Source organism: Tympanuchus pallidicinctus, unplaced genomic scaffold (genome assembly GCF_026119805.1).
Source record: "Tympanuchus pallidicinctus isolate F22 unplaced genomic scaffold, pur_lepc_1.0 scaffold1, whole genome shotgun sequence".
In the NCBI taxonomy this organism is placed as follows: domain Eukaryota; kingdom Metazoa; phylum Chordata; class Aves; order Galliformes; family Phasianidae; genus Tympanuchus; species Tympanuchus pallidicinctus.
In genome coordinates, this window is record NW_026294618.1 from 17,429,872 (window position 1) to 17,498,490 (window position 68,619).

At 38.3% G+C, this 68,619-nt stretch overlaps 1 long non-coding RNA gene across 1 annotated transcript; it reads left to right on the forward strand.

Moving 5' to 3' along the window:
- Positions 1-33,235: 33,235 nt before the first annotated feature.
- LOC128088016 (uncharacterized) lies at positions 33,236-58,353 on the forward strand. Its single transcript, XR_008210120.1, has 3 exons — positions 33,236-33,279; positions 52,479-52,604; positions 58,103-58,353. It is a non-coding gene; the product is annotated as an uncharacterized LOC128088016 (long non-coding RNA).
- Positions 58,354-68,619: the final 10,266 nt, after the last annotated feature.

Consider the following 68,619-nt stretch of genomic DNA (forward strand, 5'->3'; position numbering starts at 1 on the left):
GAACGAGAGTTAATTTCCAGTCAACTAAATATCAGCAAGGAGGCTGAACAATGATAGCTGGAGTTACAGCTAGTTTGAGCTTTGCACTTTTGGAAGACATTCAGACTACTGCATTAAAAATCTAGTAATTGTAGTCAGAGGACAGACAAGGAATTGGATAAAAAATGTAACTGATTAAAAAAAAAAAAAAAGATTAGACATTATTCACGGTGTGTCTAGTGTACCGAGTTCCCAGTTCAGTGACAAGTGATAAGAGCTAAAGCAGAACTAAGCATCACTCTTCCATTGAAAAGTTTATTGACCAGGAAATGATTTCAAGATGACCAAAAGTGTTTGTGAATTCTGTTGGTTTTGATAGAACATTTTGGTTAAACTAAACAACAAAAATCAAAAACTTCAGAAAAATCTGTTTCATTTCAATCTATTTAAAAAGAAACATTAGTATTGCCAAATTTCTATTTTGAAAATTGTCCTTAGAAACATATTATTAGAAAGGCCTTTGTAAAACCTTGTACAAAGCAAAATGTTTTGGCTGACACGCACTGATTCTTCCACCTTCCTCCTTCCAGCAAACTGGCAATGTTTATTTCAAGCAGACCTGACGTTATTTTTTGCAACTTTTCAGTTTTGGGTAGTGTTAAATCAACTTAGATATACGTAGCACTGTACTAAGATCTCTCATAAACATTTTCTTCTCTCAGTTTTGTACAATTTTCCTGTTTCAATGCTGACTTTTTTCAGCTTGCAGTAACAGGGTCAATATTTTAGTTCAGGGAATAGAGACTTGTGTGACATGATTCTAGATTTAATCCCATCTACCAAGGAGAATCCAGGTGTGAACATCACATTTGTCTAGGGCTGACTTGAATGAAAGCTTCAAGTATCTAGAGAACAAATGCTATTATTAAGAGTCTAACACAAATCCTGTAGAAGTGTACTTTTCTCCACTCACATCCCACTTTTTAAAATTTATCTCCAATATTTTCAAGGTGTTTATTTCCTATTTTTAACTACTATATCTTGACTCTTTTCCATTTCAGACAAGAACCTGTTGTAAACAAATTTTGTATGTCCTCTTGGGGGTTATAAAGCATAAAAAGCACTGTTGGCTTTGCCTGCTGAGCATGCAGGTGTCAGGAGTGTGGAAACAGGCTGGGACATGACATGGACAGGCTGGAGAGATGGGAGTTTTCTTAGTCTCCATAAAAGCAAGTGTATAGTCCTACCCCTGGGGAGGAATAACTACGTGTATCAGTACAGGTTGGGATATGGCTTACTGAAGAGGAGCTCTGCAGAGAAGGGCTTAGGAATCAGCCAGCAGTCTGGCCTTGTGGCCAAGAAGGCCAATGGTATCCTGAGGTGCATTACAAAGAGCATAGCCAGTAAAGTGAGGAAAGTTACCCTTTACTCTGCTCTGGTGAGGCTGTATCTGAAGCACTGTGTCAATCTTATCATTGTTTATAAATGTGTAAAGTGTGATAGTAAAATGGATGGGTCCAGACACTGTTCAGCAGTGCCCAGCAACAGAACAAGGGGCAAAGAGCACAAACTGGAACATGGGAAGTTCCATACAAACATGAGGAGAAACTTTACTGTGAAGGTTACAAAGGTTACAGAGCACTGGAACAAGCTGCCCAGAGAGGCAATAGAATCTCCTTCTCTGGAGATATTCCAAACCCACCTGGACACTTTCCTGTATAACTTACTCTAGGGAACTTACTCTAACAGGAGGGTTTTAATTTGATGACGCCTGGAAGGTAGATTCTCCAGAGGTCTCTTCCACCACCTTCAATTCTGTAATTCTGTGACTTTGACACTGAGAGTGAGAGGGATGAATACTGAAGTATTCATATTTGAGGCTGATGTCAAGAACTGATCAGAGCTGCATAGGTACTGGAAGGAAAAAACAGAATCAAAGTAATGAATTGGTATAACAGCAACATAAATTGCTCAAAAATGTTACAGCCTTCTCTATCTGAGCCAGAGGAACTCTTACATTGTGTTTGATTGTATCTCTTTGTTATTTTGGGAGGACTTAGAAAGTCCTTTAGAATGCTGACAATATTGTTTGGATGCTAATGAGAAAGGGTAGGCATTTGAAATTCTCTAGTTGTGTTCTAGATATCACTTGATCCACTTTTAGCTGCTTCCCTTTAAGCCTTTTGTCTAAATTCATGGGATTCCTTCCTTTCTCCTTTCTGCATCTAATGGATGGCATGGTTATAAAAAACTTTGTTGCAATGTAGAGATGCTGAAAGAGCTTTTTGGCCAAGTGATATTTTTCAAGGAAGCTCTGTGCTGCCATTGACAGTTTTCTGTGTATGAAAAGTCTTCTTTTAAGGAGCTACCTTAGGTGTCTACAAACTGTGTTGAAGACTGTGAAGCACAAATGTGATTCAGGAATTAAGATTCATTACTCCTACCTACTGCTTGCCATTACTGAATTTTAATGTAAAAAAAAAAAAAACCAAAAACAAACAACAAACATTCACCTGTTATGGACAAAAATGCAAGTGAGATAGTTATTAAGAATATAGAATATAACCATAAAGAGATGGTTAATACAATATTCTCCCACTCTATTAGTGATGTGAATTTCATAAAAGAAGCCTGGTCAGCCTTTTAGTGTCCTTTGTTTACTAAGAAAATATTTATTCTTTAAGCCATCAAGTTCTGGCTTTCCCCAGAGTTCACTGTTTTGTGGGGAAGGGATTACTTTAACACTACTGTAAAAAAATGTTTACTCATACAGACTGTTCAGTTTTTCGTCTTTTTCAAGGGCCATTGTCACTTTGCCACCACTTGCTCTTTCTCTGTCTCTTAAGCTGTTCACTTTCCTGCCCACTGTAAGCCATCCTTTCCCAGCTAATGGGAAATGTTCACATTCAGTAACCCAACTGCCAGAGTGAGACCATACCCTCATGACTCATTTAAAATCTGTTACCAATTTTTTCTTGCTTTAATATATAAATTATTAACAGACCTTAAGCCTCTGTTACACCATCTATTTAAAGTGGTGGAGATTTTTCGTTAAGCAGTAGAAGCAAAGACATTACATCAATTATTTTTACTCTGTAACATAAGTGGATTAGATTTATCACTGTTGGTTCAGGTCCCACAGTAAAGTAGGTTTATTTATTGTTATCTTGGGTTAACAAAGAGAAGAAAGTGTCCAAAATCCTTCAACATACATCTGTTAGATTTGAACATGGAAGCCCTTGCTCGCCTGCCTGCTTCACCACTCTCAGATTGGAGAGTCAGAATAGCACTGATGGGAGGGTACAGTAAGTCCAGACAGAGAGAATCATGTCAGATTAGTGAACATGATTGTCAGATTAGTGAACTGAATGTGCAGTTTTGTCCTAACACAAACATAAATATTATTGTAAATGCTATAGAGACATTTGCCAAAGCCTTTTTCATGGTGATATGCAAATGCTCATGTCCTGTTTGACCTAAGAATTAACAAATGTTTTGGGCTCTTCATCAGCATAAGTAAATTGTATTTTTTCTATGAGACATTGGGCTTGTGCACCTGCTGCCAGAGAAGAAAGGCAAGAAGGAGAATAGGACACCGTGGGAATGCTGGATGTAAATGCCACAGAGTAAGAGTCGCTGTCTCTGGTTCTGACAAAGAGGTTGTGGGTAATAATTGCTGTTATTTCTTTTCTTTCTCCTCCTTGCAATTAGTTTGTGCCCTGATACCTCCTCAGGAGCACCAGTGCAATCGTCCTGGACACCCAAGGGTGTTTCCCAGGTAGTGGAGGGAGGAGAGCCCAAGGGTTTTCTGCTGCCCCAACAGCTCCCTATGCATTGACCCAGCTCTGCTAAATGCTGAATTATTTGCCTAGCTGCCAGGGAATTGGGTAATCACTCATGGGTTAGACAGACTGGGGGATGGCATATGGAAACAGTCAGACATTATGTTTCTATATCTGTACTGTGGTGTGCTCTGTTGATGGGATCCCACAAGGCAACATGGGTCTCAGGGACTTGCAGCAGCATGGCTCCTAAAGGAGCTGAATGTCTGTAGTTCAGTTGTTTCTTAATAAAACTTTTTTTTTTTTTTCTTTTTTTTTTCCTTTTTTTTCTCCCCAACAAAACAGGTTTTTTCTCTGGAAGCCAGATCGAAGCCTGCTTGAGTAGTGCACTGATATTATATTTAACTAGTTAGCCTTAGCAATCTCATAGGATATATATTTAATTTTCTGTCCTGATGTTCTGGCATGTTCTTAAGCTGCAGATATTCTCTACCACAGAGGATCCACTGGTTCTTCTACAATTGATGTACATCTGATTTGCAAAGTACCTTGAGATTCTTCATATTACTGACAGTGTCTTTCCTCACAGGAAGGTTGCTTGGCTCTGAAGCTGGCAGATTCATTAAAAATCCTGGGAACTTCTCAATAATAATTTTATAGTAATGAATGGTGGTTTTCATAAATTTTTATTATGAATTCTTGTCTTATGGCAGGTCAGTTCTTTCGCAACAGAGTTCTTTGTCGTTAGCTTGGTGTTTAAGTATTGGCAGTCTGCTATTTAAAAACAACCAGTGTCTAAGATGCATACATAACTATTTTCAAAGTCACATAGTCATTTTTCTACAATCAAGTAATTCTCTCATAATTTTGCCTATTACAGACAAAAGAGGTATAGTTCAGGACTCAGTAGTAAGGAATAGGTATATTTTTGTGTAGTAATATTTTGTTCTTTAGTTTTTGTAACTGGAAAAGAAAAAAAAAAACAAAAACAAAACAAAAGAATCAGCTGAAGTTATCAAGACAATATCAGTTAAAAAGTAATTCACTTTCAACTATGCACTAAAATTAATGGGTCAAAACGAGCGCAATGCTATGGCAAAGTACTGAAAAGCATTGTATATGCTCAGCTGCTTATATTCGAAATTAGAGCTGAATGTTTTAAACATGGAAGAAAAAACTTGACATTTTACAACTATTTTCTATGTACAGTGTTTTGTCCCTTCTACATGAAGTGCTTTCATCTTAAGCTCACCAAACTCTTTACAGCTAGCTAGGGTATACAGCAGTTTTTCTGGATAAGGTTGCATGGAGACACTGAGAGACATCCAAATTAAAACCTAGATTACCAGAAAGTCTCTGGCACATCTAAGAACAGAGTCCAGGACTACTGGTTCCCCATGGTCAATGTGAAATACTGGACTTCAGTCAGCAATGCTGGCTTCAGTATGCATTCCACATTTTCAGGATGGCATGACATCTCTGATGTGAAAGCTTAAATCTTCCAACCAAATATTTATGTAGGAAAGATTAGCAATTCAACCATGATACTGAGAGGAACAGTAGCTTGGTTTTCTACTTCCTTAGAAAAAGACCAAGGACTAAACTCTTACCAGATTAAATAAAGCCCTACTTTCTCGTTTGAATTTATGCTGCTATCTGGGAAGAATTCGTAGAGGGGACTGGCCTGTTTTCTGAATCATGAGCTTTGAGGTTTATGCACTGCTCCTATTCCACCCTCCTCTCATCTAAATGGATACTTGATATTCATGATGTCTTTCATCATCCTGAACAAAGAGTAGTCTCTTCTGTTGTCCTCTTTAGTTTTCCCACCTGGTTTATTTCTGTCTTAAATGACTGAGGAAACTAGATATGCCATTTCTGATTCAGTAGGGGACTGTTTTATATTGTGTTCACCCATTTCCCTTGGTTGTTTCATAAGCATAGACTTCATTTGCCCTGTCTTCATTTCTAGCCAAATTTGTTAAAGACTCTTTTTTCTTTCATATACTGTAACACATGCTTGTTCTTCACAGGACAATATTGTCTTTAATCTGAAAGAGCTCGTACTCTCCGTATCTGTGGTAATTGCAGAGTTTTTGCAATGCCTGGAGACATGTTCAATGCAAATTTTGTAGCTGGTACATTCCTTTGCTGTGCTGCTTTTTAAATTCCTGTTTTCTCCTGGGAGACACAAAGGCCTGGTTCTGCTGTCACCTCATTTTCACACCCTTCTTTCCATGACTTTGAAGCAGAAATTCCCATTTATTCTGCTGGGAGAGCAGAGTCATTGCCACAGTGGAGACAGCAAAGGTTGCTCTTTCAGCCCCAAACTCAACATAGAACTATGAGAAGAGATTTGGACTATGCTTATGTTAAACAAATACTTTGCTTGAAGATGAAAATAATGAAACACAGTATTGAAGTGCAGACAGGATTTCAGAGGTGGATGTTTGCAAGCACTAGAGACCAAACAGCCTAGTCTGCAGGTTTGCTTCTGCAGTGCTTCATCCATGGTGTACTGTGTGCTCAGCAGTCAGTGCACTCAAAGGATCAGCATTAGCCTTTGTGGGGTTATTGGTCCTCCTTTGGGGAAATAACTTCAAAAATCCCAAGTTAAATATATTAAAAAACTAATGGGATATTTGTACCATTTACGATACTCACTCCTACCTCTACTCTCTGCACATTGCTGGGATTTAGAATGCAGATTCCACAGGGGAAGAACTATCCATAACGATATTCAGAAATGAGGAGTCTTCTTATCCATTCTTATAACATCACCCAAACAATAGCAGTTCTATCATTCCTTGGCCATGGAATGTTCCAAAGCTACTTGAGACAAATGCTGTTCTGAGATGGAATGTTGCAATAGTCTTGTTTGTTTGGTTTGTTTTTTTGTTTTTGTTTTTGTTTTTTCCTTTTAAAATCTATCATTTTAAAAATTATTAAACATATTGATTTCCCTATTAGTTTCTTGGAATTCTTAATAAACTTCTGACTTACTATAGTTTCTTCCACCTTTCAGGGTCCCCAACATTCTACAAACAATATATAGGATAGCTAACTGTGTATAGTTGCAGTCATCTCCAGACTGAGATACAGCAATGATTTAGAATTGATGTATAAATTTTTAGAGGGAACATTATGAACAACGTCACTTGCAATACAACTGCAAGAGGGACTTTGGTCTGCAGGATGTAAATTTTCAGTTAGAATCTGATGAGGATAACTGAGCAAATAGTGTTGTAAAGAAGCAGTATGAAATTGTCAGTGTTCCTGATCTCATTGTATCTTGTGTAGCAGCAGTGTCCTCCAGCATCATGCTGTTGTGTCTGCTCTGACTCAGAAAGGAGAGTGTCACCTACTGAGTCACCAATATCCTCTGTCATCTTGGGTTTCACTGGAAATTTTTAATGCATGCAGAGAGACTAGAATCCACTCCAGCTGTTTTGTGAATCAGCCTAACGCAAGACTTACTGGGCAGTATCAGGACTGAGTTGCATCAGCAAAGCTGCCTAACTGAAACAGCCCTCTGCAGCCTGAGCCAGTCTCTGCTGACCAGCCAGTTACCTTTTCTCTTAAGGATCTCTTTTGTCTGACCAGAGCTGCTTGCATTAATTTAGGCAATGTGAAACATGTTGCTGCTCAACAATTCACTGAAGGCTGTGATCTGCTATCATTATTTCATTTCAGTGCCTCATCAGTTCCTGATGTGCTGGTTGATACATTAGTAATGTTTTTTTCATGCATTTATCACTCCCAGGTGTCACGCAAATGTTACAGGGACTGCAGCTGGTTTGCAAACCAGGCAGCAGGGCTGAGGCTAAATCTCTCAAGCATAGACGTGTGCAAGGTAGGATTTAATCTTAGCCACAGGTTGCAGACATAAGTATTAGGTTAGATAGCAAAAAGGTCAGTGCATTTGAGATCATAGCTATAGCCAAATGGCAAGGCAAGAAATATGTGCAGTGAAGGATCCCAGGGACTCACACACATTGGCTGTTTAAACCTGAGGCCACTATTGATTGTTAAAGTACATTCATTTGTGTTATAGCTTTTCACAGGAAATGTTATTTTTTAAAATACTAAATTCTAGTCTTTTGGCCTAAAATCTCTCTCACTGCCAATGAATGCTATATTCGGTGGATAATTACGCTAATTTATTTTCAATAAATTTCAAATTAAAATGATATACTGTGGAGAGGCCTGATTGAAAATCTTGCTGTTCTGTTCCTCATTTGAGAACTGGTTTGCAATTAGTCAAGCTGTCAGATACCCAGGGAATGTTTTTATTTATTTATTTTTACTTAAGGGAATGGTGGGAAGAAGAGCTCTCTGTGCAGCCATGCAGGAAAGCTTCTGGTAGTCCCTTTTGTGCAGAAGAAAATTCAGAATACAGGGATCACAGTTTGCCATCAGACAGCTCTTATGTTTTGCTTTAGTATGTTATTTGCTAGAGTTACTAGTGTTAATCGCAGATTATTTAAAAAGTACAGCTCTTGAAAAATGAAATTAGATACCTACAAGTAGGTGTAGTATGTAAATTTTAAGTACTTGTTCATCTCCTTCCCTTCCCAGTCCCTGTATACTCAGTGGGCTGGTGGCTGGGGAGATCAAGGGCTTTTGGGTGGGATGCAAAACACCTGATATGCTGCTGTCTGCATGTTTAGCAGTTGCTTGCAGCAATCCAGGAAGGAGCATCAAGTCTATCTGTGAGGCCCAGCAGAAATCTCTGCCTTCATTTCCTCAGGGCTCTCAGCTCCAACTGACAAAGAGACAGGGTTTTGTGATGTAGCATGGCCTGAGAAGCACAGCAAGGTTCTATACTATGCTCTTTGCTAGTAGACTTTTGGTCACAACGCTTATACAGGAACTTAGAAATTGAGACTCATCCTTTTTATTTTTTCTTTTTCTTTTTTTTTTTTTCCCAAGAAAGGGCTCCAGTTGCCCAGATGTTTTTTTTTCCTGGGGAAGAATCTCTCCCTGCTCATCAGGTCTGCACCAGGTAGAGCAACCCCACGAGCTTGCACTGCAATGGTGAGCAAAACTTTTCCATGTAGGCAAGTAACTCACATAGGAAGCAGAAGGGGTCACGTTGCCTTTTGTTCTTTATTGATACATTACTTCTAATGTGACATTTTTTGTGTGAAATTTTCTTTTGTTGCATCCAGTTCTGAGGCCCCCAGCACAAAAAGGACATGGAGCTGCTGGAGTGGGTCTAGAGGAGGGTTACAATGATGATCAGAGGGCTGGAGCAGCTCCCCTCTGGTACAGGCTGAGAAAGCAGGGGTCTACATCCTGGATAAGTAAAGGTTCTAGGGGGACCTTATAGCAGCCTTTCGGTACCTGAAGGGGGCCTACAAAGAAAGCTGGGGAGGGCCTTTTTATAAGGGCATGTAACAGGACAAGGTGAAATGGCTTTAAACTGGAAGAGGGTAAATTTACACCAGATATTACAAAGAAATTCTTTACTATGAACGTGGTGAGACACTGAAACAGGTCAGTGAGGTTGTGGATGCCCCCTCCCTTGAAGTGTTCAAGGCCAGAATGAATGGGGCTTTGAGCAATCTGGTCTGGAGGGAGGTGTCCCTGCCTATAGCAGGGGGTTGGAATCAGATTGTCTTAAATGTCCCTTCCAGCCCAAACCATTCTATGACTCTACGAAAATACAGGTGCAGTTCTAAGGGGAAAATGGCATTCCCTTCTTCCAACCCTAATCACAGAGTTACTGATTTTTTTTTAATTTTCTTCTTTGATTCTTTTTTTTTCTTCTTTTGGTCCATCACAATGTTATCTTCACATCTGGCCTTGCTGACGAGTTACTTTATAGAAAGCTTTTGTGTAACAATCTTGATTAAAATTTATCAGAAATTTTCAGAACAAAAACCAAAGGGATTGTTTTAGGCTGTGGTCAAAAAAAAAACAAAAAAAAAATTGTTTCTGCTGGTTTAAATGTAATGTTGTGCTATCTCCTCCTGTCCTTAAGGTTACAAAAGAGAGTGGATACTTTGCTGTGGTTCTCAATCTATTTCAAACTGGCAGGGTTAACTCGGAGCAGTGATGCAAACTGTTGACACATAGATACCTTCTTGGGTCAGGGCTCCCTCCTAGCGCTCTGGGTCAGAACCCAGTTATGATAAAGCATATTGCTTGGCACAGGAAGCTTCTATTCAGGAAATGAGACGAAAACTTCCACACATATAAGTGAAAAGAAGATAGGAAGAAGACACATTGACAAACAGCAGAACTTGTAGGTACAGCAATCTAGACAGCAGCAAAAAAAAAGAAACACATGGACATCCATTGTTCCAGTCATTAATGCGAAAATGCTAAGGTGGCAATTGCAATTATTTTATATTCATGACAATGTGGCTAAGTATTTTCTCAGATTTTACAAGCTATTTAAACTAGTGCTAGAAATAGTTTTTCTTACTGCATACCAACACAAGAGGAGCTATAGATGTATTCCTTGGCAAAATCACCCCTCGGAAGACAAGATATCCTTCTGAATTGCAGAATGAGCTCCTTAAAGCAAATGGGCCATTAGTGATTGAATTCAATCATCCAGACGATAGCTCTAGCTGGGATCAGAGCCGAGTGCGAAATGACAGATTTCACTCTGTGTCATAGGCAGTCATCAAGAGCTCTCCAGGGACAGAGAAAAAAGAAGGTACTTGCTGGGAAAGCCTGAAGGATGGTTGCATCTTGCATAGGTGCATGCTAGGTAGATTGTAAGCTAGCAGTTGTAACGCTGCAGCAAGCGTGCTGGCTTTCCTGCACACTGCAGCAGCCATGTGGGACTGATACAAAAGCTGGCAGTCAGGAGGACAGGAAGAAACAGCTTCCAAATTAGTGAGATTTTGCTGATTTTGTGGTTTTCTGCATCCACTTGGAATTGGTCACCTCTACAGGGGAAGAGAATGACCACTGGTGTCACAGCAACCTGAGCTCTTCTTTAATGTCCTTGGTACTTGGTCGATGTGTGCCTACAGCATTGCCTAGAGCAGGCTAACCCTGCAGCTGCTATTATCTCTCTCTAGGAGGGGATGGCTGCCCTCTTATTTCTGATTATTTTTTTATTTCTTTTTTTTCCTGCATAGTCTGGATTAATTGACACGGGCAAAAAAAAAAATCTTTTGGCAATACTTTTTTTTTCCATTTAATTTTAAGGCAGATCACTCACCTTGCTTAGCAAGGCAGGACTAAAGGGACAGGAGGCACTGTGAGAGCTGTGGCAACCAGCAGGATGTGCTGGGAAACAAAGCAACTCCAGGCAGTGCCCTCCTATCTTGGGGTTATTCCATCATCCCCGGATCAGCAACAGCAAGGTTATTTCATCCACCTGGAGACATGGATTTATGTGTTTTGGGGGATGTGCTGCAGGAGGGGAGAAGTTTGAGATTACTCTGTGACTGTTTCTGTGATAACCTGCTGCAGAATCAGAGAGGCGACTGATTTAAAAACATGATAATTTGAGAGATCTGCTGGACACCTGCAAACATTCACATGATTATCTGTGTCAGAAGAGAGGCAGCTAACATTACAAGAAGAGCATTAAATTAAAAACTGCTAGGAACCAACCCCACCTGCTACCTACACAGCAGACACACAGACACACGCAGGCACTTGTTCTGCCTAAAGGGTAAACATAAGGCTCTCGTCTCTCAAAGGTGTGAATCTTAAAAGCAGTAACCGAGTGGAGGAGGTGCTGGGAAGCCAACGTATATCTAGCGCTGGCGGCATCCTAAATTCACGGCTTATAGCTGTGATGCTAACACTGACATAGGTGGGCTATAAACAAATTCCAAGCATACCTTATTGTGTTGGTAACAGCCTCATGTTATCTGTTTTCTACAGTTTGAATGCGCAAGCCAGCTGGCCTGCCTAGTCCACTCCCATGTCTTTTCTAATATGACAGGGAGATGGTTCAATTAATTAAAAATATGATTTGCTTTAAAACATAAAATGTTATCTCTGTTGCTTGACAGTGTCCAATTAAATAGCCATAGGCATTCAGGCCCTACTTATTTGCATAGGAAGCTTGTGTATGAAAAAGAACAATCTCATTTTAAAAAGCTATCGTTTCACCACAAAGACCTTCAAGTCTTCCCTTCAGGGAACAAATAGTTCTAGTTAGACAATAACTGTCCCACAGATGTTGCTTTCCATTGGCAGCCCTCCTTCCTAGGCATGATTGCAGGATGACAATCTGCAAGAAAGGCTGGGTTGGGCTTCCACATCTTTGATTAGAAGGAACTTAAAGGATTGAACTGGATCAATAGATTCAGGTTTAATTAGGATGCAACAGTGAGTGTCAAAGCTGTGAAAATCTGTCACAGGAAGAATAAGAAAGGATCAAGAACCAGTCTCAAAGGTGAGTCTATAGAAAACTAGTGTTTTCAGAGAAATGGGAACATCACCAATAGGGTTTCAGAAAAGCCGAACAACGGGAAAGCAGGGAGAACACAAAGTGGGATTTGGAAGCAGAAATGACAATAAGCTCCAAGTTGTGCTTTAGATACTGAGTGAATTGCCAGTACAATCAGTTGCACCTCAGTCTGGATCATTTTCTTGGTGTAGAGTGAGTGCCTTCGGGTTATATTCATCTAAGGAGACAGAAAGATTAGATAGTGCCAAAACATGAACTGAATTTTGATAAGCATTTGCTTTTAAAAGGTTATACAGAATTTGATTGCAATCAGCAGCTCAGGGTATGGTAGTCAGTTTCAGACACCTTCCATATGCTTTGATATTTGTCTGTAGGTACATGCACAGTAGAATTTCAGTGAGTAATTTAGATGTTCGCACACAACTTTTCAGAGCCTGATTTCAGTCCATCTCCTTGATTAAAGCCCAGATATTTCTCTATCCATTAACCTGGTATTATAGTAATGCCAAAGCTTTGCCTTTTGGCATATTTCTCTGTTTGCCACGTGGCTTTTCTAATAAAAAATTTCAACCCTTTGTAAAATATATGTTGAAATATTAAACTCATGTTTCATTTTTGTCGTGTTGAATCAGAATCTGTCACATATGGACTTGGAATATTATTTCTTTTAACAAATAATTTCATTTCTTTTAATGATAAAGCTATTATTCTACATGGCATTATTGTGTTTTTGTTTGCTTAATATTTTGTATCCCTTGAAGTTCTGCCAAAATAAAGCCACAACTTTATTTGCCATTATAACTATTTGAAAACTAGATCAGAGTTTGTTGCTTGCCCTGATAAGAAAATAAACTGGTGATTATTATAATTAAGCAAAAGGAAAATGCCTTCAAAGGGTTGGTGATTTTGTTATCTTATTTTCCAAAATGGTTAGAGAACTCACTCAATCAGCTTGATGGGCTCCCAGCCAAACAGTTATCATATTCTAACTCCATTGGTCAAATTGTTTACCTAATCACTTTGTATTTAAACATGCACGCAGAATAAAAGTATCCTAGTTTCGTGGAAAATATGACACCTTAAACGTGTCAGAACAGTCGATATTTATCCTTTTCAATGCAATGAGTATTCCAAAAAATAGTTTGATACTTGACTGTGAATATATACCTCTCTCCAGCTCTACTGTGCTGCTGCCACCCTTTAGTTTATTTTCAAGTACTTACCACTGCCACTCTTTTGTAGGGACAGCCTCAAAGCTACTGGTGGAGCTACTTGTGAAAATCTACCTGTTTTAGACATGATAACAAAGATTATTGGATTAACAAAGAAAGTTCTAATATTTAAACAGAGACAATCATAGAATCATAGAATCACCAAGGTTGGAAAAGACCTAAAAGATTACCCAGTCCAACCGTTCACCTATTCCCAATAGCTCCTACTAAACCATGTCCCTCAACACAACATCCAGTCTTTCCTTGAACACCCCCAGGCTCGGTGATTCCACCACCTCCCTGGGCAGTCCGTTCCAGTGCCTGACCACCCTTTCCGAAAAGTAATACTTCCTCATGTCCAGCCTGAATCTCCCCTGCCGTAGCTTGAAGCCATTCCCCCTGGTCCTATCACTAATGACACGAGAGAAGAGGCTGACCCCCAGCTCACTACAACCTCCCTTCAGGAAGTTATAGAGAGCAATGAAGTCTCCCCTGAGCCTCCTCTTCTCCAGGCTGAACATTCCCAGCTCTTCAGCCTCTCCTCATATGGCCTGTGTTCCAGACCCCTCACCAGCTTTGTTGCCCTCCTTTGAACACATTCCAGGGCCTCAATATCTTCCTTGCAGTGAGGGGCCCAAAACTGGACACAGTACTCGAGGTGCGGCCTCACCAGTGCTGAATACAGGGGAACAAGTAAAATGAACTAGATTATCTTGAAGGAAAGAAGGAAAACTGTACCGTAACTGTCCACTTGACAAAATTTTTTGAACAACTCAACTAGACTTTACAAAGAGCATGACTGTTTAAGCCATGTAAAATGTGGCTATATATTAATTCATTTATCCTCTTTTTTTTCACTGCTGATTGCAAGAAAATGAGGCTTAATTGCATATTTAAGTAAAATAGGAAGTACCTTTCAGGTAGGGAAAAAAAAGGAGTGAAACAGATAATGGAAGTGCAGCAAATGGAAAAGGATCCACCATAAGCTGTATTCAATGAAATTATTCTCCAGTGCCAACAGTGAATCAGAGACAGCAGTAACAGGAGTACAAGGTTATCTCAGGAATCTCAGAACCTGACTAAGAGAAGGGAGCAAAAGATTTTCATCTCAGAAAAAAAAAAATTGCAAAGGAAAAGTCTATAGGAGGAAAAGTAGTATTAGTAACAGTACTTGAAGCCAGAGCTATATTCAAGAAGTTAACAATGTGTAATGCTTTATATCACCTGCTCTGTAAACTTTGCAGAGACGCTACCTATGGGAGCTCACTGCTGCTCATGGCCCTGGGGTTCTTTCATGCAATAATGTGTTCTGAGTCTTTCCTCTAATTTTTCAAACAATAAGTATAGAGGGCAAAAAGGCAGAAAACAGCTGTTGTACCGTTGTTGGCAGGCGATATTTGTATTTTTCTGATTCTAAATGATAATGGCAAAGGGTTAAATCCTGCCCTCATTTATACCAGTGCGTGTCCCATCACTGTCACCCTAGCATTACAAATAAAACTTAATTCTCCTCTTCTAAGTTAGCAAGATTTTTTGTTGTGTTGTCAAAACAAGGTAGAGATTGGTTGGGTTTAAAAAATAAGGGCACAGGATGGTGGGAAACCACAGGGTGAGGAATGGCTGAATTTTAAAAGCAAAGCTAAAAAGGAAGAATTGAAATTTGGAGACTTTACTCTGTCTTTGATACTCCCTCCACTTCCCCTTGCTGCTCTTACACATTCAGAATTCACAGATTTGCACAGATGCACCTCATAGCATCTGACTGTAACAGTACTTAAATCTATCTCCTAGAAGAAATTTCATTTACTGCCTAGCCTATCTCCATCTGCAGTATCCAGCCACATCCAGTTCTCACCAGTCTTGAAAAGACACAGGTCTGGGTTCACTTACAATATAGAATGAAAAAAGGATGGGCTGTACATAAAAAGCTTCCTCAGAGGCTGCAACTCCTGCATAATTTCTTTCTGATTCTGGTGAATGTGATTTACCACAATCTACATGTAAGCTACAAGCCTAAGAATCATAGAATCAAAGAATAGCTTGGATTGGAAGGGACTTCAGGGATCATCATGTTCCAACCCCTCAGCTGCAGGCAGGGTTGCCAACCATTAGATCAAGTACCAGATCAGGTTGCCCAGGACCCCATCCAACCTGGCCTCTAGGGATTGGGCATCTACAGCCTCTCTGGGCAGCCTGTGCCAGCACCTCTCATTGAAAAATTTCTCCATGTCATCTAATCTAAATCTCCTCTCTTTTATTTTAGAACCATTTACCCTTGTCCCATCACTATCTACCCATGTAAAACATTGATTTCCCTCCTGCATATAAACTCCCTTTAAGTATTGGAAGGTTAGAATGAGGTCTCTCCAGTCTTCTCTAGGCTGAATAAGCCCAGCTCCTTTGACTTGCCTTCATAGGAGAGGTGCTCATGGCTTTCATCTGGACCTTCTGCAACAGTTCCACATAATTCCTGAGTAGGAATACCAGGCCTGGATGCAGTATTCCAGATGGGGCCTCAGAAGGGCAGAGTAGAAAGAAGCAGTCACATCCCACACTCTGCTGGCCAACCTCTCTAAGGAAGAATTTGGGTCTAGTTGTTCTAAATCTTTATCATCCTTTTATAAGAAATGCTCTGAAAGTAATGCCTCCATTTTATTATGTTGGCCAACACCTATCAGAGGCAGATGGTGGTATGGCAGTTGAAGTTGAACCTCCCTGACAATGTTCTGTTAAATTTTGCTGCTATGCAAGAGATGGCAGCAGAGTAGCAGTCTGCCAAAATGTTGTCTGACATAAAAGTGCATACAATGCAAATTGAATTCATCCACGTGGAGAAAATGGCACCTGTTGACATTCATTAATGCCTGCTGAACCTTTATGGAGGCCAAACAGTGGATGTGAGTACCATTACGCAGTGGGTGGTGCATTTCAGTAGTGTGATAGAAACAGTGGGTCATGTCCTTTGGAGCAGATTTTTACAAATGTGGCATTCAGGATCTTATTCATCATCAATGAAAATGCAAAGCTCATAGTGGTGACTATGTTGAAAAATAGCGTATTGTAGCTGAGAATTTACTCTACCAAAAGGTGTTATCGTGCTTTTTGAATCTGTTGTGATTTCCACATAAATAAATAGGAGGCATTACTTTTGTAGTGACCCAGATGTATTTTTAAGAGAGTAATGATGTTAAGCATTGTAATATTATAGAAGTGATTTGTGCCCCATGGGAAAATTTGAGGCATTTGTTCATGTACTTTTTGTATCCTAAAAGCTAGAACATACACATTCATGGAACTAAAGGAAAGAGAGAACATTTGACCTGAAACTTCACAAACAAAAGAAATGAAGATTTAGTATTTTCAATGGACTTGCAGGAGGAAAGGGGAAGGCTAGGGATAAAATCTGCAATTTTATAATTCATTAAAAAACAAAACTAAGAAAACTGGCTAATAAATGTTGATGTAGATTTTGTTCATCCAGAAAAATTCTGGAAAATCCCTAATGCCTGTATTCTCCAGTTGGATTATTCGTGTACTATTCAATTTTCCTAAATATAAAAGTTGAAAGTGATCTACAGGACTAGGAGCCAGTGAATTAATTAAAATTTGAAACTTGATTTGGCTATAACTGAAATTGGATAACCAGATATGAATAATTTTTTTCCCAAACAATTCCCAACATATCCATAAAAAGTAGCAAACCGTTCATGAACGAGCTCCACTTCACCTTGACATTCCCAGTCTGACATTTGGTTGAGTTTTCACCAACTTACCCTATCCTTACCAGCCCTTTACATTGATTTAAACAATATTCAGTGAAGTGCGGCTTGAAATATCTTAACAGTTTAATGTTTTTTCATGTGTTTCTAAGTCAAGAATGTAGAAACATTTCCTAGATTAATTGAAGACCTTTCATCCTTGGCTCATTTTCCTGAAGAGAGAAATGACAGCACAGTCCACATAGGTGCCTGGAAATCTTAGTGGTAGTTTAGGGCATTAGATGGTATGAGAAGGGACAAGCAGCTGGACCTTTACTTTCAGCTCCAGGATAGGAATGCAGAGAAGGAATGTGGAACTGTAAATATGCTTATACAATCCAAGCCAGAAGTAGTGACTTGGCTTTGAATACATGACAAACAAACTGGACAATAAACTCAGTGCTATTGAAATTGGGGGAAACTATTGCTAACAAAATGGGCAATGTGTAAGAAATCCAGTGTTCTCTGACAGGCCACTTAACTGATTAATTATAAGATACGTTCAGATAGTTCCTTATAATTATGATTATTATATCATTACATGTTATTGTAAATTTGATATTGCATTGCCTTTTTATTTAATGTTTTTACAGTTATTGCAATATGCACATGCCTTATAAATCTTTATATATTTTTCAAGATCTCTCATGCCTGAGAGATTGGGTGAGAGATGTCATCCAGTTGCTGAGTGAAGAATTGCAGTCAGGGTGGGAGCTCTTGAGCCTAGGGGTAAGAAAAGAACAATAGAAGGATGAGGCCTGGAGCTGCCAGAAGCTGTCGTGGTACCTCACGCAAGAACTGTGAGAATAAGGTGAACTACTGAGAAGGGGAAAAGCGTAGACAAACAGCTGCAGTAGAGCACATCACTGCAAGACCCTATAGATGAAATTGTAGCTCTTCTGAAATCAGCATGAAACTTGCCCTTGAATTCAATGTAAGCAAGATTGTCTCCCTTTGTTATTGGTATGAGTTTATTTGCCTTCTGAAAGAGAAAGTACAGTACTAAGTTTTGTACTTCTACTTTTCAAATGTTCATGTAAAACAAACAAAATTTTAATTCACAGAATCATAGACTATCCTGAGTTAGAAGGAACTCATAAGGATCATCAAGTCCAACTGTTGGCTCCACATAGGACCACCCAAAGAAACAGACCATAAGAATGAGTGTTGTCCAGATGCTTCTCGAACTCTGGCAGCTTGGTGCTGTGACCAGCTCCCTGGGGAGTCAGTTCCATGTCCGAGTAATTGAGAGCACTTAAAGACGCTGAGTGCCTGGATGCTCACCTATCACCCCCTTTACAAGAGTTAAACTCTGAAAAGCAGGGAAAAAACAGCCAATTATATAATAAATACTTACACTTTACCCATCACAAGCAAACACATTACTTTTATCATGTAAAAAGACATTAATTCTCCTTTGCAAAACAGCATCTTTAACTTACGGACAGTAAACTTTTAAACTAAAAATATCATTTTGCCATCTGGTATTTTGAAGTAATCATAGGAGAGTCTCCATTAATAGTCTTAGGTAAAATAATTTCATTTGTTCAGAAAGATTTTGAAAAACCTCAATAATAGAATGGGTCTGGTCTTGAAAAAGAGTCATAAGTAGGATGTTTCGACTGAGAATGATTTTTGTCACACTTACCCTTTTTACTGTAAGTCTGCATAGACAAAATGGAGTGCTGGACAGTTTGTTTCATAAGATTATTTAAATTTGTTCTGTTTTCCTTTTTGTCAGAGCTAAGTATTTTGATACCCAAGATAATATCAAAACATAACTATCTTAAGTATGAATGTCTGTATTGCTGTGATTATCTGTAAGACCTCACACATTTTTGTCTTATTTGTGTGACAAAAAATTCTATTCTAATCGCAGAAGAAAAGAAATTGTGCAAGATTATAACTGTCATTTAAATCTGAGTTTCTCATTTTGGTGGTTACTAATGTGAACAAAACGTTGTGTTGTTTGAATAAATCCCTAGAGGCTAAGACAAAACACTTCCAAAGGATATGCATTTCTCCTATTAATCTCAATATTATTTAATTTTGATATAAAGTAAATTAGGTACTGCTGTTTAGCCTTTCTTAAGGAATGAGAAAGTTAAAAAGTGTGTATCAACAAAACTGACAGACATAACATAAAAAATGAACAAATGAAGGACACAATTACAGTTGTGGAATTTGTCTGTATGTATTCAGCATACAGGAGGACTAGAGAGCAAAATAGGATTAAAATATAAGGTACACATATAAAAATAAAGAGAAAATTCACTACTGACACAAATGTGTGAGACAGAAAAAAAACCAACAGTTATCCAGTAGATGTGTTTTACATCTGTTTTCACATTCCTCTGATTCTTGTAGTATTAACTAGGATCAATGCAAATTTCATGGATGGCAACAATTGTATATGAAAATTCAAACTAAACTTTTAAAGAATAAGAGACATAAAGGAAATGGAGGTTAACCTATTGCTAAATTTAAACTCCAGCAATTCTTATGACAACCTCTAACTACCAAAATTGTTCAACAGAAGGATGAACATGTATCTTCACAGAAGCAAAGAAGATACTCTGTCTAAAGCCTAGCTATATGAATTCCAGAAATACTTCTTTTTTTATATTTGTCAATAACTTGTCAAAATACTTGTTGATCTCATTAGTAAGAGAAAATTATAACCACTTTTCCAAAACCATGAACCTTTTGTTGAAACTAATATGAAAACTTTCCAGATTAAAAAAAGAAATCTTAATTTGCATGAATTATTTATTCAAATGTAATTGGTGATATAGAAAATTTATCAAGATAAAGATATCTCTTTGCAATTGAGAAGTCAGTATTCAGAATGCCAATTTGGAACTGCCACTTTGTAAGTAATCTATCAAACAAAACCTACAAAGAACCCAACACAACTATTTAGTCAAGTAATTTACTGTAATTAAAGGGCATAATTATTTTGGGGGACATTATATACATTACAAGTAGCCATTTATAAACATTTCATGGTATCATAAATCAATCCATCTGACTCATATTTTTACTTATCTGGAAGGTGAAAAGGTTAATGTCAGTCCTTGCTTCTGTTTGTTTATAATAATTTCTTTTTTTTTTTTTTTTTTCTTTGAAGATCTACACTAAGAAATACAGGTCTAAATGATCTACATACTTGTATAATGTAAAAGCATTTCACAAGGTGAATAAGAACAGTCCTGGACTAGAGGAAGCTGATAATAAGCTGATCTACAGCTTTCCAGAGAAGATGGAAGTTAAAATTCCTCATTCTTGACTTCTATCCTTGTAATTGATATTTCATGAATCTAACAGGACTTGTTTAGAGGCATATTGTATGTTACAAAAAAATTCATTTACATTACTCTAAATGATAGGATATCATTTAGATATATATCTGTATATATATATATATAATGTTATATATTATATAATATATAACATTATATATCTGTGTCATGTGCATTGAAATTCAGAGGACTTCATTTTATTAAGATTTCTGGGATAATATAAAAGATAATATTGGGCTTGGGCACAGTTAACATCTGAGCACCTACTTCTAACAAAATGTGACATACTGAATTAAGTGTTTTGTTCCTAATGTTAAAAAAAATTTATGTTCTCTACACCCAATGGAAGTGTGAAAGAGAGGGACCCCTGAATCTGCCTCCTGGGTAAGTATCTAAAATAAGTTTTTGGATATTGAGTATCCATCATGGACCAGCAACCTCTTCTTTTCTTTGGAAACACTGAAAGTCTTATTACTTACCTCTTGCATATTAATTTTAAAAAAGAGCATTTGCCCTAAAAATGGTAAATATAGGTTTAGTTCCTACCTTAATGTTCAACTGGATACAAGTCTTCATTGCAAGTGAAGACTGTACCTCATACTGAACTCTACTATAATGTAGAAACTTCTGTTCTTTCCTATTGACACGGACTTTCTTGTTCTTCAAGAATGAGAAAATGATTGGTCTGTAAGTAAAACAGGAAAGCCCCTGATTATCATCACTTTATGCTTTACGCATTTTTGCCTTTATTTGTTATTGTTATATGGCTATTTATATTCTTATTAAATTTTGCAGGGAACCATGCAGAAAACTTTTTTTCTAGCACTTTAATCACTTGACTACAGAATCAGGCTCATTTTTGATTACTCATTGCTAGCATCTTGTTCCAACAAGAGCTGTGAAGGAGTCATTTGTCGCTATACAAAGAAGTTCAAAATGAACTTCTCCGACTGTATAAGCACTCTCCTGAAGCACAATATTTAACTTCCAGAGAGTACAGCACTGAAAGTCTGTTTCTAGAGCCAACCTTCAAATCCTTTTCTTCTCTTTTTCTAATGTCCTGATTACCTCAAGTCCAAGAGCCTCCAACAATGCTAGCTTATCGCACATGATTTGCAAAACAGTTCTAGCACCTGCAGAACTCAAGATGACCGTAAAAATCACAAATGTCTGTAAGTACCAAAAGGAAAGTGAAAAGAGGACAGAACCAAGCTCTTTTCAGTGGTATCCAGTGCCAGGACGAGAGACAACGGACACAAACTGGAACCTGGGAGGTTCTGTCTCAGAACTAGGAGCACTTAACTAGGAGCTGGGTGAGTGACAGAACCCTGGAACAAGTTACCCTGGCTGTGGAGTCTCCTCCTTGGCTGATATATGAAAACTGCCTGGATGTGGTGTTGGGTGTCCTGCTCTGGGTGTCCCTACTGGAGCAGAGGTTGAACCAGGTGGAGCCAGAGGATTTTCTAAGCAAAAAAAAAGCTGCCTTTATGTCTTAGGACAAAAACCTCGTCAGGGTAGAGAGTTGCTTATTTCCCTGACCAAGCTCTGCTGTTGGAAGGGGCAGATTGACCATTTCCAGCAAGAACTGTGGAGTTCATACAGGTTCCCATGCCCTAGCAAGTCACAGTCACTTATATAACCATTTGCTGTTGAAATTTGTTAATTTTTCAAGAAAGAGGGGCCTCAAACACCACACAGAGAGGAAAGCTGATGACAGATGAGATCAGTCAATCTATAGATTTATCCACCCTTTTTTGTTGCTGTTTTTTTCTTTCTGTGAACAATATATTCTAGCCAGCTGCTGGCAGCTTGCTATTCTAGGAGTGCTAACCACTCAGTTTTCCCCTTGCCAGGGTGAACAGCATGCCTGCTAGCAGTATTTTCCACTTTGCGGTGCTAACTACCCTTTACCTGTCACGTTGCTCAGTTGGTTAGCAGTTTTGCAAGACCCGATGTACATCCTGCCAGACGTGCCAGAAAGCTCCTCCTTTTTTGCCTCACTGCTCTTAGAATAAAATTGCTTTCCCACCACCCCTCAGCTCCCAGAAGAACAGGGTGTGTGATGGCACTGAGGCTAGCAGGCACGGGTGCCAGGGCGGGTGAGCTGGGTGGGACGCGCAGGGCTGTGGGCCCATTACTGCGAGGTCAGCGTGCCTGTCAGGCTGGGGCTGTGCCCGCAGGTTTCAGGCTCCCTGTCACTTCCAATGACTTCCTTTTCAGCTCTCTCTGTGGCTGAGGAGGATGGCCTGCAGGTGGCCCAGTAGCTAGCTGTCTCCAGAGCTGCTGGGGAGCTGCGTGTGTCTGTGACCTGAATTGCAGTGCCTGGGCTGAAGGCCCTCGTTTACATGCAGCATGCGTAAGCAAGAGGCACAGAGCAGCCCTGCTGATATGGCTGTTGTATAGCAGTTATTGCTTCAACACATTTAGACACAGCACCTCTGTAATTTGTCTCGACGTGATATCATCTTTTGTCTCAGCAAACTGACCCTTTTATCAGTCTTAGCTCTGCTTTCTTCAGCTCTCCCGGTTTCTTGCCAGCAGTGACAACGGACAACGGCAAAGGAGGAAAAAATAGAATATTCAGATGGTGACAGCAAAAATAATAACTGACTTCAAAGTTATTCACAGTTTTAAGGTGTTTGTGGATTTCTTTTTTGTTGTTATTTTGCTTTTAATTGAAGCATGGGTAGCACACATGAGAAATGCTGCTTGTGCTACATGACAGTTCTCATTCAGCTATTTGAAACTGCTGTGAATCCCGCCTCATAAATGACATGTAAAGAGTATATTACAGCTCCTTCTTAAAGCAGTATTTGGCACGCTATTTTCACTTTTAAATATTTGTGTTTATTATATATTTCTCCATATAGAGACAATTAAAATGAGGCATTAGAGGAGATGTTGTTTTTAAATTGTCCTAATCGCCTTTGTGCGCTAACTGTTCCTTTGCACTCGTAGATAAAATGCTGGGACTGATGTAGGCTTTATCTCCCAAAAATGAATTTCCTGTCCCCTTCTGCTCATGTCTTCTTCTTACGCTTCTCCAACAGAGGATAGTGACTGGCTCTCATGCTGAAGAATTTCACTTTTGTAGTATGGACAACTTATTTTGGCCAGGGAAATGCAAACAATGCAAAATGAGATGACTATGGTTGTCTCTACTTTTCTATCCTATTGATCCTGAGAACATTATATGGGGAATGAGGGATGTTCAGTAAACCAGCAGCAAGCAGCCTTTCACTGTAACTACGGAAAAGTTCTCTTCAACAGCTATATCATGTAACACAGAGACACAGAGGTTTGAAATGAAAAATTAATAGCAACTTTGATATAAAATACATACCAGTAATGATTATGTGAATATAGAAGAATGTGCATAAAAGATAAAAAAATACCAAAGGTCAAGAATAAAGATAATTTCGAAGCATCTAAGAAAGGATTCCCCACCTTAGTCACCTTACGTGTGTTCAGTAACTAAGTTTCAAAGAAAGAGTGAACACAGAGGAAGGCTGAACGCCTTTTTTGTTATGTTAGTCTATAAACAGAACGTTTCAGTCTGAACATATAAATGGGTATAAACAATCAATGTTGTCTCAGCAGAGCAAAGGCAAAAATTATCTTCATTGGCTACTTGCCAGTCAAGCTGCTGCTTTCCCAAAGAAAGTCCTATATCTCTGTTTTACACCTCTGACATTTCCTAATCCTATAACTTTCACTTAGCTTAATGCTAAATTGACCTAAACTGCCTGTAATAGTAACTCCCATATGCTAAACTGCTATTCATATTCTTACCCTATTATATCTCTCATATTTATCATATTTGGCTTCCTATATTATTGTAAATTAAATACTATGCCCAGACCCACTAAAAGTGTTAGGATTAAATGATAGGTCCATGCTGTTCTATAAAGAAGATTTTAGGATTTAGAATGGAGAGTGATTCTGAATAATAATAATAATATTGCAGGTTTTTCCACTTCTTTGCTTAGTTTTCTTTTTTTCTTTTTCTTTCTTTTCTCTCTAAATTAGTAGTTTGCAAATATATTTTTTAAAATGGTACCAATGGTTTCTGTGGCGTATTCTTCCTCCCTTTTTACCGAGTGTTTATGAGACAAGTCAGAACAGTTATCAGCAGTTTTCAATAGTATCGAGGGTATTGTTTTGAATATTTTCAATGGCCTTTTTTTCTTTCAATCTTTCTTGAATAAAGTAGGGACTGAAAGTAATATGAAAATAGATCAAATAAGCAGGATTTCTGTAACAGAAAGTGTTATGATTACTATATCACATTTGAAACTATTAAGGGGTAATATTTACAAATATTCATTTAAGGGGCTTGAGGGAGAGCCTTAGTCTCTATCCATTTATTTCCATTGTATCAAAGGAATTTGAATTTCCATAGTTAATTTTAAGCAGAGTTTTTCATCCTATTTTCCAATCAAGGATTGAAATTCTGATTGTCTCTGGGCAATACTGTGCTGGGGCATGTGATTGCAAGAGTCTAAAACTAAAGTGTTGTGCAAAATGTAGAGAAAAGACACAAAATAGTACAAAACCATTAATTCCTATCCCCAAAATTAAAAAAAAAAAAAAAAAGGTATAAATGTGACTAAATTTAGTGCATGCTGATTTTCAGGTATGTAGGAAGCTGAGGCTGATGGAGGAGAATACGGTCTTTTGGGATGAAACAGCCTGCCTGAGCAGCAGAAGCAAGTGGGTCATGGGCAGGCAGAGTTCAGTAAACAACAGCATATGTGCCTCGCAGTGCTTCTTGCTGTTCCCTCAAGCAGAGTCTGGCTAGCCAACCTTCCCAGCTCGGAGTGAGCTTTTCTGACCTTTATCAGAGCAGAAAGCTGCTGACATCAGGGACCTCAGGGCTGCAGAGGTACCCTTCCTCACCTACTTCTGGCACAGTTAGCAGCAGGAGGTGATGGGGACAACATGTGTCACTATGGTCTGTGTTGCATAGGAAGATGGGAAAGGAGTGCTTTCCCCTTATCTCCAAATCTGCTTGGTGACTTTGGATGAATATTTTACAGCACTGGCTCTCCCAGGGGAAGTCCAGCTGCCTACTGGGGAAGAGTGAAGGTGCTGGCATTGCCAGTTCTCAGACTCCCGTCCTGCTGGTGACAGGCATTTCCATCCAGGCAATGTGTGTGAGGTCATGGTGGAGATGATTTCATGAACCAACTACCAGGGGTAAAGTACATAATGAATACATTCTTCTTTTCTGTAACCATGATTTTTTACAAAAGTATGTGAGTATATTCATAAGTACACAGTTAAATCTGAAATGACCTTTTATGGACATATTTAGATCATATTTAGATGACTACCTCATTTTTCCTTAATTCAGTTATGAATAAATGTGGATTTTCAAAGGCAGAGAAATGATTTTTCAGTTCTCTAAACAACAGAAGACTGGAAAATTCAGCCAAAAATTCTCACATATAGCCTAAAAGTAGGTCATATCTTTGAGGCTGATACCTTATTCAAAATTTCCAAATGGTACAGAGCCCTTTTGTCCCATGGTTGCTTTGACTGTTGTAAGGAGGACTCACATTTCCAGTCTGGCATTATCTATTTGCCTCCTAGATACCATTGTGCCAAATGTACTAAGAAATCTTTTCCCTACTCTCTCTCAGGTATCAGTCGAATCTCTGTGAGCCAGGTATAAACTGGTTTAATTTAATAGGCACAAGTGTTTTAGCTAAAATGCAACTAATGGGTCAAAATTCTGGGTGCAGCTCAGCTCCAACAAACTAGATCCCTAGGCTTGCCATGCTGATGGCTTTGCAGTCAGCTAATGAAAGCCAGGAGAACTCAGAACTGTGTCATGTGGGGATGGCAGTGCCTGATGCTCTTTGAGGCTGCCTGCCTTTGGCTGCCCTATCTGGGAAGGAAACGTTTTCACCAAAGTTTGAGGGGCACCTCATGTCCTCCCCAGGGCTGGGCAAGGCTCAAGCAGAAGAAGAATTGCTATAGCTGACATATTGTAACACATTTGCTGCCTTAATTGGATTTCTGAACTGTCCTAAAGCCCCCCCCCGGGAAAAGGTATGTTTTTAACTATGCTATAATCTGTTGGTAGACATGTGGATTGTAATTTAATACCCATCAATTGCCTGGTGTTAGGTTCCTCAGTTGCAATTACTTAGACTGGATGAAATGTGTCAAAATGAATAATGTCCTGCCCTGTCTATACGGGGATTAAAAAGTGTTAAAAACATAAAGGTAAGGCAAGGTAAGGGTTACATTTAATTTATAAAATACTTTGCTTTAACAAAGTCTGTGCATAGAGGAGACTCATGTAGAGGAGTTCCTTGCCAATGCAGCCAGAAGAGCATTTTTGACAGCAAGACTTAAATGTTACTACTGGAATGGTGTGAGTGTTTTTTATTCATAAAAAATAGCAGCATGTAAAATGAAATAAAACCTCCAAGTGAATGAATGACTGCTAAGAATAAGACCTTATGAACTGTAGTTTTTTATGGTTCAGTCCCCAACTATTTTTAATTTTCTCCGTCTTGGAGATCATGTCCCCATCACAGGGCTGGCAGAAGCGATTGCATGTCCACAGTTCAGCTGCTGCAGGCAAAGTCTCGTGGCATAACCCTGATTCTTCTTCACTCCTCCTGAGAGCATGACTGTAGGTGCTGGGCACTGACACATATTCCTTTTCTGCTTGCTCTGCCACGGGAGGGGTAACCTCTGCAAAAGGTGAAACACACAGGTGGGTAATAGCTACGGGAGCCACTAGAGTTCATCTGGTGAAACTTTTTTTTCTTGCCTTCTAAAAAGGTTTTCTGCTAGAAAAGGAGGATTTCTTTTAACTACAAATTTGGATTAAGCATATGTTTTGAGAAAAAAAAACGCACAAACAAAACAACACAACAAAAACCAGAATATCACCTCCTCAAAAAATAATTAACAAAATGTAATTCTCAGAAACAGGATAATCCCTCTCTGTCTCTACATCTACCTGGAGTCAAATGTGAATGCCTTATGCAACTTGAACATAATCAATCATCATCATCTTTAGGTATCATGATCAGTGGCCAGGGATCCCTCTTCTATATTTTTTATAAAAAACAGATAGGTGTGATTTAATTCATGGCTTTACCTAGCATTTTAATTCAAACATTACTTAATGCTTCATTCTGATATGTGGAAAATCTCAGCTTCACTTTACAGCACTATTATTCTGGCCGTTATACATGGACTATGGCAGAAGCTTGCTTTATCTACTGTTATTCCCTCTGATGCTCTCTGCCTCTTTCCTTCCCTTCAGCAATGTTCCGCTTCACTCCTGGAAGCCTCTCTCCAGATCCCTGAGCTTTCCTGGTTTAGCTGCTGTATTTCTCCTGCACTCTTGAATCCTAGTGATGTGTGGTCTTTAAAATTCAACGCATGCCCTGTGTGGTGTCTCCCACCTTAGGTCGAATCTTACTCCTCTCTTGGAGGGAATACCTGGGGAGGAGGAGTGCAATCTAACAAGGCAGCCTTCTTAATTCATACTTCTCTGATCCCAACCTACTCATCTTTCCTGACGCTGAGTTGTGTTGTCTTGTGGCCTGCCGACTGTGCAGCACAGTGCTGGGATGCACCGAGCAGCCCCCCCTGGGCAGCCTAGCAGTGCTGGCAATGGCAGCGCTGCTGCAATCTTACTTTCCTCAGGCGGGGGGAAGAAATGAGGCATTAGGACACATGGTGGGAGGAAGGGGAGCTGTTTGCAATCTGATATATGTGATATGCTTGCAGAATATTTATAAAGCTTTATTTGGGGCTTTCTTTTGTCATTTTGATAATAACTGAACATCTGTATATTTTTTCTTCCAATTCATATGCAGATACGCATGCAGCAGAGAGGTCTAACATTGCTAAAATCCCAGGAACTGGAGGCCTTGCAGTTTTGCCGTTTCATTCATTGCCAGCTCAAGATGTTTGTTAATGATGTCAGCACTCTGACATTTTTTTCTTTCCAGGATGCTGATTTACAATTTAACATATGAGCAGGGATGTTGCAGGCAGTGGAGGGATGATGGAGAGAAAGGAGTTTCCCACCTCAAGGGGTGCGGTTTGCCCTCTGTGGGGCTGGACTTCTCACTCCTCTTCTTAAAATTAATACCCTTTTCAGATGTCTGAAAATCAAAGGGCTACTGAAGGAACTAAAGGCTATTAATTTTTATCAGTTTTTAATTAGGTGAAGTTGCACTTTAGCCTTTTCCAGCCTGTGAGACTTTTGACAGTTTCCTTTGCTTATCTTTTGATCTAAATGGCAAGTGTCTGATGTCACTGCTCCCAACTGGAATGAGAATGACTTCTGGCAGTAATCCTCATGTCCCCAAGGGCCTGCAACATTTTCATATCATTGTCCTCATCATGGGAATATGGTACTGATGGCACAGACCTTCCCTTGAGTTGGCACTGTAGCTGGCACTGCTTGATACAAGAGAAGTTATCACAGGCACTGGATGGAATCACTTAAAGAGAAAAATCTCTTCTTTAATCCCATCAGCCTGAAGTGATGGTGCCCACACCCCTCTTCAGCTGTGCCCCCCATGGTCCACAATATGGGGAGCCGCCCCTTCTTCTTGTGCTCCCCATCTCCTTCCAAAGGAAAATGAGGTAAATAACATCAGATGGCAAGTTTTGGAATGGTGACTTCCACCTGTATGTCTGTGGTGTGTGGAAGTGTGGAGAGTAAATGTTTTAATTATTACTTTTACCTTTACTTTCAGCCTAGATTGTCCGTTGCCATGTCCCTCTCTGCTGTCAGAGCATTGTAAACCTCTTATCTGGCCACTCATCTCGGAATGCTTCCCACTTAACCAGATTTTCTCTTTACTGAACAAGTACTCTACTTAATGCCTATCTTTTCACACAGGTTATTTCTAGCATCTTCCAACACCATTTTCCTAGTGAAGAATAAAGATAACATTGTGCCATAACTTCTGCAGTCCCAATTTACCGAGCCATTCATGGACGTTTTGCGTCAGGAGAGACTGAGATAATCTGCTGTGTTACTATGTTTGCAATTAATTCCCCACAACTGATGTTCTTTCTGGTTTGTAGTGCTCCACATTTGTCAGTGTTAGATATTATCTGCCACTGTGCTTCCCATTTGTCTACTGGTGGGATTCTTTACAGGCACTTTCAACCTCTATTATCCTCATAGCTTTGTGTCAAATGCAAATATTATCGTTAATTGCTATTTGCATTACAACAGCGATTACATCTTGCCATTCTTTAATTCGTGATTTATTTATGAATATTTTCAACACTGACTTAGTATAGAGGCTTTGCTAAGGTGAACATTAACTCTCTATTTGTTGCTTTGGCAGTGTCTAGTCTGTAACACTTCTTTGCCACCTGCCCAAAGACTACCCAATTTTCTTATTAGTCTGTGAAGGTTTTTTCAAAGACTTCAAATTCCCAGTAGAAGGTGAGAGTCTGCACTACAAGAATTGGATCTACGTAGACATGATTTATCTTACTTTAGCTAGCCTAGTTCATTTCATCATATATCATTAATGGAGGTGGTTGTTAAGTTACATTTGCTCAGCATCTGCTCCTTGATACTCTAGTCCAAGCTGCCTTCATTAGCTATGAAAAAGATAGCAAGTGTCCATACATATCTGCACTTGCACATTATCTGAGATTACTATTCTGGGCTAAAACCTCATGTGGACTTGCTTAGCATTTAAGAATAATTATACCAAAGTAAGTATTATGGAACAGACTTTAAAGCACTTTTATCCCAAGAGCTTTTCTACATGAGAAAGTCATATAGGTAGGACAAAAATTTAAAATTAGTTTATTCTTTGGGCACTGGGCTGCCTCCAATCAGTTTGCCACTTGGGAAATGATTTACAAGTGATCTGAAGAGGTTTAAAATATTCATATTCCAGGTAGCTGTGCCCACAAGGGAGAGCTGGACCAGAAGAGCTAGCAGTTACCTGGATACATATATTTAACTATACTGACACTGAAAAAAAAAATAAATCACGTAATCTTATATTTCAAGATACAAAACCAAAAAATTGACCAATCAGCAAAATAAATACTTAACACATTTTGTGTCTAGGCTTGTATTTCTAACTAGTATTTAAAACAATCTGATAAGGAAAAAGGAAATTTGAGAAGAGAATCTCTGAATGTATTAAAAGCAGCATTACGCCAGTGAAAATCTGACTTCATGTGTAGGTAAACATCTAACAATTGTTATTATAGTTTGCTTATGGACTGCAGATAATATTTTATGGCTTTTCTGCATTACTACTGTCAGTTTCGTACAACTAAGTGAATACAGTGTGAGAACACAAAAAGTATGTATTCTATATTTGACTGAGCTGATGTAGATTTCCAGTCTCCAAAAAGAGACGGAAATTCTAGATGTTGCATGTCTGGGCTGAGACCATGTGTTTCATTTGAAATTCACTTATGTGCTTTGAATATTTTAGGAGTATTTCACCATATTTCTGTGATATTTTCAGAAGCAGTATGCCATGGTAAGACCATTTATACCATCCTGCTCCATAAAGATGCCTTTCTACCGTAATTATGAGCTTTCTATACTTTGCAAAGGAAAAGCCAACAAGAAAAATTGGGGATCTGCCTTGCAATAGCTTCATGAAACTGAAGGAAATTGAATTTAAATTTCTGTAAATGACTTCCCCAAAGGTATCCAGTAAATATTTTTATATTTATAAAAATTATTCCATTAAGATCCACCACCCTACTTTATTTTTCTGTGGGATGTATCATCATCAGTTCTGTGTCCATTTAAAAGTTCTGATTTGCCTAAGGGAACAAAAAATAAAATACAGTAAAATAAAGCAAAATAAAACAAAATAAAAGCACTTTGGAATTTCTGAGCATGTCAACTAATGGCCTTACAAGAGACTAGCCGCTATTTTATGATGTCTATGTGCAGAGAAGCCAGATAATTTTTGTCCTTTACACCACACTGCTGTTAAACTACTTCACACAAATTCTGTCTCACTCTCAAGTCTCCAGTGACATACTCAACCTACAATAGTCAGGATAAAATCATCCACAAGTCCACACAACTCTATAGGAACAAAATAGTAGCCTGGTTTGGGTTTGCTTTTCTTTCTTCTTCTTCTTTTGTTTTTTTTTTTTTTTCTGCCTAAGAAGGTATTGGGGCATTATTCATGGGAGTGATTTAACTACTCTTTATTTCTTACAGGTATAGTGAAGGAAAATCACGAACCTATATATAACTGCACACTTCCTTGTCCACCTGCCTGGCATACACCTGTCACAGCAGAGAATAATTCTGGCATTTTCTCACCCATTAAAATGTGGGTGAGACTTGAGATTACAGTTAATTAAGAAATTTTTGCAGAACAGCTTTTCTGACAGACAGTGGTGATTGAAGAAAGTTGGAAGGTTTTGCAAGGGATATACATACACATATATCTAATACAGTCTCAATAAGTTATTAAAATGTTTGGTTTTCAAAGTCAATACATTCTGTGTTTGATATAATTTATAATATGAAAACTATGAAATGTTTGCATAAATGAAATAATAAAGCTGAAGTAAATATTTTTATCTTTTAAGAAAAAAAAATTAGAACACATTTGAAAAATATTGACTTTTTCTCCTTATTGTCTCTTCTCAGAATATTCAAACTTCCCTTGTGCCTCTGCAGCTTCCACAAGTGCTGTTGGTGGCACTATCCAGTTCTCCAACTTCTCTAGGTGTTTCTATGCCTTTCTGAGAGTAAGGGAAAGGTAATAAATTGTAGGAATTTATCTGTAAGTGTATATATACTCATATGTACACTTACACACACTCTGTCATAATGTTTATTGCTACCTCTATTCCTCCAATGATATTCTAATTCAATTTGTAATGCATATTTCATTTACATATTCTTTACATCCGTGAGTACATACTTTCTGTGGAAATTGTGCCTTTCTTATCCCAGAGCTCCTTCCATGCTTAGATTTTAAAGTCTCTTCAAGTTGTTAAATGTGGATACTAATACTATTTTGCACACAGTGTTGCAAATCAACCTTTCCAAAACATTAAAATGCACTAAAACTTGACAAGTCTTCAATCATAGCTTGGCCACAGCTTGCAAGACTGAGTGACGATATAGAAAATTCTCAAATTATAAAACTTTATTCCAACCAAATTATATTTTACTATAGAAAAAGTCTTGTAAACACCCAGTTAAGAGAAAATGAAATAGATTACATTAATAGCTTTTGACAAAAGTACCCAAGTAAATTGAATTTATTGCAATTGTTGACAATAAGAAAAGAACTTTTACTGTGACAATTTCTTTAATGTTTCTTTGGAAGCCACTTGCAGAATATAGTGACTGCAGACATGCATTTATGGATGGTTTTAATTCAAGTCATTGTTACGAGGGCTGCTCCAAAAGTAATGCCTCCTGTGTTATTATATTGGCCCAGAACATCAAAGGCCACAGATGTAGAGGCTGAACCTTCTCACCAATATTCTGTTACTTTTTGTTTCTATGTGGCAGATAGCAGCAGCAGGATAATCCAACACAATGGTGCCTGCCATGGAAGTGCACATGAAGCAAAGATGTGGAATTGAATTCCTCTACAGGGAAAAATAGCACCACAGAGGAACTGTTAGTTCACAGCTTGAACTGGTGAAGGGCTGTGGCTTGCCTAGGGAGAACAGGCAAAGTATTTGCACCTGTGCTCCCCATGTTACAAGAGGAGGTGCACCCAGGGTAGAACCTCCCTGGAGTCATATAAGGGCCAGCCACTGCAAGGAGAGTGTCTTTTGTGCTGAGGTTCTTTTCTGGGAAATAGGGTTGTATAGCTTGAGAGTCTGCTCACCAGTTAGGTGAGTTCCATTCTTTTTTCTGTGTGTGTGACAATTGGCTTATGTGTGAGTACTTTGTCTGGTACCACCAAGGACCTATCAGAAGCAATTTTGCTTCTTTGTAAGCAGGACAAGCATCTACTAATGTTGACTAATATTTACTGGAAGTTTATGGAGGCCAAATAGTGGGTGTGAGTACACTGAGGTGGTGATTGGTGCATTTTGGCAGTAGTGACAGTGGGACACTTCTGCTGGTACAGATTTTTACAAGCATAGCATGCTGACTCTTGTTCATTGCTGGTGAAAATACATAGCTAGTGGTGATGACTGTTCAAAAATGTTTCACCACAGCTGAGAGTTTGCACTATCAAATAGTGTTATTGTAGTCTTTGTAGCTGTTGTAATTTCCATAGAAATAAACAGGAGACATTACTTTCAACGTAGCCTGTGTATCACTGAAGTGAGCTATTTTCTAAAAGAAGTCTGTGCTGTCTGCGTATCAGAGATCTATGAGAAAAAACCTGTGAGTTCTGCATTATATAAGTCCTCAGATCTTGCATGGGTTTGTTGATGGGAGTCTGCAACAGAGACTTCTCACTGCTGTTGGTCACAGAGGCATGTAGAGAATGTCTTTCCCCCTTCCCTGGAAGGAATGATCTTAAGCATATTTACAGTGCTTCTCTGAGCTATGGCCTGTGCTTTTTAAATGTATTGTAAATGAGCAGTCTAACAAATGAATTAGCATTCTGCAGTCCTCAGCTGGACCCCCGTCTTTAAATTCAAGGTGCTGCCTTTAATACAGCAAAGCTTTTCTTCCTTGATTGTACCTACCTGATGTTCCTGCAGGCATGTTTCTGAATGCTAGCTGCTGTAATTTGCATATCTATTTTAACTATTTTAAATTGTCTTTGCAACAAGATGATGATAGAATTTATCATCCCAAATAATATTTTATTTCTTGGGGGGGTCAGTATTCTGTGGTTTGTTTGAAGTAGTACAGGAGCTGCAGATAAGGGCAAGAGATGAAAAATGACTGGATATCTTATGATCAGCATCAGAAACCTTCACAAGGAACAAGAGCGATAACAACAAATTCATCCCTCTGTGAACTCCATAGGATATCATCAAACACTGCTTGCATATGTCTTTAAATACTTAATGTTTTGGTTGAGCAAAAACATCTAGGAATCACTGCTGCTCTGGACTAGTATAAGTTTGTCCAATAGATTATTATGTCCCTGACAGCAACAAGGTGAAGGTACAAGAAACACATTAATGATCAATTATGGGAGTATCTGCCTTTTTGGCAGTGACTCACCAACTATATCTGCTAGTCAGTTTTAGCAAAAAATGATGCATAACAATACATAAACATATGGAAAAGCGGATTACTATGTTCTCTTATGAATATTCTTTGAGCAGTCTAGTGGTTTAAATGTTGAGCTTGGCCATGATTGGAATCATCATTAAATATATTGTGGCTACTTGTAGATTTTTGGGTTTTTCTATATACATTTGCGATGAATGGGTAAAGAGGAGTCATTGCGGTAACGTAAATGGTAGTTTGAAATTCCTGTCCTGTATCTAAAGGGAGGCTGAAACAATCATTCTATTACTATATTACTTAAGATGTTGAAGAGCATCCTGGAGATGCATTCTTCTCCTCTGTTCATCAACCTCCCTTATTTTGGCCTTTGAAGAAGACAGGGCTCCTTGCTTTTAGAAATTTTTCAGGTTTCTTCTAGACCTTTTTCTGAGGGTTTGCATCCTTGCATTGTATGAAGTTAAACAAAAATCCTGTGGTTCCAGAAATGTGAATTAATATTCCTTAATAATATCTGTTTGGAATAAGGGCCATTTAATCAAACCTAAAAAAAACCTATCCCCTAACTTTGTGCAATTTTTTCTGTGCCTTAACTTGCTGTTAAGTCTTTAATATGTATTGCCTGAGCCAGTATCCTTGTGTAACCCTTTTCTTGTCTTGGAATTGTGTTCAGTGAGACCCCTGGGCAAGTTACACAAGGTCCAATGTTTGTTTTTTGTTATGTATGTTATAGCAAACGTGTTCTAAGCGTTAAGCTTTGCTTAAGTGAAACAAAGAGCCTTACTTTAGCCACCAGTCATTGAGGACAAGCAGATGCAACTCCATAACACACTGCAGTATACTTCTATTCAGTATAAACACATGGTAATTTGACTACTGCTGTGTGTTCTGTCTTTTAGTTCAGTGTGTTAGCGGTTTTGTATGTATGTTTCTCTTACACTTTGTCACTGTTCTCTACTCATGTTAATGTCCTTGTTTCTTAAAAGAGCAAGCCAAAATATAAACTGGGCTACTCTCCTTGAATGTCCTCATAAGAGCAAAGGGCCATCTCACGTGCCCATAGAAAGATAGCATAAAGGGTATTAATGTATTTACTGAATGGATAGTTAAAACTTTAATACATGGACTGTGTTTTGTTTTGGGAGACTGTTGGTTGACTTACAATCATGCCAAGAGGACAGCAGTTTTTTTGTCTACTGAATAAGTCTTTCTCTAGTTTTATTGGTTTGTTTTGTTTTTTGTTTTAGTTGTTGGTTCATATTCCATTTGCAGAAAATGGTGGACAGGTAATGTAGTAAACTTCTCAGATGTATAGATGCTTTACGATGGGATTAATATATAGAAGAAAACGTATTTTTAAATGGTTTTCTTGTGTTACTTAGTGGAGTTCCTTGCCGAGAAATAACTAGGAGCTCTGTTGCACTGAAAGATTTTGCACATCTGAAATCTCAAGATCTGACAGGAAAGGGAGAGGAGTACAGGGTGGTATTGCATTCTACTCTCTTTCCATTCTCTAGGGTTAGTTTCTGACACACATTAGACCTACTTAAATTTTAGATCAAATAAGCTGTATTTGTCTGCTTTTGATTTGGGGATTTAAGCTGTTCTGAGTCATTGCATTCTCTACTGGAAGTGGAACTGATTTTAAAAATATATATATCCCATCAGGGGGCTTTACTGTGGGCATCAGAGTAACTCGCTGCAGCTGGAGACTTGGCTGTGTCAGGATTCTGCAGGTCTTAACTTCAGGAGGGATGGAGATGTTCCACCTACTGGTGAGGGAGTCACCTGTGAGATGGACAGTGAGAAGAAGGGTCTGATGTGCAGCTAACCCAGCAAAAGTGACAGACTGAAAAAGTAAATCCTGATTAATCTGTCTCTCCTGAATACTGTCCACATTGTTACATATAAAAAAGAAAAACACTATATGAGTCCCCTGGGTGGTGTCCTTTTCCCTATTGTGTTTAATGATTGATCAGTAATATGAAATAGGTACAACTCTTTGATAATACATAAGTACCTGTTTGTAATCCTTCTCATAACATTGCGTTTTAACTGATGGAATTTATTAACATTTATATTACTGAAGAGCTGAGAGGCATCAGCTAGGTTGAAGCTCTGTTATGCTAGGTACTGTAAAAAGAGACTATCAGCCTGCCAAATGAATCCTAACTCTATATATTTATTTTATGAAATATACCTTCTATATTTGCATTAATGGGAAGTGAAAAAACATTGCAAAATTGACCAGCAGTTTACAGCCTCTTTATTTTTTTAATTAAAAACATAAATATACTTCTGTGTAGCAAAATGGAAGTTTCCTAAAATGAACTCAGAATTACTTAACAAGTTTCTGTCCTTCCACCCATGGTTATATGGGAATTTTCCACAAAGATCTAGAAATAATTTAGCTTTTGAAATATGTTGGTAAAACCTCCATTATTTCTTTCTTCATTATTTCTTCATTCATTCCCCATTTTAAACTAATATACTAGTAGGTGAAAGATTAACTTTTGAGTCATTATTTATGTGTTGCTAAAAACATATAAATAATACCTTTGTCAGTTATCTAGGAATAAAATATCACTTTAACAGTGAAATGTAAACTGAGTCCTTGGTACTATACATCCTAGGTAAATAGGAATGAAATTTAGTTTATTTTTGTCCTACTCTAGCAGCACTAATGGAAGAGCATCTAGTACTTGCAGATAATATATTTAATTCAAGTACTTTCATTTTAAATTATCCTCACCCCAAGGATGGGCACATGAAATAATACAGAGTAGGTGGCAAGCCAGTGGAAGGAATCAGGCAAACACATCTAATACTTACGTTCATTGTTTACGCTAGACCAGTATTCTAGGAGTTCTTGGAAACATTTACTTTAAAGATGGATTAAATGCTATGAAGGGTTAGTTATTAAACAGACTACGATAAAGATTTGATATAAGTAAGAGAATTGTTCTCACCCGCTATCCTGTTTATGAAGTTCAGGAATTCCTGCATTCATGCCATGAAATGATGATCCTAATATTTGATAAGAAATTTGTGCAGGATATAAATCTTGAATCTTGTCTTTAACTATAAACTTCTTAAGAATAACCCTTCTGAATGCCCTAAGTTAGAATTAAAGAGTATATAAACTTCAGATTTTGTGGTAAGTGTATCATTTCATTGCTGAAATTAATGGAATATAAATAATTTGTCTGAAACCTGGAAAAAATGTAATGATGGGAGGAATTCCCAGCAACAGCAGTCAAAACTTGATGCTACCTTTGGGGAAAAAAAAAAAAAGTATAGATCTTACAATTTCTGTATCCTCTGCCTGGCTCCAGCTGCATGTAAGGCAATTCTTTCAAATCCACCAGCTGAATTCTTGTACATGCAAAAGGAGAACAGAACTATCAACAATATCAGATTATTGGATAACATTGAAAAGATCTGTTATTGCTCTCGATCTGCAACTTGAGTTCAGCATGTATTAGACATCAGAAAATCACAGAATCGTAGGGGTTGGAAGGGATCTCCAGAGATCGAGTCCAACCCCCCAACCCCAAATGCTCATGGGATCTTAACATAAAGTTTGATGAAGCCTTAGGAGACCAAGATTCAGTAGTTCCACCTCTCCTGGAACTAGTTATCAGTGAGGCTGAAATTGAAGTTGGTCTATCTGTCATGGAAACAAAATTCTGAGATCTGAATATTCTCGTCAATCTGAAAGAGCTGACTCACAGTCAGAAGTGGGGTTGTTTGTGATCAAGCCTGTAATAAAGTTATTAAGCCTTGTAGGATTGTATGAGTAGTTTGAATAGTGAATGTAACCCTTACACTTACACAGACAGAACATCTTTGTCTGAGTTCAAGGAAGGAAAAATCAAAGGCATGGAGGTAAATGCCAGGCAAAGAGGTTTGCTAAAGATAAATTTGGCCAGCCCAGCCTGCTGGAACAAATTTTTAGATGCAAAAGATACAATTCATCAAATCACACTTCACTAGGAGGACTCCTTGGCACAGGAGGTCATTGATGTTTAAAGTTTGTGTACATTTGTAATCAATCAGGGAAAAGTCATGGAAGACAAATCAGTCTGAGGATAATAAATTAAGAGATGCTTATTCTGATTAGGAAGCTTGTGAGCTTCACATTTAGAGGTAGTAAGTCATGGTGCCAGGTGGTGGTCAGACTTGGAGCTTGACTCAGAAGTGAGGGCATTCAAAAGAGAGATACAGAGATGTGCTTTCTTCCTCTTGGGTCCTTATATGCACTTTTTTGTTGTTGTTGTTGTCATTGTTTTTAGTACAAGAATTGTGGTACACTTAGTCCTCAGGAGCTTTGAGAAGGGTGCAGATCTTGTCCCATCAGTGAATATCATCACTAGGCCAGCAGCAATGATCCTGGGATTGCTTCTCAGTGGGAGAAGTTAAAGACAAGCAGAAGAAGGGATGATCGAGGACGCCTATCTCAGTGTTTAAGCAATGTTTCCAATAACCCTTTTGGGTGAATTTGAACTTTGGTAGTGTGCAAATGAAGTAGCTACTTTGATTGACTGGCTGATCATAAGTCCTGAGGCTGGCTGCCTCTGAAATTGATGGTGCAACCAAATAATTCCCCGCGGAGCAGTGTATTTATTACCTTTCCTCAGTGTGAAAATAATTAAACATTAAATTGTATTTAAAGTAAAAAGGCTAGGAAGAATGAACTATTTAGAGTCTTAACTTGCTGAGAATGTTCTTCCCAGACCTAGTAGAAGCACTGAATGTGTTGCAGAAAACTTTGGCTTTTTACTTACTAAAAGCATTATTTTGCATGACTAGATTATATGGCTGAGCCCTTCTGTAGAAAGCATTTGCTGGAAAGATTTTTCTGATTTGTTTCTGAACTGATTCACAAGACTATGCACCAGCATTTTCATAGGAATTAAGACCTGTTTACCTTTATTCCACAGAGGTGGAAAAACAATTTTTAGTTGATAGGAAATATATTTTTTTGCCTGTTCAGATAAGCTGTCCTCTGGTTGTTTAAACTTCAAGATCTTATCACTTCAATAGTCATTCTTGTCAAAGAAGATAGATGAGTGGTTGAGGTCTATATTCATAGAGACCAGTGCTTAGTCCTAAGTATTATACCTAAGAAAAGGTGATACCTGTGAGTTGTACCAAGGGATAAAATTTGCCACTGGAGAAGATGCAAATGGATTTTAAAAGAAGACTGCCGACCTGGAGACTGACTAGTGGTTTCAGTATTTTTTTTTATGGAACACTGCTCTATGTAAAGCCCATGGACATTTCTAGGAAAAAAAGATAGATATGGGAAAATTCTAGGCTGCAGACTGCAAGGAGCAATGTGGAGCAGCAGCAGCTGAAGCAGTCTTAGGAGAAGGAGAACAAGTGGAAGGAGCTGGAGAAAAAGCCACTGGTTAATCCACAGCCTCATACTTTGTCTCTGTCTCTGATTTTTGCATTAGCTTTGCATGTGGGTGTGCTACATGTTCATGCAGATGACCTGGAGAGATGTTATCTAACTCCCAATTGTCTGCTTGTATGTGATGATGACATTAATATATTTGATTTCTGTACTATAAAAACTATGTTGGGGAAAGAAAGGACTTTAGACAAGAACTGTGGCTTACCAGCTGTGGGGGTTTATACAGGGACAAGCAATCCCTATGTGCTATTACTACTTGCTCCATACCTTTTCACATGGTACTTCCTTGAAAAAAAATGGTGTGTTCCTGTTTTCTCATTTACATGTTTGTGTGCTTGTACACACAGCAAATGTGCACAGCACACATTGTGTGCTTGTACATATATTACTTGTAATCTTTCCCTGTGAATTTGTCAGCATAATTTCTTGAATTGAGCCAGTTACCAGTGACTGTGCTTCTGCCTGTTTGCTATCTTAAAAAAGATGCAATTTCACAGAAAGTATCTAATAATTCCTATTTCCCAGAATGTCCCAAAGTTTGATCTTCTTAAAAGGAAAGATAGGAAAGGCACCTTCAGCACTATTGCAACTGCTGCTTCCATTTAATGGTTAGATGGCAACTCTACTTCGCACAGGATTACTGTCACTGATGTGGAGGGGTTAGTAGATTGGTTGCCTTGAGGAATGAGATGAGATGATAAAGGAAAGAGGATGCTACCGCTGCGGCATCTGGTTCTGTCTGTCAATTTTCATTCTATGCAGCCTTTGTTGAGCCAAGGTGGTATTTGAAGCAGTTTCTTGCCTTTGCACACCTGCCTTTGTTTGGCATCTGCAAAGCGGTCAGTAGGGAGCAAGAATTGTGACAAATCTATTTTACTTAAAATAACTGAACTGTGTAATTGTTTGAGAGGGCTTAGCAGCCAAATGTGATAATGCTGAAAGTTATGCAGATCACCAAAAGAACAGTATACAATGTCAGAGTTGTGCAGGAAATTGACTTGTGCTATATTATTCTTTGGTAAGCATTGGCATAATTATATTACTTAACTGCTCAAATTGCAGTGAATGTGGTTTTTAGAGTGCTGTGCTTTTGCTTAATGATAAAGGAAACCCTAAATTTCTTAACTACCTTTTGTTATTTGTACAATGAGGACTGAATCTTTCCTGCAGAAACTAGGTCCCTCTATGCTAAACCCTTACATCAGGTAAGTCTGTGTCACTTTCTTTGTGCAACTCAGAAATATCACAGTTAAGACCCTGATAGGAGGAGAAAGTCTTAAAAGGAGTGAGAGGACCAATAGTGAGTTGAAAATAATTTTTTAGCTGATGTTCACTTGTTAGAGCAAATTTTACTTTGAAGGCAGGGATGTGTGGTTGGTTCTTGAGCTTGCGCCCGTCATTGGAGTGCCAGTGGTTTCATGTTTGCTCTTTCCAAAGTTGTGTATATCCCAGACAACTTGAGTAAAAATGTTGTCCCTTAAAATCCCCACTAATGGGAGATAGCAGCTTTCTACTGAAAACTTTCTTTGTTATTCTTCCTATTATTTAGTGCCCATCTGTTTTCAGATGGAGTAACTAAAAGTCAACAGAAAATGCATCTTTTCTGGCATTTATTTTTTTCCTATTTTCAAAGGATTCAATTAGGGCACACAAAGCAAAATTATTTTAAAAACATGATTGATGTGGGAACATTAACTTAAACACTGTTGTTTGATATGTTCTTTTTAGTAATGCATATTCTATGATAAAAAATACGTGGTACAGGATGCCAGGCTGAGATCATATTGTGAGGGAAGGAGTGAGAAGTGCTGTACCTTGCAAGGTAATATAATATGCTGAATGCTATATTCTATAGAATGGACAGGCTTAAAAGTTGGTGGTTGTACACTGTATTGTGCATAATGCAAAGGTTGGAGAACTATTAATAACTCATATGCTTGATTATCTTGTAGATGCATACATAGAATACATGTATACGTTTATAAGCATGTGCACATAGAATCATAGAATATCATGAGTTGGAAGGGATCCACAAAGACCACTGAGACCAATTCCTGGCCCCACACACGACCATCCAAAATTCTAATTCTGTCTGAAAGCACTATCGAAATACTCCTTGAACTCTAGCAGTGTGGGACCGTGTGTGCTACCCTGGACATCCTGTTCCATTCCCACTGCCCTCTGGTGCAGAACCTAAACCTTCAGCCTGCTCTGCTCTGGGCTGAGAAAAACAAGGGACCTCAGCTGTTCCTCACATACCTTGCACTCCAGACCTTTCCCCATCTTTGTAGCCCTCCCTTGGATGCTCTTTACTCTTCTCCTTATATTTCTTACAGAAACTAGTTTACTAAATTTACAATAATGAATTTTAAGCTGAAGAGATGTTTGATAATTTTTTGCATTATTTTTGCTAAGATTTTTTTTTTTGTTGTTTTTACCTGGGACTGTGGATAAGAATGGTAAATGCACTCAAGAAGAACAGGACTTGAGACAACAAACATGCTTACATGAATAACTTTACTCAGAGTTGAGCTTGATCAAGTACGTGTATGGGATTTGCTTTGCACTTCTTCTTGATCTTTTATCAGAGAGCTGGCCGTGTCTATATTGCAGCATTATTTAAGATGATTCCCTGCAGTCTCAAAGTAAGATGCACTTCTATGTGATGCTTTTATGAACAATGTTGTACGTAACTGGAACAGAAAGTCCATTCACAAAAAATTGCCTCCAGACAATAAATCTTCCAAAACTACGTGTGAAATAGCTTTGCTACAGCACTACCTTGAAGCACCAAAAAATTGTCCAGTAAATAAAAGATACTGTTAAAACTGCTAATAAAGTTTAGAGAATCACCCAGTGACAAATTTCAAAACAGTAGTCTTTTGATAGAAATGACACAAATTTAGTACAAGGGGGGAAATAATCCAAGAGGTGGAAGATGAATGGTTCAGAAAATACAACTTTTTGAATAATGGTACACTCAGATCATTTCTTGTAAGTTTAAAATGGAAATTGCTGTTTAAGAATAGAGTTTTGAACAAATAGTGGAGTTTGCAGAAAGTACTGGAGGACCTTGGATTTTGGAGAAAATGAATTAACATTAACAGGCTGTGTACATCTTGCCAGTAAGGAGAAAAGGGCAATAAGGTAAAACATTTGTCTAAATACATATGTCTCAAGACCTGCACTCAGACAATGGAGTTTCTCTATCTGTTTCATCGGAGCCATTAGATGAGCTCAGTAAATTTACCTTTGAAGACACTAAGGTAGACTATAATAATTTTTTTTCAGTGGAGATTAGTGCCATTGTGGGAGATATATTAAAAGAAGTTTTCAGGCTACAATATCTAAAAGGGAAGAGACTGGGCAACATTGATAGAAAACAACAAATTTTCTATTGAAGAATTTCCTTAGATTGGCCAAATGTCTTTACAGCAGATAATGAGCTATATTTCCTGAATACTGAGTCTGAGAAACTCTTAACTGCTCATAAATCCATGTACTGGAAAGTTTGGAACACTTAATGAGTTGGCAACAGGCTTCAAAGAAAAGGATTTCATATAAGCTGAATTACTGTAGAACTAATGGACAGTGGATAAACATGAAGGACTGCAGCTGAAGTATTGGAGACAAACCAACCTGTATATTTTGCAGATTAAATCTTTCCTTTGTGGTCAAGGATATTTGTCTTCTACAGTGATCATGGCTTCTATATGCTATTTAAATTTCATGCCTCAAACTGTACGTATCTTGCTTTATTGTGATATGATCTTGACTGATCATTTTCTTCACAGGGGTCTTTTAGTTGCTTGAAATGGTTTGAGTCTCATGAAGGACAACCATACTGTGTACCTTATTGCTGTAAGCACTTTTTCTTTCTGTTCTCTAAGAGTTCAGTGTAATTGAACTGATTTGTGTGGACGCTCGCACACAGGAAAGTCAGTCTTTTGTGGAGTTGTCTTGTCTGTGCTTTTGATATGAATGTTTTGACTGGGGGGTCTCTTGTGCATCTCAGTATCTTGTACTGATACTCCTCAGTAAATTCACTCTTTCCATCATTTCTACAGTTTGTCATCCTTTTCTGTGGTGTTAATGATTATGGCAAATTCAGCAAGCTCTGCAAATGCCTTGTTAACAACTATTCTCTGACACTGCAGGCAACCTCATTTGAAATAACAGATGTTGTAGGAATTTGGTTGTCTTTATTTTGTGTCTTTTAAATTATCTGATCTATTTGAGCTCTTCCGAAAGAGGAGTGAGATTTCTGATCACTTCTAACAATACCATCTCTTTCATGTTCATTTTTGTTTTTGCTGCCTTCCAGGATGCATATATACTGTATATATTGTCTGTGGGCTCAGAGTCTGGGCTTTTGGAATTCTATTGATGTTTTAAGTCAATCTCAGTGGTGATCATGAGCTCCTCCTCTTCACTGCTCTGATAAGCATTTGTGAAGCTTATGTTTTGGGCTTAATGTAAATGCTAGAGCATTGCAGGAAAACCTGCAAAAATCTGAAAAGTAGGAGAAGCTGATGTATGAGTAGAAGTACACATTGTAGCATCAGTTTGATAAAGTTCACTTAGATTTTCTTTGATAAAGATCTTAAAGTTTATCCTTTGGACAGGTTATAACATAAAATGATTCTGTAGAACCATTCAAGTCAAGTTGTCTGATTCAGTTCTTACATCTCAGAAGTTATTGGAAAACTTTCTATTAATGGATTGTGAGAAGTCCTTAACCAAAGTTTGTTACTCCTTAACTGGAAGGAAATCCATCCTTCATGAATGACTACATAAGCAGAGTAAGATCAAGTATGTTCTATGTAACTTATTTTCTGTAGAAGTTTATAAAATCGAAAGTCATTCTAGAAGACTCCTAACTAAGCTAACTTCCTTTGAACAGTTATGTCCAGTACATATTGAAAGCTTGAAGTCTTGAAAATACACTTGCCTGCATTTTTTTAAGATAATTTTTACGTTACTATGAAGTCAGAGTTCTATCTGAGGGAGTACAAATTCCATGTTTTAGGTATTGTTAGCAACATAGTTACCTGACTTTTACCTTAACGTTTTTTTTCCTTTTCTCAGGGTGTAAAGCACATTCTACTCAAGACTTTTTTAATTTTTTTATTTTTTAGTGTTGAGACCTTTTGTGAAGGTCTCCTTTTTGGAGAGAGTAAACTGAAACCAAAAATTTCCTATGATCTTCTTCCTTTCTAGAGGAAGATGCAGTGTCCTTAACTCTGGTTTCTACTTGACTCATGATGCCATGGAGCAAGAGTAATAGGTGTATAAAGGTTTTACTCCCTAGCAGTAGAAGTCTCACTGGTTAGGAAGGAGCTATGTGAAAATTTCTGTTTTAAAAAGAAATAAAAAAAAAAAAAAAAAAAAAAAAAAAAAAAAAAACCTGCAGTAATTTCTGGACCATTTGTTCACAACCCTATTCAGCACTTCTCACCCATCCCGTCCCTTTCTGTGGGACTCTTAGTGCAAAACGCTTACAAAGTAAAAGGTGACATCTCCTGTGAAAGCAGTGAGGATTATTAGTGTGTCCAGCCCCAAACACTTCTCAGTCTTTCAGTGATTATAGATGCTTCCTATCAAAATTGTCTGAGATGCTGTAGCTTTTACACGGGGTTCTGCAAGAAGATAAGCCTTGGAAATTGCTGGACTGTAAAATAGCAGTGCACTGTGACACTAGCAAACCTTTAAAAGATAAATCTTGGCAGCCACTGGACTGTAAAATATTAGCACACTGACACCATTGGATCTCTGAAACCTCAGAGAAGGATCCTAAAAAATATTTTTCTCATGTAACATAATGAAGAAGACTGTCTAACCTTAGAAATCCATCTGGCTTAATTTGATTTACAACAATCCTGTGTTGATGGATATATATTTAGTAAGCTCCTAAAAAGGCAACAATGGCAGTTACTTGGTTTGTATTGGCCTACAATCATGATAGCTCTTAAGCAAAACCTGGCAATTTTTGCTCTCAGAACAATGGGTTATATCGAAAAGTAAGCCTCCAAAAGGATTAATAACTTTAATGATGAGGCAGTTTTTGCTATATCCAGCTTTTAAAAACACCTTGAGCTTGAGCCCCCATATTTGTGCCTGCTTAAATTCATTAAGATCTTATTTTATTCCGAAATCAAAATTACTTTTTCCCCTTTCTTTTTCTCCTTTTGAACATTAGTGAGAATTTTTTTTGTCTATTTCTCCCTTCCTTTTCTCTAGCATTTTTGCAGGCTTTGCATTTACCCTTGAAAACCTCTGTGAAAATGCAGCCTTTTCTGCTCACTGATCCAAGAGGCTCCATCTACCAGGACCCCTTGAGATTATGACTTCTCTCTGCTGCAGGAGGAGCACCTGCTCAAATCTTCTGTTTTCATATAGCTCCCATGCCACAGCATGACCTCCATCCTTCCTCCTTGTCTCACTACTTCGTACTTGGCATTTTCTTCCATCCCGTTACAGCACATTCCCTGCACTTTGACTCCATGTCCTCATCTTCACGCTTGTCTGCCCCTCTTCTGCATCCCTCCTGGTCACTGCATTAGTCTCACTCAATTTGCTGTCCCGTTTCTGAATGCATTTTCCCTCCCTGCTGCTCCCACAGTCTCTGGCATGTCCATATTCTCCTGTCCCCTGCCTGGCCCTCACATAGAAGCTAACGGACCATTAGCTTCCCTGATGGCATCCTGTCTTCTGTCTGATTGCAAATAACCAGGACTGGCATCCATCTTCACTGGTTTACCCAGAAACTTTAAATGGATTTGGCAACCAACCTTTTGGGATCAGGCTTATCCTTGCCCCAGTGTTGTTAACAGGAGATGTAGAGCATCTTAAGGCTCAAACTTTACAATATTGTAAACAAATGTTATTTATATTTTATTGCTTGTCTTTAGGGTATGGCAAATATTAATAAAAGCTCAATATGTCCTATGATTTGAACCAAGACAGGAAAGGTAGTGAGGCTCTTGACACAGGTCCTCCAGAGGAGCTGCAAATGTGTTTGAAACAGTTTCTACCATTTATGTGGCAGACATATTTTTAAAACAATACTAGACGTGATGGCATCTTCATTATGATATGTCTTGCTACACACTGTGGGAAACTAATCATGACCTAAAACTAATCACTGGACCTACTAAAACACCTTCCCTTCTAAGACTTCTGAAGGTATATTTTAGTTAATCTAGCCTTGCTAGGTAGGGAGGCAGGAAAACAAGTCACAACCTGTCAGAGGCTGGGAATCTCAGGTTCAGTGTGGTTTCGACTAGCACTCCATCACTTAACGCACAAATAGAGGCTCTGGTCTCTCTGCAGCAGCTTTTTTTTTTTTTTTTTTTTTTTTTTTTTTTTTTTTTTACAATGCCAGGATGGCATCTGTGCCCACTGCAAATGATTGCACTATCAGATTCATAATCAGCTGGACTTGAACAGGCTGGACTGTTTGCAAGGTGTTTTGAGAGTTATTGTTCAAGAGGTAGTTCTTCAACAAATATAATAGTTGTGACCTAAGCTTTAGAACAAGCATGTGCTAAAAAAAGGATAGTATATTCTGTGTAACAGTCAAAACAGAATTGCAACCTCATAGCTATATGTTATAGGCAAAATATGAAGTTATACTGGCATATACAAAACTGAACCTGAAAACAGAATTAATGCATAAACCAGAGGATTTCTTAATGATGTCGTGTGCTGTTGCTCTCTTTCATGAAAGACTTCAAAATGGGGGTAAAGATTTGTCTGGTGAACTGCATTTTTTAATATATATGTATACACACAGTGTTTTTTTTCAATGGAATTCATCCTAAGAGAGACAACACAGGAAAAATAACTGCAGATTTGTTTTAGAGTTCAACACATTAACCCAGTATAGACCTTTGAAGTAGATGAGATGTGTTCTTTGTTAATTCTTATGGTAAAATATAGTATACATTTAATAATCAAGACCAGGTTTTCATAACAGAATATCTGAAGTGCAAATTATAACCTATATATTCTTAAATGCTTCATGCTTTTAGTATACAGTACTTTTTCATTGTGACCTTTTAGAGATCTGCTATTGTCTGAACATCTGGCTATCCTGGGCACTAGAGACCCTGCTTTCCCTAAAAATTTTGCCCCAAGAAAATTCTGCAGAGATTTCTTTTCACTTACATGTGCAAATAAAACAGTGGCATTGTACATCCAGGTATTTGCTTAATCATTTTCAATGCTGGATTTACGTACTATGAGCAAAGTCAAAATGGTCTTAATCCATCATGTAGTGGATTTGACTGAATTTCAATATTAGTAGTTCAATGATACCCTTGCTTGTTAAGAAAAATTCCCCCGGAAATAGCAAATCATAATCAAAAGTAGCATAATAGTCAGAGACCTCTTTCCTAATAAATTATTTCCTGCTCTATTTTTGGTATTTACTCTGATAGAGGAGAACACAGTAATTGTATAGTTGTTTCCTGTTGGTATGAACAATTCGTTGGTTCTCAGTCATTCACCCTCCGGCCCTAGAGAAGTCATTTGGCAGTTTCATAGATTTTTAAGCCATTAGGGACCATTAGATCATCATGTCTGAACTTTCTGCATAAATCAGGTCATGGAATTTCATCTAGGTACTCCTGTATTGAGAGGAATAACTGATATTTAGCAAAAACTTGACTTTAAATCTCACAGTTTTCCTATTTAAAAAATATATATATATATTGTTTCTACTACCTTATTAGTATCTGAGTCTTGAAGATTGTTTAAGGTTTCTGTGTACTACAGGATACTGTGGTTTAACATACTCTAAAATTGAACAGTGGAAATATTTCCAATGATGATCTAAACAGGGTTTTTCAATCAATGTGATGAACTAGATACTGGGACAAATGAATCAGTGGTGGCTCAAGCAGGAAGGAGTTTTCCCATTTTAGTCCAAGATTTTTTTGTTATAATAGTTGCTTAGAATTTGAAGATGTACAGCACAAAAATTGTTTTGAATGAAAGCTAAAAATGAAATGCTAAATACAAATGAAATAGAAGTATGTTGTTAAATCTAAGTCATTAAAATTTCTTTAATAACTTTCAGATTAAGAATTCACAGAGATTCTAGTTCCTTTTATCTTCATAAGCTATTCATGCTAATTTTTTTTTTGTATTTCTGTAAGCATTTGATATTTATGGTGTGAATCTAGAATTATTTTCCTTTCACAATAATGTCAGTGGGTCAACATAGGGGAATACTTGCATTGCTGTAGGTGTTTTCCAGTCATTCTCTATTTTGAGGTATTTGGTTATGTATGAGCTGTTTCCCACCCTGTCTTGGACTGCAAAATGCTTACAGCCTGCATCACCTATACCTTTGCATTAGGAAAATATGATTTCCAAAGAGGTGTAAGAATCACCTCTGATCACCTTAATGAGAGAGCAGGAGTGGGTAATCAAATGTGTTTTACGTATTCAGTGAATGCGAATTTAGTAGGACTTGGCCAAGCTTTGTGGCTTTTGGAATATGTAGAGTGGTAGTGAAGTTTCAGAAAGCTACTGTTTTTTTGCTAATTTTTATTACTCTTTGTGTTTTTAATAACAAACTTTAATTTGCTGTAATACACAGTTTTTACTTTGCTGCTGTGAGTCTTCTCTGGGTGCTCTTTGTTGCTCAGAAAATCTTCTCAGAGAAGAATTTGAAGTTTGGTCTGAATTTCAGTCTACAACAAAACATCAGAGTATTTTAGTCCAGGCCTCTCTAGTCTATTTATATTTAACTATAATCTGTGTGTATTTAATCTATTTGAAATACACACTTTTTTTTTTTTTTTTTTTAAATTTGTTTAGATGCATTAAAACTTCACATTTGTGTTTAACCCCTGAATGGTTATACGGTAGTAGAAATACTGCTTAAATGCTAAGAATGAAGAGGTAGTTGATTCAATCCATCCAAAATTTCCAGATGATATAAGTTTTTGGGACATTAAGTTGACATTTTTAAGTATATCTTTTGTGTTATCCTGCAGGTTCTGCTGCTCTGAGCATTTTGGCTCTGATTTTCACTGGAAGCAGCAATTTATAACTTACTCTCACAGGTTACTGCTTCTTTCATCTGATTGTACTTGAAGAACTATGATTTTTTCCACTGTTTGCAGTGAGTGGGGAACAAGAGGAGACCAGCAGGGGCTGATGGCATCCAGGCAGACCACTTTGTTAGGAAAAGAGTCTCAAGGAGAAGACAGGACAGGGAAGAGGTCTCAACAAGTAAAGCAGAAAGCTGCGTAGCAGCAAGCTATGATAAAGAAACGGTTCTTTTGTACACACATGAAAAATGGAGCTGAAGGAATAAATATGTTTTTTAAAATAACTGACTTGAAAGGAAATGTGGATAGCGCAATTACCACCAAGCCTAAGAAGATGAGATTGTATTTAGCTTAACTGGCAGGTAATCTAAGAGGTGCTGCTATCCTTGCTTCAGGGCTTCTGACCTCTTCCATGTGCATAAAAGGGGAAAAACAAACAAACAAACAAAAAAACCAAAACAACACTTGATACTTTTTTCGAAAAACTACATGGAAGACTTCAGTGATAAACAGTATGGATGCTTATTGTATCGCTTAGAACCAACAGACTCAAAATCAAGGAAATGAATAGTTTAAGGTCCTTGTAAATCTTAAGTTCCTGGCACACTAGGTTCTTCTTAGCAAGGGCAAGGAAATGTGTATTTCATCACAATTGCCTTAACTCTGACTTGTGCATTGTAGCTTTTATGTATTATTTGTTTTATATTGATTTAGAGTAGAATTCATCTTCACTATGTTTTAGCTCTCTAAAGTTACGGGTTTCATTCAAGCTATTTGTCCAGGTTCCTCATATAGCAAATGGAGAAAGATAGGTTCCTCCAAAAGGCAATTCATTTCTTTCTTAAGATAGGTGTCTGATATAGGCTGGATGAATTGCTTTCTATCACAGTCTGTCTCCATAGCTTGTACAGGAACTAAACTGACTAGCTTAGGTTAAGCATCCAACTTTCAGATGGCTTAAAAATTAGATGAGATGAATCTTTCCAAAATCTTTTCTTTTAAGGGATATATTTAACTTAAAAAATATCTGGTAGTCAATGCTCCATGTGTTATTTCATTCAAATTTGATGAATGTTATATCTTTGGAGTTATATACCTGGAATTCAATGAATAATCACAATATCAGATAATAACCAAATTATATATGACTAGGCGATTGATCAATATCTGACATTAATGTGCATACAAATCTTTCTCGCATTCTCTTTCCAAGAAGTGCATTCATTTAGTTTGCCTATAGAAAACAAAACCGGTTTGTTTATCTTCTGAGGAGCCAATCATGAAGAGTTTATCCTGAAATATTGCAGAACTTTAAGACCTAAGTACTCCTGAAAAGTCAAGCTGATAGTATTGACTAAGGGTCAGAGTTAAAAAGGAGTTGTAATGCATTTGTTTCCAAAGGAATTGTATGTTCACACTTTATTTATGGGAGTGAGATTTTTGAACCATTAACTTTTTTTTGAGCTTAATTGTCTGACTTTGGAAATGATGCAATAACTATTATCTCTTAGCAACATCGATTAGTATCTTACACAAAGGGGGTTTGCATGCTTCAACATTTTCCCAACTCTTTACGTGATCTTATTCATATGTGTGTGAACAATTAGAATTCATCTGCTAAGAACATTTTTTTTTGAAATGAGGGTGACAGGTCATTGGTTTATTAAATCATGGGAATGAGTAGTGCCGGACAAGCAAAGAATGCCTCTTGTGTGTTCCTTTGTGTGACGCTTTCACTGAGCACCTGACAAGATATGCCCATCTCCTAGGTAGCTATGTTAGCCATGCATGTGTGCACATCACAGCATGCCTTCCTTCCAAATGCTGGTAGAAAGGGCTAAAAAGTCATTGCAAATTAAGCATCAGACCTGGTAGTAGTGTAGGCAGCAAACTGCTACCATATCTTTTATTCTGTTTGTGCAAACAAATTGCCCTCTGACCTGGAAGAATATGTCTAGGGTGAGAAATTATTTGCCCTGGATTCTGACCGGTTCTATGACCGGTTCAAGTCAAACCTTGAGTGGATTTAAGTACCTTCAATTTACTATTTGCACCAGTTTCCTTAATTCCAGAGACAGTGACATTGTCAATATCTAGGCCTGCACTTGTGGCTTACAATAATACAAGGTTCCTATTTCCAGGAGTATTTGACCAATAAAAAAAATCAATTTGCTTTTGCATATTCAAAAATAAATCACATTCTTCCCTCACAAGAGCTTGGAATGGATAAATTTGCATTCAGAATGCATTTTTGGGGACAGGAGGGATCTTCCCATTGTAATAACAGAAGAGCATTACTTCTTTTCATGGCACTTCATACTGTTATAACCACTCAGTTTACAACAACTGTGGAAGGTTATGTAGATTCCTTTTCTTGCCTTGCCTTTCCCTGAACTGCCACCTTTTTCAGAAAAGCATTGAGGAGACCTGTGTTCATGTTACCATGGAAGATCTCTGTTGTTCTGCTCTTTCTGCATACAAAAGTCTCGTGTCTGCTGCAGATTATCTGGCGGAGAAAACAAGAAGTACATCCAAGGTATCTAGAAAACTCATGGCTAATGCTATGGTATAATGTTGTAGGCGTGCCAATAGTAGCAGGTCATCAGAACTCATTTATAGCATTGCTGTTTGCTGTTGAAATGTGGAAGTAGCAGTTTCTATCTAGTAACAACAAGCAAGATTTTTCCCTATAAACCTGAGGGAAAATTTCCTCAAGAGAAAAAACCTAAAGCTAATCATTACTTGCTCTGAAGCCACAACAACGAGGCTTGCTATTCTGATAAATGAGGGCACACAAATCTTTAGACTGATTGCACATTTGAATTCTGTATGTATGTTGCTGCAAAAGTAATGCCTTGTATTTGCTTCCATGGATACTGCAACAGCTGTGAAGAGCACAATAACACTACTTAATAGAGCAAATTCTCAGGGGCAAAGCAATGTTCTTCAATGTGGTTACTACCATCAGCTGATGTGTAGATGAGCTGATACAGATATTTTTCATTTTCATGTGTGACAGTTATGCATGACTTTTCAGAACGTGGCTTGTCTTTCAGTCACTGTTACCACTGCTGAAATGCATCACCCCCTACCTCACTGTGCACACGTACACTGTTTGGTTTCCATAAATGTTCAGCAAGTGTCAGTGAATGTCAGTGGGGACTTTTCTTCTGCATGGAGTTCAGTTCTGTAATTTTGCTTCATGTGTACTTCCATTTCTGCTGCCATCTGTTGCACAGCAACAGAATGTAGCAGGACATTGCCAGGAAGGATCAGCCTCTACTGCCATACCACCAACATCTACCTCTGACATGATGGGCCAACATAATAAAATAGGAGGTCATGGTAATAACAGTCCAGGTTATAAAATAATAGAATGGCCTGGGTTTAAAAGGACCTCACAGATCATCTAGTTTCGACCCCCCTGCTGTGGGCAGGGTTGCCAACCAGTAGATCAGACTGTCCAGAGCCACTCAGCGTAGTTTAATTCCCCTCAGATCTTGTAGCCTTCAGGCTAAGGGTTGCCAAAGATGAGTGTAGTGACAGATAAAACTCCTGGAAGGATTTTGGCTGCTCGTGTCTAGGTTTGGACCCTATGTATACACTTCAACAGGAGCCAGAGACCTCTAGTCATCTGTTCTGTGAAGGAGAATTAAGCCTTCAGACAGTTTTTCCTCTAGCTTTACTTGAGCCCCAGCTACTAGTTGCACTTTTGCCACTGTGGTGAAGGACTGGGAGTAGTGGAAAGTTTTTTGTCAATGTTGTTCTCTCCCTGTCCAAAAGCAGATATTTGATGTAAGTAGATGTTCATGCCGAGTCTGTTTGTGTTGTATTTCCAAAAGCTCAATTTTTGGAAATCTGGTCCAGCATCTACCAAAGAAAGAACCTGGTAAAGCTGGCAATTGAAATGTTAATCTAAAAATGCCACTTTATTAGATTTGTGAGAAGCAGACTCTACTGCCTTATGATGTGGCTCTTGATTCTGTGTGTGGTCATCAGCCCAGAAACCTCTGCGTGTGGACTGCCACAACCTGCCCTCAAGGGGAATGAGAAACAGAAAGAAAAAGGGACGTTAAGAGGGAAAGAATTTTACCTGTTAGGCCGAGATATGCTATGTTTAGTCCTTTCCAAATCTAGTAACTCTCTAAAACCAGCCGCAAGAGAACTTTCACATTTGGATCTGAAGATTCAACTACTATGAAGTTTTTAGTTGTCTGTGGTTACTTTGTTGACTTCCTTTATTGTTTGTTTCCTTTTGCAAAGGCTTAAAAGTTTGCCTCTGAATCTAATGCATGCTTTACTTACAGGAGCCATTTAAAGCCTGGGGAAAAAAAACAAAACAAAAAAAAAACAAAACCAAAACTTCCAAATAAACTGAAGGAAATAATTCTGCATTTAAAGGCAAATGTGTATGATGACCTAACAGACTTTTTTTTCTTGCTTTTTGTTTTTGTCGCTAACTTCTGTGGTTTTTGTCTGTGTCTCAAATGAGATTTCCAAGAGCCAGTGAAATAGCTTCATGTTAGGGGGGTTATTTTTATGATTCAGTGCATCCAAACTTCATGAAAAATATGCAAATCGCTTTCATTATAACCATATCTTGTCGCAACATGCAGCATGCATAGTGCCAAAAATGAATGCATTCATGGCATCTTTTGGGTCCTAAGATCCAATTATGTCTTTTGTTGTTCTTTTTTGGCTTTCTGTGTCAGCTGCATGCTCTGTAAAGTTACTGATTACTGACCTGTTGGCAACTTTACAAATCAGCTTTGAAATGCAAGCTGTCAGTAGCTCTTGAGTATCCCAGTCCCAGGTTACCAGGGCCATGAAATGCTGCATTGAATTTTTAATCTGTTTTCTCTTTGCTTCTGCCTAGCTTTTTCCAGGTTAAGGTCAATTTTGAAACTGGCTGAATTCTTTAATAATCGCTATCTTAGTCCTCACTGAATTCAGAAGGAAGAATTTTTTCATTGCATTAATTTTATTATTATTATTTTTTTACTCTGGGGGCTTATTACAATGGCATATTTTCTATTTAAGTTTTCATTGTTAGATCACAAAGTGCACTACAGTCTAGCCAAAATATTGCCTTATGAAGATATGAGTGAACTGCCACTAACATGAAATTTCACTGTTCCTCTTCTAAAATCCAATAGATTTGCTCTTGCACGTTTTTTCCCTTCAGCCCTGCTCCACGAGAAGACTTGCTGCCTCAGATACGTGTCATAGAATCAAAGAACCATAGAATCACCAAGGTTGGAAATGACCTCTGAGATCATCCAGTCCAAACATCCAACTACTACCAATATTTCCCCACTAAACTACGTCCCTTAGCACAACATCCAAACATTTCTTGAACATCTCCAGGAATGGTGACTCAGCCACCTCCTAGGCAGCCCATTCCAATGCCTGACCATTCTTTCTGAGAAGAAATTTCTCCTACAATCCAGAATGATGTCCTTTGAATGTCCTTTGGCTTACCTCTCTAAATGTTATAACTGCAGTTTATTTAGTAATTCTATTGTCAAGCTTTGATCTTTATTTTAAAAAGTTATCTATTTACTTATTTATTTATTTTTAAGAGGGACAGGACTGAAAATTTGGACTTTAATGTGAAACAAAGCAATAATCTTCAAATTTCTCCCGGTAGCATTTATCATTTATAAATTTGCTTTGATTTAGTGAGTAGATAGTTATTTGATTGCAGCAGTGCTTATTTGATTGCAGTAGTGAATAATCCTAGAATGCTTTATTCTCAAAGATCATAGTGATGCTTTATTTTACTGGATATCCTAGATATAGATATAGATATATGATCCTAGAAGTCTTTTTTGTTTGCAGATTCCTATTACTTGATGGCACACCTAAGCAGATAGTTATCACCTTTCATTCATTATATCTCATTCCATGATTCTGTTATTCTCTATGTTTCATCTAGTGGTTGGCAGTTCTGCCCACAGCAATGGGGCTGGAACTAATCTTTGAGATCCCTTCCAATCTAAGCCATTATAGGATTTTGTGATTCTATGATTCACCATAGCAGTTTGCATACTCTTACGGAATCTTATAATAATGTGATATTTTAACCTCAGAGTGAAAAGACAGTTAAAAATATTCTTTACTACCAAGGGATGTAGTTCAGTAAGAGGTACTGTGGTAGTATTTCCATTTCCATTTTCCATTGAAATCCATCACTGCAGTCAACTGAAACTGAATTTACTTATGGCTGGAAGCAATGCTTTATACTAAATAAGTAGAGGCACAGCAAGATTTAATGAAGGCGCTATTCAGCACATACCTCAAAACTATTAGAAAATTGGAGGTAGCTGGGGCATAAGCTTACCAGAAATGTACACTGAGTATCAAAATATAACTAGTGATTCAAAGATAACCTGCCTTTGTAGGAAATAAACAATTAGCCATATAGTGAACATATAGCCATGTGACTTATAAAGCTCAGCTGCTAGTGCTTTGTAAGGTAAATTCTTCTTTGTGCAAATTATCTCCAGTCAAACTTATCTTGTGACCGGGATTTCATATGAATCCCAGTGAATTCATATGAATCCATATGATTTTATCATTCTGTTGCTCTTCTCTCTGGTTAAAGGGGTAGAAGAAATATTTTGGTTAGTCCCCTCTGTCTGGTAACAAGTTTATTTTGTTATTCATGCAGAAGCTTAATGACAACTGATAACTTTCCTCTTCTGTTGATTTCATTGGAGATTGGACAGCAGTCAATGTGTTTTGAAGTAGCAGGATTATAAGTATGCAGAAAGTCTCCCAAACAGAACTTTAATTAAAGCATATATTCTTATGGTGTCAGAAGTAAAAATTACACTCCCAGTGGCATTCATTTACAACATTTTTAAGGAATGTATTAATTATATCTAAAAGCCTCAGAATCACAGAACTATGGGAGCTGGAAGGGACATCCAGAAACCTTTGAGTCCAACCCCCCTGCAAAGCAAGTCCCTATAGCAGGCTGCACAGGTAGGTGTTCAGACATGTCTTGTGCATCTCCAGAGAAGGAGAATCCACAACCTCCCTGGACAGCCCATTCCAGTGCTCCATCACCCTCACTGTGAAGAAGGTTTTTGCATATTGGTGTGGAACTTCCTATGCTCAAGTTTATGGTCATTTCCCCTTGTCCTGTACCCACAGACCACTGAAAAGCGGTTGACCAGGACCCTTTGTCTCCCACACTTAAAAAATCAAAATACTTACAAATATCATTAACATCTCCTCTCAGTCGTCTTTTCTCTGGCTGAGCAGACCCAGATCTCCAAGCATTTCCTCACAGGGGAGATGCTCCAGGCCTTTTATCATCTTTGTGGTCCTCTGCTGGACTCTCTCAGGAGACCCCTGTCTTTTCTGTAAGGTACTCCAGGTGAGGCCTGACCGGGGCAGAGTGGAGGGAGAGAATCACCTCCCTTGACCTGCTGGCCACCTGCATCCTTTTAATATACCCCAGGATCCCATTGGCCTTCTTGGCCAGCAGGGCACACTTCTGGTTCGTGGCTGACCTGTCATCCACCTAAAATGATGAGTCTTTAACAAAAGCAGAGTAAAACAACTGAAATACTTGTAAAACTCTGAAAAACAACAACAACAAAACACACAACTCCAAAGAAAATACAGTTTTTCCATCACACTTTTCTTCTTGTATTCAAATACTGATATACATTTTGCAGTGATGTGGGAATAAAGTGATCCAGCCTTATTGAAGATGGGCATGGAGATGCTCATGTTACAGTTTTAGCAAAAAGACTTCTAATCATCTTTACGGGGGTTCATCCACGTGAGCTCCATACCATTCACATTTTTATGGATAAAGGAGTCCAGGGTGTTAGGCTTCTCAAAATTCAGAACATCAGAGTTCATGGATATTTCATAGATTTCCTATGAGCAGGCTGCAATGATGATATGTTCTCGTGCGTTGCTTGGGGCTTACTTTATTGCACAGAAGAAAAGATTTGATGGGAACTAAATATCTTGGTATTATTTATAATTTTTTAATTCTTCCTTTTTTAACAGGTTTGTTCCGGTAAATCTTATTGAGATAATTGAGGAGTTATGCTTTTTGCACATATGGATAGAAAAACAAGATAGCATTAGAGAAGGCAGCTATTCAAGTATTTGTGGAAGGAGAGAGGTGGTGAAAATGAGCAGAGCACCAAAAAGGACAGAGAAGAATGGATAAAACTGAAACTGAACAAGAGCAGCAAATAAACAACTTGAAGCAACTTCATTTTGCCAAATAATTCTTGAACCAGAGATAACTGCTGATGACTAACAATAGTAGTTATTTTGTTTTGGTAGCACTCATAACATGATAATTGATGGGCAAGAGCTTTTCTCCAGATATGGCAACCTATCATACAAGACAAAAATAAATCACATCATTGTTTGAAGATGAAGCACATAGCTAGAGCTACAGATAATATTTGTGAATAGCATACTCTCTTGATGAGCTGCCTTGCTTTAGGCACCAAAATTTGAAATTTTCAGTGTTTTTTTGGACATGGCTTTGGATTAATCATAGGAAAAATTAAACTATAAAGGCTTCTGTAGACAAGACTGAAAAGTGACCTGTAAGGCTGAATGTGTATAACTTCATATATGAGCATAAGAGAGCAATTAACTTTTCCAAACACAAACTAAGGCTCTCTATTTTGGTAATGTTAAATCAAAATCAGTGCATCAAAGAACCTTTGAAACCTATTTTGGCTACTACTTGACAAGCTTTTTCTGAAAACCATAGAACAGTTATAAGAAGGTCACACAAGATATTAAGGGTACTTCAAGGACTTCCATCTCTCGTAGGCAATGACATTCATCGTTACACACCCTACAAGCATTGTAAGGTAATACTAGACTGTTGTACCATTTAGTGGAATATCTTCAGAAGACAAACAGCCATCTTACACCCCAGTTAACTTTAGACAAAGCATTTCCAGCCAGCCACACAAATAGTCTGACACCAGGGGATGGCTGAGTTGGCTGCTCTACAGCTGAGAGTGAGGATACTAACACGTTGTATCACTACCAGTGCAGTATAGTCAGGGGACAAATTTATGGAAGAAAATGTGCCACAATTCTGTCTTGGGGATATGCTAAATTTCTTATTGTGCTTTTTGATACTGTAAAACCATATTGGGAACACTTGTTCCTAGCACTTGTTCCTTGTTCACAGCAGTAAGCTAAGGATAAAAAGCAGATTTGGAAGCCCGCCATTGCATACCATGCCCTGAGCTCTTGAGTTTGGATATAACCAAAAATCTCAGCCTGCATTTTGTTTTCTATCCTTTTCTTTAGTCATGCATGAAGAGAGGGAAGAGATCACAGGAAACCCCATCTCTTTGCTTATTATGCTTCCTGCCGCTCAGTGTGCATCTTCTTGCATGAGGTATGTATTCACATACAGCTTTTTTCTTGCTTTGCTATGACTAACCAGAGAGAGAAGAACTCCAAAGAGACTCATTAAACCTATGAAAGCTGCCATAGTTTGTCACATGTGGCTCTGCACACGCAAACAGAGCATTACTTTTATAGTACACTGCAAGTCTCTCCTTCTGCAACAATAGTAACTCATGTCACTGCTTTAGTCTCAAGAGAATCTACTATTAAATGGTAGATGTTAGTTTAATATTAATAATTGTCTTAACTTCATACACCTACAGGTTTTCATCTAGGAAAAGGGAACAATTCATTTTTGCTCATAAAAACAACATTTCTCTGAAGGGAATTTAACAGATGTAACAGGGTTGATGTCAGGTGCAGCATAATGAAAGCAAGACACTTTGAACTGTCAATGGCTCTCTAACTGCTCTTTGTATTACCCTGGCAGAGGTGTGCTTGCTCCAGTTCAAAACAGCTGCGCTCTCACAAGTGTACTCCTGGCTCCCATTCACCGCCCTCCAAAGAAAAGAAGAGCTGCAGGAGTTAAAAAGGTAGAAAAAAAATTCTGGATCACGTGAGAAACATCTGCTTGCACATCAGTATAGTTTCAAGTGGTTAAGAAAGCACATAATATTTTATGAAACTTGCATATTGTCATTTTAAAGGGGGAATACTCAGAAAATGAAGATTCATTAAAGCTGTAGGATTGGATCTTGGGCGAACACTTCTTTCATCATCCAGTACACCACCATAGGGAGTGATGCTCTTCAGCAGTGAGCTCTCCGTTCTTTCCCAGTTAGTTTTAAATAAGTGCTAGGGTTTTTTTGCCACTTCTCTAGGAAATAATAGGTCTTAGCAGCATGAAATGGCTAGCTACAGTTTGCCTTTCTCCTTTTTTATCTCATTATACTTATGTTGCTAGCTTGTAACATTAAGAATTTCTCTCTGTTCTTTTTTTTTTTTTTAATACATCTTTCACTTTCTTGTTTTCTGAATCACACAAAATCGACTATTTTCATCTTTCTTCACATATTCATCCTTTTTGACCATTTAATGAATTTTTAGTCTTCACCTCCCCCCCACCCTCTAATAATTCCCTCAGCTCTGTCCATATCTTTCTGGCTGAAACTGAAACTCTCGGTACTGTCTGCAGTATTAATAAAGAATGCATGATGCTGTACTAAAAAGGTTTGTTGGCATGGATTTGAAATGGCCTCTAGTGGTAAAGTCACAAAGTAAGTTGTGCAATTCACCTGAAGTTATTAAACATTCATGCCAAACCATGGCACATTTGTCCCAGGTTGCACACGTATATATTTTTATATTTTTTCAATCCTGCTGCTTCAAGATTATTTTCTTTCATTTTTTATATCTGTTTGCCACGTAGCAGAGCTTATTCCAGGAGAAATTTATGTCTTTTGATAGCATTTGTGGAAACCTTCTTGTTTTGCCCTGTACTGTTTTATACATGCGACTGACTACACAATCAGTGTACAAATGACACTTAGGAAACAAGTGGTTTCCTGAGGATTCCTGAGGATTGGGTTTGGGCTTCTGGACCATGGTCAGAAGAAACAGGAATTGCTAAACTGCACTAACTATGAGCAAACTGACCTAGTTGTAGATGTCCTTGTTGGTTGCAGAGGAGTTGGACTAGATGGACTTTAAGGGTCCCATCCAACTCAAACGATTCTATGAAGATAAAACTATAAACAATGTTTGCCCTAATATATGAAGTGGTCTAATGTTGTCTCCTTGCAGGTGGCATTGGAATACCTAGGAAGACATTACAGCTACTGCATTTTACTACAGCTTAGGGTTGTAAGAAAAAACAGTTTTTGATGATTAGGCTAGGTTGTTTCTGTTCCTGTTGACAAACTGCATACAGATTAGAATGGGAAAAAAAGTTAGTACCATATTATGTAACTTCTGTATTCTATGTATTTGGAAATACATATTTGACTACCTTTTTTTATAAAGCACCAGGTCATATTAAATATGATTATTGGTTTGATCCATTCAAGCAGCAGTATTCCCAACTCAATAAAGCATTTAAGAGTTTGCTTAATATTAAATATATGTTTGAATATGTTACTGCAAGTCCACCTACTGAAGGGCTTCCATGAGTAAAGGTGGCTTTAAGCAAATATCTAAATACTCTATTGAATTGCATCTTATGTGTCATATTGTACTGAGAGTTGAAGTCACTCAAAGTTTATAAAATTAAGCACATTTATGACATGTTTATGATTTTGCAGGATCAGGAATTAATACATATATTGGACCTTCTATTCACGTATGGAGCTCTTTATTAATGAAGAGAATTGAAGCAGGTCTTTCTTAAGAGGCAATTTTAATTTAAAGAACCTTAATAAAAAGTGTAAACTACAGGGTAATGATGTTTGTTCAGTTCCCTCAGGCAGGTCTTACATCATTTTGTTTGTATACAGTAAGCCTAGAGAAAGTAAAATCCAAGCCAATAAAAGGATTATAGAAACAAGTTTCATAATGAAACTTTACACATTGACACATTTGCCACTGAAGGCAGAATGTATGTGACTGAACCACTGTTAAAGATAAAAGCTCTTCTGGCTGCCTGATTTTTCACTGGCCTCTGAAATGCTCATTTACTTAAATATGTTTTCTTATGGTGTCCTTGAAAGAGAGATCTATTAGTTGCATGCTGAAGATGCATGTTGTCACTCCTTTTACAAAATATTTTCCACAATGCAAGAGGCAGAGAAAATTCAGGGAATCAAATCACTAACAAAGCACTACAGCAGGTCTGAGTGGGCTGAATATTCAGGCTTTGGCTGAAGGCATGAAAAGACAGAGCCCTGAGTTTTTTATCTTTCTATGTCTCTCAAGGTCCCAGTCATACAGTGATTTCCACTCATATGAAGCACACTACAGGACTCTGTCCTGAAATAATACAGTACTGTAAGTGCTGCACTGTTAGATCAATCATCTGCTTTTATCAGCCTCCTCCTCCTTTTCTGACTGCAAAGTGTGGATTTAAGCTGCTCTTGCTTGATACAAAATTCAGTGCATCTGGCAGAGTAGTGGAATTGTAGATACAACTTCTTTTTTATGGACACCTTACATACTGAATGAAGCTGCTCCCATCACCAGCCACATGCTTTGACTCAAATACCTGCGTTGCCTTGGCTTGTTTTCCAGGCAGTCAGTGCTTTTTCTGCAAAGAACAGCAAGTACCACAGAGTGGCAAAGGTGAAAACTCGAGCAGCGGCTGTACCAGCCAACAAACTACTCAGCCAGGCTTTTAGGAAACAGCCACACAGATGAGGAAACTGCACTGCAGGCTTCAGTCTTGAGGTCAAAGATGTATCATTAGAGACATCATTTCCTGATATTAGAGGCTCCAAGTCATTAGTCTTTTAATACATAATATCAATAGCTGTAATGAAAAATGCGGATAGGATGTAGAGAATCCCCTGAATCTTAATGTACTGTCTGCAAACGGAAGCATAATGTGGGTATATATGTCAGCTGAACTGGAGAGAAATGAAGGGTCAGGTGGAAAAAATGAAGAAGGCAACAGCCAAGCCTCTGATTCTTGCATGTGAATGGAACTCGCTTCTGCTTGTGGGGTCAGCACAAGCTGCGCCTCTGCAGGCGTACCGAAATGGAGCGCGAGTGGGATTTCTGCAGAACACACGGCTGTTCTGGCTCCTGCACAGGGAGACATTTCACGCTGCACACAGCAGATGGGAGCTAGGAAGTTCAGCCTAAGCATAGAAGTTTGCATACATATGCGTATAGATATATATATGTGTGTGTGTATAGCGTATGCCTTAACCCCAGCAGAGCTGTTGTCGGTAGCCTCTCACCAGGCTGCGTCTGGCTCCTACCAGGTCCATGCTCTTGTAAGCATCCTTTCCTGCCCCTGGCACAGTGCCCAGGCATGGCTGCTTTGCCTGCTAATGGAGATTTGTGGCCAGGCAGCATTAAACTTTCAGGGCCCATTCTGTTGCCTTTCCTTTTAAGACTCTGTCAGCCCGAAGCCACCTTTTCCCAGTGCACGGGTATTGTGGGCAGGCTAATTTGAAATTTCATTTGCTAAAGATCCTCAGTCATTGAAAGCAGAAGGGAATATGAATCTTATTTGGATTAAAAAGATCAGTTGCCTCTTAAGATTGTTATCTGTGAACAACATCAATAAAATAAAGCCTCATGCACATTTTCTTGGCTCAATTTCTTTCTCTGCTTTGTGCACGGGGTGCAAGGCAGAGACCTCAGGTAAGATGGGAATCTTTATTCTGTCAGGAGGAATCTGACAGGAGATTTCTGAATCATGAGTCTGTCATGTTCAAAGACAAAGCATTATCACCATATTAGTTCCTTCACCCTTTTGAGCTTTTGCAGTCCACGAAAGAGAGGCTTGGGAAAGCAGGTTGTGCACAGTATAAACCCAACAACGCTTAACAGCTCTCCTTTGCCATGGCTAAGAACTGTGATTTCTTCACAGTTTTTGACTTCAAGGACCACTTTACATTTTTTAGAAAAAAAAAAATCCGCTAATTATCACAGCGCTGCTGCAGTGGTTTCTATTTAGATGACAATAAAAGGCTGAATTAAATTTCATTCATTACTTTTATTTCCTTCTTTCCTCTCCCTGTTTGTGTTTGTTTGCTCATGTGTTGAGGAATGCGTGCCAGTTTTTTTAGTGTAAATGTATTTTTGCAGGTTTTCACAGACAATATTTAATCTGTTAGGCATTGGCATGGGAGATAAATAACTTGGTCTGTTACTGTATATGGTTGCCTTTGTGTACATTAAGATATTTCTTCATGCAGTCATTTCATTAGGTGAGAATCTCTATGTTGTAAACCAATAGAACCCCCAATTATATATATCCAGACAAAAAAAAGATGGTATTAATTTTCACTGAGAGGTTGGTTTCTGGAAAGTTAGCTGCATATGCTCAGATAGAAAGTGCTTTCTGAAGCACGACAATCTGAAATGTACTGACATATATGTGTTTTCCTCAGCTCACTCTTCTCCACTGGGCTAGTGTGAGAAATGCAGTTCCATGGAAAGGCTTTAAAAAGCACTATGGAGCTTTGAGAGGAGGATAGGGCTGGGATGAGAAGATCAGAGATTCTTAAATTAAGTCTTCTTTTTTCTTTTCTTTCTTTCTTTCTTTCTTTCTTTCTTTCTTTCTTTCTTTCTTTCTTTCTTTCTTTCTTTCTTTCTTTCTTTCTTTCTTTCTCTCTTTCTTTCTTTCTCTTTCTTTCTTTCTTTCTTTCTTTCTTTCTTTCTTTCTTTCTTTCTTTCTTTCTTTCTTTCTTTCTTTCTTTCTTTCTTTCTTTCTTTCTTTCTTTCTTTCTTTCTTTCTTTCTTTCTTTCTTTCTTTCTTTCTTTCTTTCTTTCTTTCTTTCTTTCTTTCTTTCTTTCTTTCTTATTTAGAAATTAAGTGCAAGAGGCACCACTGGAAGGCAATTTAGATCTCAAGAGGGTGGAAGCCTCCCCTGGAGGTGCTTCTGTCACTCCTCATTTGCTGTATACAGAGCCAAAGGTGATGAGACTCCTGTTTGAGTGCTCAAAAGTAGGCAGGCTTATTTCTCCCCTTTACACCATTGCAAATTCCCCATTTTGTCCTTGGTACAGCTTGCACAGGACCATAGATTAATGCAATATTGATGTTCTGTGGCAAGTTAAAAAAGCCAATAAGATTACTGCTCAATGTGAATTATTTCACCTCTTTGATACCTCCTTTGTCCTTAACTCTCTTAATGGCACAGCGTGCTTTCTTACCCCAGTGACATCCAGTTGCATGTATTGTTAATTTTTTGCTTTGTAGCTCGCATCTAGATTACAGTTTGTGTGTCCCCAGAGTGGTATCAGTTGCCTGAAATCCTGATTCCTCGGTGTTGTGTGGCTTGCATAAATGTCAGCTGGTCCAAGGGAGCGGTTTTAAAAGAAACAGAGCTGATCTGACATTCTTCAAAGGGAAGCCTGGGAGACTCATCTCTGCACCTGGGTTTGTTATATGCGCTGAGCAACGGGAAGAGTGCTATGAATGCTGTCACTCGAGCAGTGAAGAGGGACAGGCATCCATGTCAAAAATGACAACATTTCTTTTACTAGTCTTGCAAAAGATGTCTGCAGTGATGTGACTGCAGATGACATCAAACAACATAAATGGCTGGTTTCTGCAGTAGATTGAAATTCATCCAGTTCTCTGTGTTCACTGTGATGACTTTCAATGCTAATTCTTAGTGAGTGAGGCATGAAATGTATGCACAGGCTATACACAGTTAGGATACTTCCAAGTTTTTTGAGGTACCTGTGATGTAAACATCTGTGCCTCTTGCTTTCATGCATTTTTTCCCTAGGTTTCAATGATGCAGTTAAAGAAACTGGAAGAGCGGAGAACATGATTGCTGATCTAGTTCTTTTTATGAAAAGAATGAGTGCTTCATAGTCTGAGCAGAGGGAAACATAGGCTAGAAGCACACTTTCATCTTCTCAAACACAGAAGGGATCAGCTGAATTGATGCAAATGAGGTGTTTTTGAAAGTGATCCCCAAAGCTCAGTGTATACACTGAGCAGAACTGGGGATTGTTTGAAATTTCACTTGGAAATCTAAACAATGCGAGATTGTGCAAAGATGAAAAAAGTTTTAGCTGAAATTTTACTGCACGAATTTAATGCTCTTTGAAGCTGAATCTAAATCCAGCCTTCAGCACACTGTGTCCTGCAGCTGCAGCAGTGTGTGTGCTTCATTGTATTTTGAGAGGATGCTTCTCAATCCTGACTCCAGATGACTCTCACTGCTCTTCTCAGGATTACCTGAAAGAAAGAGGCTGCTAAATGCAAAGGAGGAGAGAAATGCCTCCTGGGCATATGTGGAAGGTCATGGGCATCTGGTGACAGGAAATACTCTCTGGGATCTACAATAGCAGAACTGGGAGAAAAACCTAATTGGCAGTGCATCAGTTCTAACCCATGCAAGGTAAGTAGGATTATGGTGGTATAAGTAAAAAAGGGATTTCTCATTCAGTATAAATTGATAGTAAGCTTTCATTTTTTACATCTTTTTCCTTTCTTGTACGTTGATGCCTTCTATCAGCATTTTCTGTTTGCTCTTTTGCTAGATACTCTGTGCTTTTACAGTCAGCTGTGAAGAAAAAGAGACACTCCTTTTACGACTGTTGGACTCTGTTCTAATGGCTTTTCACATAAAAGACATAAACATCTGCAGGAGAAGGGGCTGGCACTGCCCCCTTCCCAACAAGGCCATAGCAGAGCACGGCCTCCCCTCCTGACCTGCTCACCTTGAGCTCTCTCTTTGCACAGTGGAATAGCTTTTACAGGGTAGGGCGAGGATGGCTTCACCCTGGAATAGATCACAGAGTGGCTGTTAAGAATGGGCAAAAAAATAATTTAAATAAAGAGAGAAGCAAACTCTGGACTCTCCCACGCTAGCTCCTACCAACTGAGCTGGCTGGCTCATGAGCTTTAGTGGTTCCTGCTGTAATGATTTAAGAGCTTAGCACAGCAAGAAGCTTGCCCTATCCTTCCAGCAGAGACTGCAAAAATGATGATGTGTCAGCTTCTCACCTCCTTCATTACACTATTAGACCAGTGACCATTAACTCTGATCCTGGTGTGTGAACAGCAGGCTCCAAACAGCAAACACCCACTCTGTGCCCCCAGGGTGAGAGCAGGGAGCACTGGTGGGGAGCACCTGGTGGACCTGCCCAGGTCTGCAAAGCACAGCAGGCTGCTGAGCAACCTGGTGGCTCAGGCTCGTCTGCTGTAGTAGTTTAACTGGACACGGTGGAGATTGTACACAGAAACCAGTCTGCTAGGAGGGCTCTGACAAAACCCGCAGAATGGAGCATTGTAGGAAAGAGCAAGAAGCTGCTAGTTTCTGGATCCTGCCTGGGTGCAAATATATAAGAGGTGTTGAAAGCCAAGACATTTCCAGATATAGAAGGAAGCAGGACTACAGTCACCTAGATTAATCTCATCTGACTTCACATTTTGTCCTGTGATTGCTGTTTATGTATGAGCTGGTCACACCAGGTTCCCATTGATGAAAATGGGCCTTGCTGGGATGTGGCTCATCATAACCATGATTCCAGCATCTTAAAAGCTCTTTAAAATTTTACTATTTGTCTTCTCTGTGTTGGTATGTTTATTGGCAATGCCTAATTATTGCTGTCTTCTGATAAAGCTGGTGTAATAACAGTGTCCTCCCATTTAAAAAATTAATTTCTCCAGATGTCTGTTTCATAAAAGAGCCATAAGGAGAAAAAAGATTTAGAGTTTCTCTTTTGTGAAATGCAAGGGAGTAAGAAAGGGCAGTAGAGCTGAATTTAGATGGATCTATAGGCTCTGACACACTTGCCATTTGCTCATTATACCTCTTCAGCATTTAATAAAGCAGAATAAAAGCTTTTATTTTATTAAATATTAATTCACCTTCTAATATTTTTAGGGAAGGCTATAGGAATAAAACACTGATGGAGGAAGATAACTAAAGGGATAACACTAAATGAGACATAATTTCCTTGGTTTCTAGAAAAAGCTCTCTTGGCTTTATGCTACCACTTTATCTTATTATATCTGATTTTTTTTTCATCAACAGAACATAAAGAGAAAGAAAAAGAGAAGAAAGCACAAACAGCTTGGCTCTTTGGGAAAAAAAAATGTTGCTGAAAGCATTTTTTCCCACTCTTTGTTTATTGGTGAAGGTGAAGCAGTAACTCAACATGCAGGTACAGACGTGATAATTTACTTGTCACTTATGAGGTGGAAAAATCACTCCTAATGATAATTGTTGTATTAAGGTTTTTTTTTCTTTCTTTTTTTTTTTTTTTTCCTTACCTAAATCATGACAGCTGACTATTCTTTTTCAACAGTGCACTCTACTGTTTTTAATTCCTGGCCCCTATCTTCCTACATGCATGTTTTTTCACCAGAGTCAGGGAGGAATCTATTATATTTTATTGCTTGGCATAAAGGCTGCCTGGTCTTCTCCGTTTGGCAAATCTAGCTACTGTTATTAACGATATGCGTATAGAAAATGTATCCATGATTTGATTTAACTCATTTGTTGACAAAATCAACCCCCAGATTTCTCAAGTGCCCATTTCTCAAGTGCAGAAAATCATAATCT